This window comes from Erpetoichthys calabaricus, chromosome 11 (assembly GCF_900747795.2).
Source record: "Erpetoichthys calabaricus chromosome 11, fErpCal1.3, whole genome shotgun sequence".
In the NCBI taxonomy this organism is placed as follows: Eukaryota; Metazoa; Chordata; class Cladistia; order Polypteriformes; family Polypteridae; genus Erpetoichthys; species Erpetoichthys calabaricus.
Window position 1 is genome coordinate 67,155,022 of NC_041404.2, and position 72,089 is coordinate 67,227,110.

The window sequence follows — 72,089 nt, forward strand, 5'->3', positions numbered from 1 at the left end:
GTTGACTTATTCATTTACAATTATAAAACCATTTTGGAACAATGGGTGGTAATAACAATATTTTCCATTAAAATATTACAAAGCAGTACTTACTCGCACTTAAATATGATGGGGTGCACTTGGATGTATGAAGTTTCTTTTTTAACCAAGCTGCTGAAAGAAGAATTGAAAATATGATCTCACATAGAAAATGTGAAATTGTAATTTCAATTTTGAATAAATTCACTTAGTTACAGTGAATTAGGATTACAAATAATTTAGGAAAGGAACAACATTTATAATGAACTGTCTACTCGCCAAGAAGATAAAGCTGAATTCAAAAGTGAAAAAGCCAAGTTGTATTCTGGGAAGTGTGCACACTACTTCCGCAAGTGCTAATTGGTGTACGGCTTTCAATTTTTACCAATGATAAGGATATAGAGATTTTCAAATTTTAGGAGCCAAAATTCTGGACATTTTCAAAATTTTATAAATTCCTCCTGGACAGTCCATGGTACATTAAAAATGAGGACATGTCTGGGAAAATGAGGATGGTTGGTAATCTTAGTCATGTGCCTAACAACAGCCATAGCAAACATCAGCAATATCTATGAGAAAAAAACAACAATTCAACAAAATGGGTGAAGACATAACAAATATCAGAATTAATCAATTATATGGACCATAGCTCAGCATTGAACACTTGCTGGATTATCAGAACTTATGGATTTATCAAAAGAGTTGCAACTTAGGGGTTAACGAGTGCTTGTCTTAGATCCATGTTACAAATTACTTTCCGTTTCCTGACTGTGATTCACATCTCTTAATTTGGCTCTGTTTCTTGATCCTTATTAGTTTTTGTCTCTCTTGCTGTGTTCTTTGATATATGAATTTGATTTCATATTCTGGACTTGTTCTTTAGACATCCGTGTGACTTCCTAGTGCGAGCATTGTAGACCAAACTGAAATCTAAATATCGAAAGATATCGTCTGCTCCACTGAACCCCATCCATTTATGTATAAGACAGAATTTCCTCACTGGCTTGCACTTAATTTTTTTTATGTCCATTGTGTTCATTTTTGACTCTGTGATTACCATTGTTTGTGATATTATTATGTATTTTCTTACTTGCATAATTATGTATTTATACCTGTTTTGCTTATTGTGCAGTTATCCTATGGTTCCTTATATTTTGTGGGTAAACCCCCAAAGAGGCACAGCCACCAGCACCTCACTGCAGGAAACCACCACCAGCTTGACCTTAAATGGAGGCTGAAAAAGTGGGTTCCTTGTAGTTCATCAGAATATGCCTTGAAAGGTAAGACTTGTGAGTAGTACTGTTTCTTTGTTCTTTACTTGTTATTTGATCTTGCTTCTATCTATTTATTGGTTAACTCTGCTGGTCTACAATTTGGGACCTTGTTTGTTTAGGACTGCATTTTAGGCAACTCCTTTGTACCACTTTTGAGCTTTTCTTTGTATTTTGACATTTTTGTTAATAAATATTTCATGTGTAAAGAGTTTTCAGTTGCCCTGTTATTACAAGCCCGGTGTTTACAGTTAACCTCCCTTTTATGACGATTTTGGTAATACTATATATTTTGAGTCTTTTAAGTTTCTTTTTGAAGCTAAAACCCCTTTTAGGCCTGTGATGCCTGAGGGAGGCTACTGAAGCTGGGATTAAATTCATTGAGTGTGAGACCTTTTCTAGGCAGGAAAGGAGGCCTGGCCTGGCCATTGTAGCTTTTTGTGAAATACTTGAAAACCTCACACTTCTTTGTCATCAGTGAGATTCCATTTTATATGTCTTGGGTTTATCAAGACCAAGTGAAAGGTCTAAGGTCATGATATGCATAACCTTAACATCAGAAAGGCCTAAGAGTGTTATAAAGTCATTTTATAAGGAGTTAAATGTTTTTAGTAAATTTGTTGTTCAGGGGGGCTTTTTGGAAAATATGATCACTACTGTCTTTGACATAAATTTGTATATGCTGTATGTTTTATTGTATGGGTTTTTACTAAAGTACAATCCTTTGAGTGACACACAGAATAGAACCACGTACTTGGAATGCTTGTTGTCCTCTCTTCTTTTGAACTTGACTGGAACATATGATAAGAAACAAACCAAACAACCTCACTGTTCTCATTAGGTAAGATTTTTTTTTCTAGTGTTACAATGTTCCGGTGTTCCTCTTAGACAGGATATAAATACACATACTCCTTTAGTTATTTGTACACAGTGCTAGCCTATGAAAATGTCAGGACATGTCCAGTTACAGGACTTTCTGAACTGGTATATGGTGAAGTAATCATAATAAAAATAATAATAGATTCAAATTGCTTTACATATAAATGCATCAGTGTCTTTTAAAGACAACTTCCACTCATAAATATTGTAATGCTATTCCCACTCTTAATTACAAATTTGTAGAGGGTAATTGGCTTTAGATCACAAGTCAAAAAAAAAAAACGCAAAGGAATATTGCATGCACAACCAAGTGTATAGAACCCACCACTGTACTGGTTTCAAGAATATGGCTCCAACCAAAAGCTCATTCTATTTTCCATATCATAGTCAGTTATCCATATCCATATTACTAACCGAGAATGGTAAATCGGATATGGATGCAGGGACCTGCCCGTGGACGCAGGAGACATAGTGCGCAGGCGCCACACAAAGCCCCCCCGCCCCAGAGCGCGACGGGAAAGACTACGAACCGTCTGAAAATGCCGTAAGCAGGATAAAGCAAGGTTAGAAATAAAAGACAGAGTAGGAAACAAAGTAAAACGTCATAAAGAGGTTAAAGAACGGGGCCAAACACATGGAGAGCAGGTTACAGGAGTCAGACCCACGCCCCAGAGTGAAATGGGACAGACTATGGAGTACACACACTAACATAAATAAGAAATGAGGCAACGCGCCCATAAACTCAAAAACGAAACAGCGCGATCCACCGAGATTGCAGGAGTAATGGCGAAACAGCTCCACTAACAGAAATAAGAAATGAGGCAATGCGCCCATAGCACACAAAAAAGAGGAGTCAGACCCACGCCCCAGAGTGAAACGGGACAGACTACGGAGTACACACACTAACATAAAGAAGAAATGAAGCAACGCGCCCATAGTACACAAAAAAAGAGGAGTCAGACCCACGCCCCCGAGTGAAACAGGACAGACTATGGAGTCCACAAAGGGTCACACTTCAAGCCCGAGATTACGGTTCAAAACCGAAAGAGTTCCACTGACAGAAATAAGAAATGAGGCGACGCATCCATAGGCAATGACACCACCACACAAAACACAGGAGTCAGCCCCCCGACCCAGAGTGAAACGATACAGACTATGGACTCCACAAAGGTTGACAAATCAAGCCTGAGATAGTACAGAAAGCGAATTGCAGTACGGAAATGAAACGGGACAGACTACGGACTCCACAAAGGTTCACAAATCAAGCCCGAGATAGTACGGAAAGCGAATTGCAGTACGGAAATGAAACGGGACAGACTACGGACTCCACAAAGGTTCACAAATCAAGCCCAAGATAGTACAGAAAGCGACTTGCAGTACGGAAATCGCCAGATACTGCGAAAGGCGTATTCGCCTACAATGCGCAACTGAAATAAACGTCCACACTACACAGCAGAATCCACGCACTTCTAAAATAAAACGCAAGCAAACACCCGACATCATACAGAAACCCCACAAATACGGACAATACAACATATTTGAATCACGTTTTCCCCGCCCCAGAGTGAAACGGGACAGACTACGGAGTCCACATAGGTTCACAAATCAAGCCCGAGATAGTACGGAAAGCGAATTGTAGTACGGAAATTGCCAGATACTACGAAAGGCGTATTCGCCTACAACGCACAACTGAAATAAATGTCCACACTACACAGCAGAATCCACGCACTTCTAAGAAACTGCAAGCAAACACCCGACATCATACAGAAACCCGACAAATACGGACAAAACAACATATTTGAATCACATTATAGTAATACAATATTAACAGTACAACCACAGATGACACAGGCGCAACACCTGATGGGTAATAAGAATAAACGAACGATCCGTATTACACGTACGTCATCCTCACACGTACAAACTATACAACATAGGTGAATCTCATTACAGTGATGCATTATTAACAGTACAGCCACAGAGAACGCTCAATATTAACAGTAAGTGCTATCATCCATATTACTTACCCATATTACTAACGGTAAACAGCAGGCACGGGTTCAAAACGGCGGGGGTAGGCGAAAGACAGAGTAGACAACAAAGTAAAATGTCATAAAGAGGTTATAATGCAAGGAGGCCAAACACATACAGAGCAGGTTACAGATAATGAAAACTGGAATTCAAAAGACTCAAACAAAAACGTGGGCATGAAACACATTCAGAGCAAGATACAGAAAATGAAAGCAGAAATAAACGACAGTGTCAAACAAAGAACATAAACATTGCATTAGCGCAAAAAAAGAGAAATTATTACTCTGACAAATAACTAAACGGCGAATAGTGATCTTATATATGTACACAGGTGATATGTCAGATGTATGTAAATATTGTAAGGCTGTTTTACCTCACATGCATTTATTGCTTACTTTCCAAAACAAATTAATAACTGCTGATGGCGTGGATCGCTTTGTCTATACTGTAATTCCAAAACCTATCCTGAATTATGGTACACAGTCATTAAACACATGTCTCACGGACCTCATTTAAAGGATTCAGCACATTGGGACTCACAGGATTCCAAATATTGTTTTTACGTAAGTGCTGAAATAAAAGTAAAATTAATGAAATAGCAACAATCTTAAAGGTGTGTATCCGGAACACCAAACACAGGGGGTTGGCGAGCGAAGCGAGCAGGGGGTGAAGCCCCCTAGTATATATATATATATATAGTAGAATTTAAAAAAAGCAATCCACATAATATCAGTTTTACATGTTTAGTATAGTAGACCCCTAAAGAGTGTATCCTGCTGTGACTGCCTGTAATTCACTCTTGGTTGAGGAAGCCACATGAGGACCTAACCTAGTTATTCAAAATTGTGAAAGGTAATGATAAAATACTACCAAAACATTATTTCACTTAAATAGTACTAGAGGATGCTGACAGAAGTTAAGGGGAAATGCATTCAAGGTAAAAGCATGGAAACACTACTTCACACAAAATCAACAGAATTTGGAGCTAAAGCATCATGTAGGTGAATTAGGAACATTGCCAATAATTAAAAACTATATGGAAGAGAATTTGGGACCTTTAGTTATTAACTTACCAGACAATCCTGATAGACTGGATCATCACATCTCGTGTCAATCTTCTGCTGTTCTTAAGACATATTAAAAGAACACTGTGTTCAAATACTATTGTGATTGTAAGTGACAATTATGATATTTCATAGAACAGAAGTCTTAACAATTTTCTTTCTTTCCACAGATATTGTTAGCATTGTTGCAACCAGTTTTCTAAGACGAATAGAAACCAATTATTTTTGATTCCAGGTCTAGTCTTCTAAAAATTTCCATAAAATTGCCAAAACCTTTGTTATCTTGAAACATTTCTACTTACATCAAAATTACATATCTGTCCTTCATGAACAATTATTTTAACCCATAGTTCAGCTGGATTGAAGTTAAACTAATGTGAAATCACAGGTAGCAAAAGTATAGCATCCACCTTTGTGGAGCTGTGAGCCAATAGTACTAACAACCATGCTACTCAGTATTTAAATATGTAAACTCTATAACTTAAATCAGATTTTGACAACAGAATTTTCTATTTTTTTATTATGAGGTAAAAAATTATGTAATATCCAGGCTTCAGACTACATTCCAACTGACAAAATTTTACCTGTTACATGAAAAGAAATATGTATTTCCATATTCTGACCCAGTAATTTTCCAGAATTACAAATTCATAAAGGTGCTCATTCATCTTATAGAGTGTATGCTGTCCATTTTTGTGTTCTTAATTTACAAATATCTGGATGATTAATTACAGAAAGGAACATACTGTAGTCTGGCACGTTTGCAAAGACCTATCAGTCAGTAATACTTTTTTACGGTAGTTTTAGGTCAATTGCTGAGCTACATTAATATGGGAAGAGGCACATGCGTATCACACTTGCATTCATTAAAAATGACACAACTGTAGATAATTAATTAGACCGAACAGACTATCACATAAAGATAATTCAAGAAAATAACAAATGATACATTTAACATGAAATCCGTTATGAGATGTGTTTTGTAGAGGGACGTGATATTATGAACAGTGCATATTTTGTACATTTTATATTTTAAACTGGGATTAAGTGTCTAGAAAACACAGCATATATAACATATTTTTGCAGATACATATAGTAAAGTGTGTTTCACCTGAATAAATAAATGAGGAAATACTCTTAATGCAAACAGTATATAATATAAATAAATACAACTAAAACAAACAAACATCAGATATTTGAAGAATAGTCACTGGGAAAATATATGGTGTTAGGATTATATATTATACAAGCAACAAATGTTTTGTAAGACCTACTTTAGTTCTCAATATAGTCATACGTTCATTGTAAGTCAATACAATGGCTTTGATTCAAAGGTAAGGTCACCTACTCTTTTGTCTTAATTGGTTTAATAGTTGCTAACTGTCCTGTACTGGCAAACTCATTAATGACTGTAAACAGTCAGTCAGTCATTTTCCAATCCGCTATATCCAAACACAGGGTCACAGGGGTCTGCTGGAGCCAATCCCAGCCAGCATTTTGCTTAAAAAACACAGTGGACAATTTTGCTCAGACCAACTATGATGAACTGTTATTGAACTCTGGAACTTTAGTCACAGATGTTTAATACAGATCAATGCCATGAGACTCTGTCTTATGTTTTAGTATATAATTCTATGTATTTTGTCTACGTCTATGTATATTTTCTTTTCATTTTAACTCAGTGTATAGTTCACATTGTAATCTTTGGTTAGAATGACCAATTAGTATTGAACTCAAACGCTGAATGGGAATATCAATTCCAAGGGAATTGGTCACTGTACAGATAAACACTCTTGAGAAAATTAAGTGTTTTGCACACACATTTATGATCAAAACTACTGAGTCAAGTCATCAATCATGTGACTAGTTAGCTAATTACCTCCATGTAACATCACAAGGTCTGGAACCCCATGTGAGATTTTAGCATACAGGAAGCATTACCTGTGGATGAGACTCCATTCAACTGCACTCGAGAGTCACCATCCAATGAGCTTGACTTCTGACTCAAGGCCAGCTGCCTGAGGACAAGCTCTCTCTTCCTCCCTATCACAGACTTTGACGATATTCTTCAGCCTTTATTTTCTATGAAAAGTATTTTTGAAAATGTTTTGACTTAGAAACAACGGTGTAATTAGGGTTTTTTATCTAAATTTTGCTATTACTCACTTTTGCTAATATCGTTAATTTTTTCTAATAAACATACTTTGTCTGCCCATCTTGAGTGATTGAAGTAAATAAAGAGCACCTGATGAGGTAGACTGACACTCCTTTTGCGCAGGGTTAGAGAAGGAGTGTCATATATCAGGATGAATTTTTGTGTACTTTATGCTTTACTGTTATTTTTCTTACTTTTGATTATTTCTCATGTATTTGTATTACTTCTGTTGATTTCATGTGTGTTTATAATAGTGTACTATCTCTTTAAATGTAGTTTTGTTCCATACTCTCTGTGTGTTTGTATACAAGTGCGACAGAGTAAACCAATTTATAAAGACTCAAGTTATTGAATTTAGTATTATCACCCCATGATAATGCACTTTCTTCTAAGGACTAGAACGGTTTTCTCTTGTTTTGGTTAATTTTTGTAACCCAGTCTTGTAACACTTGTTTCAAAAATGTCCCCTGACTGCTTATGTTGACTTGATAATGTTAACCTCATTTATAAGTCACTTTGGATAAAATAATAAATGTAAATTTTAAATTTATGTTTTCAAAATTAAGCCTTACTCAGCTTTCGTCTGTGCCCCAATCTTTTTGCTGAAGAGCCAATTTAAATCTAATGGCTGCCATACACTCTAATTATTCCATCCTTGACTTTAAAGGAGCACTTCACCTAAAAACAGTGTTTATTACTTACTCCATGTAGTTTGTAGTAAGTTTAAATTCATGTTTTCGTGAAGAAAGGACATAGCAAAGATTCTAAATGAATGGGACCCAGGCATGACTAAAGCTGGACAGCGGCAAACGATGTGAGAAACGTCCACATAATGAAACCTCAGCATCCGATACAAACAGGAAAATTAACAACCGCACAGTACAGTGATTTTGAATTGAAGACAGGATTCTTCACAGTGAATGAAAGTACATTATTGTGGGGGTTACATCAGATGCTGAGTTTCCCAGAAGTAATTATTAATAATATTGTAGGAAATAATGCATGTATTTTGCACAGTCTGAGTATGCAAATTAATAATGGACATGTGACGAACTTAATGCAGAATTTTTTTTTCATTTTTCCATGAACGTTTTTCACATCATTTGCAGTTGTCCAACGTTGATCACTGCTGGCTCCCATTCATTTAGAATCTTTGTTATGCCCTTTCTCCATGAGAACAAAAGATTATATGTTTTTCTCAGTCACCACTACAAATTAAAAGGAGCAAATGACATATAAAAAATATTTTTGGTGGTTTATTCTTTTAAATATTGATACCCTATCACCTCTTGATTTCCATCTTTTTAAGACAAAAATGTTCTCAAATGACTGAAAGATTTTAGATAGGAATCTCACTGGGGGCCCATTTCAGGTGCTGTGTGCAACTTAACATCTGTTAAATTATTTAATTGCTGCTCTACAATGAGTATTTACTTTTAAACAAATTTTATATACATTTTTGAGTATTTGCTTATTTAAAGCAGATTCCATTCTGGAGCGTCCAAAATTATGATGCTTCAGGATGGAGTCTCACACACTGTGACTATGTCATGAAATAAGCATATTCATATATACTGTGTAATGGATCGGGCGTGACTAATTGATAGGGTTAAGCAACTGTTGGCCGATTTAATTTTGCTTAATAGCTGACACACTATCAAATTGGGTAGGTGTGGATTCAGTTTTAGTCAATCAAACTTTATTTTTTGCCAAATAATGATGCCTGTTGTAATTTTTTGCGCTCGCATCTTCAAGTTCATTACAAATATAAACACAGCTTAAATTGAATGTACTTTATGGATTTATTCTGTCTCTAAAATTTGCAACTTTCGGGTACTCCAATAATGTTACCACTCCAGATAAATTAAACTAACCCTTTTTTTGCTTGTTACTTCAAATTATACTAAAGTAGCTATGATCCAAACTGAAGTAATTTTGCCTGCACAGAACAAATCCCAGATAAATATTGGAGCTCTTAAATAATGCAGATTCGACGTGGATTGGAAAAGCTCGCCCCGTGTGACGTTTGTGACGGCTGCGAGCCGTCTGGCTCCTGAGGAGGAGGGGTCGATTGTGAGTAGACCACGATGGTCTCCAGTGCACAGAGGTTAAATTTAGCTATTTCGTGTGTTGCTCGTGCCTGACTCTGGATCTCTGTCTGGCAGCTGCAGAAATTTCTTTTTCAGGCTACAGTGGCCGTTTCTCTGCGGCTGATGATCACGGAAAGATGTCCTACGTGGAGGTCAACGTTTGTGAAGGACTCCTGGAGGAATAAAGCAGCGCCTTGCCTGCTTTCTGTTTCGCGCTGACTGTATTAAGAAGTCCGCGCACTTAAGGCAGCATGTCCGAACGACGGGAATCCTCGTCCTTTCTTACCATCCCCAGCAGACAAGCTTTGGTGGAGGCGGCGGGAGATGAAGAGGATGAAGACGACCCCGCACTGCTGTCCCGCCTGCTGCCCCGCTCATCGCCTGTCCCGAGAAGAAGGGGCCTTTCCATCATAGAGGACACGGCTGAATACTTTAAGAACCGGTCGCAGGTGTCTGCAGAGAGAAGGGTTTCCTTCGCGGACGCAGTGGGTTTCGACCTGGTGGAAGTGAAGTTTTACCATAAGTTTGATAGCGACGATATTCTCGCAACCAACAAAGAGGTCAGCGAGGACGTGTCCCCCAGGTATCAGGTCATACCCACCTTTACTTCGCCTGACCCATGCCAACTCCTACAGGCAGTGCGGGCCCAGAAGGTCGAGGTGGAGAGAGTGTGGCCGGCGGCAGATGACCCTCTGTCACTGCTGGGGCATGTCCGCGTCCTTAACGTTTCCTTTCAGAAGTGCGTATACGTGCGTTCCACCATGGACAGCTGGGGGACCTTCTTCGACTACCTGGCCGACTACGTACCAGACTCTTCGGATGGAGAAACGGACCGGTTCCTGTTCAGGCTCACTTTTACTGCTCCTTACCTAACAGATGGCTCCCGCATTGAATTCGTGGTTCGCTATGAGTCACCTGAGGGGGTTTTCTGGGCAAATAACGGGGGACAGAACTACGCTGTAGTGCTGAAGGTGACCGCAAAAGAAACAACGACGGCAGAGGAGGAAGAAGAGGAAAACGATGAGGAAGAGGCAGAGAAGTACAGGGAGTCAGTACCTACTGTGAACAAACCGCACCGAGGCATTTTAAAACCAGTGGCCCTTAGATCACGGTAGGTGCTTCTTGGTGTGCCCTATTAGTTCAGTGACGGGGGATTTGGGCTGTTAAAAATACAATTGACACACGGGCAGCAAGCCAGATGCTTGTCACTCCGGGACCATTTCGTGCACATCTGAGCCAGCATGTGCAAACCGCCAAGTCTCTCTTGGCCAAAATAGCCTTGTTGTCGTCCGTAATTAAGGTCTGTTGTTATAGCATTTACCATCCAGTGGGTTGCGTACAATTGCGATGCCACTCCCCCTTTCATCCATTTTCTATAGGATAAGCTCAAGTTAGAGTTGCTTGATGACATTACGTCATGTCTTTGGACAGTGGGAGGAATCGTGAATTTGTAAAGGAAATGAAGTGAATGAAAAACTTCTAGTACCGTGGCATGGCAGTAGCCACTTCAAAGTGTCAGATCTCCATTTATATATTTGAAGATATTTAGAGGAAATTTCCTTTAGAGTAACTATCTTCAGTGTCTCAATATAAAAAAAATAATAAAGGCTTGATTAAATAAGCACATTTTGGCTGCTTGTATTCATTCTGGTATTTATGTTAAATACTATGGGTACTCTTTGACTTCTTAATTAATTGCTGATTACTATGCAGATTTAGAGGTAGCTGATGCCATGGCATTGCCTCATAGTCCTACAAGTCTTAATTTAAATTCTAATCTTGACACCGTACTATTGAAGAAGTTTATCCACATAGCCCATAGACATATATAAAATATGATAATACAGTTTACTCTCGCATGAATAAAAGAGGTCATGTGTGCTCTGCTATGGACTGAGACTAATGGACTTAGTAAATAATAGCACCGTTGCTGAGTGTCCGAATGGATTGTCTTGCTCTTTACTGGTCTCTTTTAGGAGACTCGCTATCCTTTAAAGGGACTATAGCACCGTTGCTGAGTGTCCGAATGGATTGTCTTGCTCTTTACTGGTCTCTTTTAGGAGACTCGCTATCCTTAAAAGGACTGCTTGCCGTTGCTGCACTAACCAGATAGAATTCTTTTTGTGACTTTGCAGGTTTTCTGTTTTCATAGGTGGAATGTCAGCTCACGCTATGGGTGATTCATCCCTGGTTGCTGCAACTTGTTAGTGCTGTCACGTAGCCCTCCCTTCAAAGATGCTGACCCCAGCCACCACTTCCAACTTCCTAAAACAGCGGGGTGGTCTTTGTTTCTTATGCGGTCATGTGGCTGCTGACAAAAGCACATCTTAAGCGTTTTGCTGTTAGGTGGTGCAGCATGGGGTGTTAACAGATAACCTCACAGAAGTGTAGTGTTTGATTTCAAGTGAGCAGGGGAACCTCCTTGTCTGGAGCCGCAGGTGTTCTGGTCTCTTGGCTGTTTTTCTTCACTGAACTGACATCACAAACAGGGTCAGATCTCAGCTTTGAGACTCCACCTCCACTGCTCCTCTGTAATGCCTCTGCTATCTGCCCTCGTTCTTTTGGAATTTAAACTTTACCATTAGTGCTTCTTCACACAGCTCACCTGGGGTCAGTGGCAATTTGATCTGTCACACTTTTTTCCAGCTGCATGAGCCAGGCGCTCCACTGGCATCCATGCATCCAGGCCAATGGAACATAGCAGACGGAGAATTGTTGGTAGAGCTGCAGAGGCAGCAGTCTCTCAGCTGTTTCCCTCCATTCTGATGCTGCAAACAGCAGCCTGAATCTCAGACCTAAGACTCTCCAGCAACTCCTCAGAAGAGCCAAGCATTGTGGTCTCCATGGCAATCTGCCCTTGCTACAATTGGACAGTGGGTCTTCTTTATGTCCCACGTCTGACACCAATGTAGTGCTGGTGCCAAGTGCCAGAATGGATTCTTTGCTTTTTAAAAGGCTCTTTTAGGTGACTCCCTATTCTTAAATGAACTGCTCACAATTGCTGCACTAGATGCAGTTTTGTTTGTGATATTGCAGGTTTGCCATTTTTATAGGTGCCCCTGCTGCTGCTGATAGAATGCCAGTTCATACTATTGGTGACTCATTCCTGGCTGATGCTACTTTATTCTGTGATACGAATAAAAGAGGCCAAGTGTGCTCTGCTCTGAACCCCTTTCTGTAACACTAATGGTGTTAGTGTGTTCAGAGGATGCTTATGGGTGGCACATTGGTCTGAGCTGCTGCCCAACAGCCCAGTGTCCTGGGATAGAATCATGTGGTCGGGTAAGATTTGTGTGTAGTCTGCACATTCGCTTTTTGCCTCTGTGGGTACTCCAGTTTTTCTCTGACAAGTATGTTGGGCTAAATGCCAGTTTCTTATTGACTGTATGTACATGTAATGTTAGTGTGTATGCAAGTGGACCATTTAAAAGACTGGATTCCCATCCAGAGCTGACTCCTGCCTTACATTCTTTGCTGCCAGGATATTCGCCAGCCCCTAGCAAAGCATTAAAAATGTAGAGAATTTCATCTAATTATGTGAAAATAGATGTAAATCAGTGAATTTGAGATTGATTAATGCAGTTATCCAGCTGTTGGTTGATTTAATGTTTTGATAAGATGAAACATTTGGGATCAATGGACCATTTAAAGATTGGATTCCCATCCAGAGCTGACTCCTGCCTTGCATTCTTTGCTGCCAGGATATTCGCCAGCCACTAGCAAAGCATTAAAAATGTAGAGAATTTCATCTAATTATGAAAAAATAGATGTAAATCAGTGAATTTGAGATTGATTAATGCAGTTATCCAGCTGTTGGTTGATTTAATGTTTTGATAAGATGAAACATTTGGGATCAGTCAGCAGCTGAATCTCTCATTTTCATTCTTTGGCACCACTGTGTCACAGTTTCAGACTCGGAGCCACTGTATGTTCAAAACCCAGTTGTGGCACTGTGAATGTTGAGGTTACATGATGTTCTGGTTTTCTCCATGGTTTCCAATTTACTATTCTGGAATATAAGCATACCAGCAAGCCCGCGATTCTCGAAAGAATCGCAAATCCAAGAATGGCAATCACTTTCTATTCCCTCCAATATTTGGAGGGATGAAATATCATGGAGGGTGGGTGCGTCCTGGGAAAGTTCATTTAATTAAATTAACATAATTGTACTAAAGTGGTTTCTTTTTAGAGCTTTGACTCATCTGGTTCTGGTGTTTCAGAAGCACGTTGTAGGCGCCTTCGTTTATTGTTTTTATCCATGCAGTCTCTTTTTTGTTTTTCTATGGCTGTGTCGTCAGCGAGAAGTTGTTTGCTGATGGCGGCGGATTCGCGTGCTGAAGTGACCATGGCGGCGGACCCGGGCATGGAGGGCTACATTACTAAACGAACGTGGTATATGCGGTGGTGTGGGCGGTCGCGTTCGGGTGGCTGTACAACCTGGCGTGCGCGCTTTACCCGAGGTTTAGTTCACAGGTCGTAGCCATGGTAAAGTTTTCATTTAATTAAATAAACATATTTGTACTAAAGGTTTCTTTGTGTGGGCGCCTTCGTTCATTGTTTTTATCCATACGGGCTCGTTTACAGGTCGTAGCCATACGGGTTTGTGTTTGTATTACTAATCGTTGAGCTCCTTCCATTTCGAGCTGTCACTCCTTTGCCTGTGATGTGTCAGAAGCACGTTGTGGGCGCGTTCGTTCATTGTGTTTATTCATACGGGCTCGTTTTGTATTTCCGTTAGTTGAACTTGTGGCACGCGGCTGGGGGTGGTGCCCAGCCAGGACGCCCAGGAGGACAGGAGGAGGGCTCATTCCTCCTCCGGACCATGAGGGGGCGGCCGCCCTGGTTCCTTTGAGGGCCTCGGGTGCAGGGCTTGGAAGCCCAACCCTGTAGGGGCCCGTGGTCTCCGCCAGGGGGCGCTCCCATGCCTGAAGGACCCGGAACCCCAACACTTCCGCCACACCAGGAAGTGCTGGGGGAAAGAAGACAGGGAACACCCGGAGGGCTTCCGGGATTATAGCCGGTACTTCCGCCCCACAGGGGAGTGTCTTAGGAGTGTCGGGAATCACCTGGAGCCCATCCGGGTAATTATAAAAGGGGCCGCCTCCCTGCAAAGAAGGACTGGAGTCGGGTGAGGAGTGGACAAGGTTTCGAGGCAGGAGAGAGGAGGCGGCCTGAAGAGCAGGCAGAGAGAGAAAGAGGCCTGGACTTTGGGGGAGTTTGGTGCGAGAAGCACTGGGTTGTGCACTTTATTGGACTTTAAATAATGTTAAATAAACCTGTGGTGGACTTTAATACGGTGTCCGTCTGTCTGTGTCCGGGCAGCTTATCACAAACTCTTTCATTGTGGAGCCGTGACGTCTTAGCTTCTGGTGTGTCTGATGCGCGTCATAGGAGCCTCCATGTATTGTTTTTATCCATGCAGTCTCGTCTTTGTTGTTCTGTATCTGTGTCGTTGGGTAGAAGTTGTTTACTTTTAGGAAGCATACTCCAACTTACACACACTGACTGCTGGCACAGTGGATTAGAGCAGGTTTAGTTTGCAGGTTGTGGTGTTTGGGCGCCGCGCACTGACTCTGGGAACTACGGGTTCGGTTTTGTATTACAAATCGTTGAGCTCTTTCCATTTGGAGCCGTGGCTCCTTTGCCTCTGCTGACACCGACTGCTGGCACAGTGGATTAGAGCAGGTTTAGTTCACAGGTTGTGTTATTTGGGCGCCACCTACTGACTCTGAGAAGCCGCTGGGTTTGACTCTGAGGCGCATGCGGTGCGTCCGCCGTCCGTGCATAATTTAAACTGTGGTTTAGTAATATAGATTTGCTGTATTGGCTATTCTAAATTGTCCTTGGATGAGGGAGTGATTTCTACAGTGGGGTATAATGGGGTTTTCTGAAAATGAAATGCAAATTTTGAAGATTTACTCATATCGACCTTAGTTAACACTTTGCACATCACCAAAAACATAAAATTTATAGTCTTATTTTTAAGATGGACACTCTCTTTTATTGTTTGGATTGTTGTGCATCATTGTGTCAGGGGACCCACTGTGGTATATATTTTCAAGGTGTTAGTCAATGTACTGTGAAGGGTTGTTTCTGCTGCTCTAAAACATTTCGTTTACAGTTTTTGGATTAGTTTTCTGTTTCTTTACTTTCTTTTTGTGTTTCATTTTCTGTTATGAAATATTTACGGTTAATTATCCAATGGAAATTGTTACACCAGTATTTGGCTGCAATCTGTGATTATACATAACATAAAAACAATCAATAACCTTGTATTTTGTACCACATTTCACAGAGAGCACCACTACAAGACACCGTACAAATCACAAATGAATACAGTATAAAGCATCACAAGATAAAAAGGCCTCGAACAAAATAATAAAATGTGAACTTTGAATCAGAGGTCTATAATACTGATCTGAATACAGTGGTTTCAACAACAATGAATGAATGAATGAATGAATCTAATCCAAAATGTAGATACTGAAAGGGAAACCATCATAGTCTTACTGTAGTGTCAAGTCAAGAGTATTAATTACAATGAAGTAAGGAAACATACTGTAGGTATTCACAGATAGTTTGTCAGAGGAATCTTTGGTATGATAGTGTGACAAAAATGTTATGAGGGTTACAGAGTTAGTCAGTTGTGGTAGATGAACCTGCAACCATATGGTTTTAACTCCCCACCAGGCACAACTGCCAGCAAATGATTTGCTTACATAATAATGAATGCCTGTCCTGAAAAATTGTGTTCTATCATGTAGTACTGGTAGATTTGGCAGGTACCACAGATTTAGTGGCAGTTAAATGCTAAATAAACACACCTCAGTAAGCTGACCAACCTGATCTCCATAATATCAGTTATGTTTTCCGAAGGTAAATGTAAGGAGTAGTAGGAGAATGCAACACACAGTAGGCCACATTTCTGTTTTGCTCAATTCTTCTCAATCCATCTACCCCTCTGTTAATTCTTGTGCCTCAGTCTTTCTGATGGAAGTGCTTTAAATGACCTGATATTTCACAGATTGCTTCGCCCTAGTTCACACCTGCCAAAACTGAGATGGCACCTTTTATTTGTTTTCTCATTCTTTCATTGGTTTTCTCCTCTGTTACATTGATTCAGAGCTGACAGAGACCCACAGCTCCTTCAGGTCTTATCCTATGACTGGTTCTTCTGGGCTGCTATGACCGTGTAGCCCTGTGCGTGTAGATCCATCTCTTAATGTGATATCAAAGACTTCTGCACATGTTATAGATGGTTACCAATTCATCTACAAGTGTTATTTAAGTTGTTTGTTTTTCATCCATCCGTCCATTTTCCTACCCGCTATATCCTAACACAGAGTCAAGGGGGGTCTGCTGGAGCCAATCCCAGCCAACACAGGGCGCAAGGCAGGAACCAATCCTGGGCAGGGTGCCAACCCACCGCAGGACACACACACAGCACACACCCACACTAGGGACAATTTAGGATCACCAATCCACCTAATCTGCAGGTTAGGAAACCGGAGCACGCAGACACGGGAAGAACATGCAAACTCCACGCTGGGAGGACCTGGGAAGTGAACCCGGATCCCCTAACTGCAATGTAGCAGTGCTACCACTGCTGCTGCAGTTTTTCATATACCCCTTTATTCACCAATCCGATCTGTCATCTCCTGGCTCATGTGCTTTATTGTCTGCTCCTCTTATCCTTTGCCTACTTTGCCAGTCTTTCCCTGAAGAAGCATATTCAATATTCAAGTGTGAATCTGGGGTTCAGGTGTGCCTCGGTGATCTGCAGAACTCTGTTGTGTGGAAATTTATGTTTTTAATTGATTAAGAAATGACAGATTGAAATAAGGTTGAAGTTTAGACAAGGATACCATGAGGTACTCCTGGATTCAAGCCTAGGAGTGGATTTTAGAAGCTAGTGGCTGATCGCTGGATGATGTCCCTAGTATGTTCAGATTCAGCCATTGTGGCACACCACAAACAAAGGAGAAAGATGAGAGCAGGTACAGTGACAAGAGATAAGAGTGAGACAGATCCATGCACGGCAGACCTGGGGCCTCATGTATAAAAGGTGCGTACGTACAAAAATGTTGTGTACTCCTGTTTCCACGCTCAAATCGCGATGTATAAAACCTAAACTTGGCGTAAAGCCACACACATTTTTACGGTAGCTCAAACCTTGGCGTACGCAAGTTCTCCGCTCAGTTTTGCAAACTAGCGGCACCCAGCGTCAAAGCAGTGCTTTTGTTCCAGTGTGGTTTCCCTTTCTTTTTTAGATCCACATCCCTGACCCGGCTTTATCATATACACTGAAATTAACTGCATATTGTTTATTAGTTTAAGGCATCTGATTGTAATTAACCTGTAACAATATAAGTAAAGTCCACAGATTGGCCAAACTATTCCAAATACCATAGCTGCTTTAAGAGTTGTTACTCTCACTGCACCTTCTTCTTCTAACAGCTGCTCCCATTAGGGGTTGCCATCTTTTTCCAAAATACTCTCACTGCACCACTCGGAGTATTTATATCACTGTATCTGAGTGTGAAATCGCAGCTCTACAGCAGATGATTGGAAAGAGAATTATCGGTATACAGTATCTAGCACACGCTGCCTCAGCCATGCTGTCTGTTGAACTACTCTCATACAGTAAACGCTTCAGAGTCTTTCCTATGCTGACATCGCGGTTCAGAAACAGTTTCATTCCAACAACTATAAACACATTCAATCAGTCCATCAAGTGCTTCTTGTAGAACTGTTAGTACTTAATAGTACAATCACCTCACTGTAAAATTGTGATAGTTATAATATTGCACAACCTAAGCCACTTTATAAAGCGCGTATTTACATATGATGACGATATCATTTTTAAGATGAAATGCAGCAAAATATGTTTATTATACAGATAAAATGTTAACATCATTTAAATAATCTGTATTGTTAATAAACAAACATGTGAGGACACGGTGTCGTAGCACTAGTGACGATCTGGCACCCCATTCAGGGATTGTTCTTGCCTTGCGCTGTATTCTTGCTGGGCTGGCGCGACACTGGAAGGATAGATGGATAGAATCATTAAACATGTACTACGAAGATATTTCAGTGTTCCTGAAAAGTTTTGAAGAATCCGCATTCTAAGCATACAGATGGCTTAACGTTTATTACAGAGCTGATTGTGTGGCGATTGGTTTCTTGGAGAAAGAAAAGTAAGGGCAGGAATTGGAGGTTAGTATGTTTGAAAGAGACAGTACTGCTGCAATAAATTATTTCATCAAAGGTCACTCAGCAAGCATCTTGCGGTGGACAGGAACAATCACTGGACAGGACGCCAGCTTGTCACTATCACTGCACCACCGTGCTCCCATGTTTAATAACATGCTTTAACTTCTATCATCATGAAAATAATATCAAGTATACATCTCCGTATTTTAATTATACAGAGAGCTGTAATATCACGAATGTAATGGATTCTGTGTCCATTCGGAGTCAGAGAAAGCCTGTTTAAGAAGCACGTAGTGATTCACACACACAGAGCACATAGAAGAACATATACAAAACAAAGCATTTAACATGTTACTTTAGTTACGATGGTATTTGAGAAACTAGTAAATTAAACTATTTAAAGATGAAGTTTATGATATTCTACTTTAATGACAAAATAAACTGCGTGATTGAAGTGGAAATTTCAAGTTTAAAGTTGACATTTTGAGCGTTTTTCTCACTGTGTCCCTATTTTTTTTTTTTTTTCTTTTCTCTGTATCCTAATAAGCTTTCATATGACACTCTGATTGTGGGCTACGACTCGGCTTTTCATGGTGACTTTGATATCTGACAAGTTTTTTTTTTATTTCGGCACTGTGCGACTCTGTGAACTTGAGCTTTCAAGTTTCTCTGACACTCTGTGTTACTCGATCAACTTCCTTTTGTTGTTTATACCACTGTTTAAACCAACAAATAGTACGTTTTTTCCTTGCCTCCACTCTGAAATTCTTCTATTTTCCCCCGTGCTTTAGCCATTGCCTTTTAACAGAACGCTGAGCTTAAGGGCTATTTATATTGATTTATATATTCAAATAGGCATAATTCTGGGAGGAGTTGGGGTGGGGCAGCAGGTGCGTGCATGTGCATTACTTTCACGCTGACCGGGATTTATGGAGCAGAAGAACATGGAAGTTGGCGAACGCACAGATTTATGCATCTGGATTCTTTTGTGCATACGCACATTTCCGCTTTTGTCCTTCGGCACATGCTGTTATGCATGAGGCCCCTGGAAACTAGCTGTTGGGAGCAGAGCTCTGAATGTTGCTGAAAGTGGAAGGAACATTTTGAGGAACTCCTAAACCTAATGAATATGCCCTTTTTGAAATCATTAGTTGTGTTTGGTCCATCTCTAAGGCAGAGGTCACTGCTTTGAATTAATAGCTCCATGGCTGTAAGGTCCCAGGATGGCCAAGAACCTCTGAAAAGCACTGGATATCATGGGAAAGTTTGGGCTAAAATGCCTCTTCACCATGGCATTGAATGTGGGGAGAGTGCGTGAGGACTGGTAGACTTGACTGATGATCCCCATTTTTTTCATCAGATCCAAAGGAAATAATGCTGTTTCCATGCTGGACTTGCAGCTTTTTGCCCATACATTGAAATCTGAGGCATGAAAGGAATTTGTCATTCTTATCTGCATATGCTTTGTGGATGTGGGAAAAGCTTAGGATCAAATACACTATAAGTCCTTATGGTAGGCCCCAGAGAACACACGGTTGCTGGGCCTCCGCTGCATGCTATTCAGTCCCTGCATTTGCAGTGCAAAAGTTACGTTCTCATGCTTGGAGTTAACCTGAGTCATTGTGGGCATTTGATTTCACCTAGGGCATATCTTATCACCACTCTTGTTCAGGACAGGATGGGGATGCAATGAATGTGCCTCTGTTGCTTGCAGATCGTGATGATCATGTCCTCTTATTGTCATTGGATTGAGCTCACTGCCATGCAACAGAATAGTTTGCAGATTAGTATGAAGTAGTTGGGATGATAATTAACACCTCCAAATCTGAAGTTGTGGTTGTCTTCTTGAAAATAATGGCTTGTTCTCTTCTGGTAGGGGTGAGCAGATGCCCCTAATGGATGAATTAATTTACCTTCAGGCCATGTTAATGTTTGGGGGATAAAATGATCATGAGACAGAGCAACAACTTTTTCAAGTGAAAGCAGCTTTGTAGGCATTGTTCTAGACTATGATGGTGAAGTGGTAGTTAAGTGCTTAAAAAAAGCATTCAATGTCAACGTACATCCCCTTTCTCGCCTGTGGTCTCAAGACCTATGTAGTGAGAAAATCACAGGTACAGGTGCTCAAAATGAGGTTCCTGCTTGGGGTTACCCATCCATAATGGAGGAAAGAGCTCAGCAATATGGGAGAACCTTGGAGTAGAACTGTTATTTCTGTGGCTCAGGCTGAACCTACTAAAGCATTTTATAACCCCTTCTCAGTGCACAGAGGCATGACCCACTGGGAGAAGACCAGTTCTAGGACATGTTTGAAGTGTTTTATGTCTCAGCAGGCCTCTGAACATCTGAGAGTTGCCTAAAAGATCTTGAAAGAATGTGAAGACAGGATGGACTGGTCAGGTCAGTTCAGTTTGATTCTACCATGACCCTCATCAGGGCAAAGGGTGAAAATGATGATGATGGTGATGATGACATTAACCTGGATTTAGTAGTTTTCTGTTTTATAGTACATTTTCTTTTACTCAATGAGAAGAACCCAGTGGAGACACACACACATAGATAGCAAGGGAAGGCAAAGTATTCAGGTTATCCCTCATAAGGAAGCATATATTGTTTTTATTAATAATCATTGATGTTTAAAATAAACATTTAGTGATTGCTACATTTTTGATAGATCATTATACCTGTAGTAGCTATTGTTAACATTGTATCAATAAAGTAAACAGCCTGACCATATACTGATTTTAAGTTACCATGTCCTCATTATCGCACTCTTTTCTACATATCACATCCTAGACCAGGCATGTGCAACCTACGGCCCGTGGGCCGAATCCGGCCCGCGTACTGATTTTATACGGCCCGCAACGACTTTTCCAAATATCATTGAATCTGGCCCGTTAACCCTCTTGGTGATGCCTGTTTGTTCTTGTGGTATTGTTGGATTATTTTTGATAGTATGATGCGGCCAGTGTTTTCTGAAGTACTTTATATTGTGCTTCCCCCACTTTTACGGCACGTCCGGAACTGTTGCACGTTTATAAAGTGTGCAAGAGCTCGTAGTCACGTAGTCGTTGACTCTGCTGCATCTCTCTGCTCTACTGTCATGCGTGTCCACCATGCAATCTCAATCGTCGCATTAATAAAGAGTTTTTATTAATATATTAATAAATATTTGTTGGTTTTTTTTTGGCCTTCTTGCATTTTTGATTTTCAGAAATACATATACCCTAAGTTCTTGTCTATAAGCCGGACTCATGTATTAGCCGGAGACCAAAAATCATACGAATTTTTAAAATAAAATCGTATCATAGATAAGCCGGACTCATGGATAAGCCGAACGTACTATAACCTATAACTAATAGAAGGGAGGGAGGTCAGTGGTCTCACTCGCGCCCATTTAATTTCTTTAAGGGGGGAGAGAGTGTGAGATATTGCCGTCTCTCTCACTCCCCGCATGGCGCGGTTGGAGCGGCCGGAGCGCGTTCTTTCTGCTCTGGGCGTCGCCGAGTCAACACGAGCGCGTAGCGGTCATTTAAATTGTGATTTTATATGTAAGCATATTTAAATATATATCGCGGATTTCTGCGGACAATGGGTCTTTTAATTTCTGGTACATGCTTCCTCAGTTGGTTTGCCCAGTTGATTTCATACAAGGGACGCTATTGGCAGATGGCTGAGAAGCTACCCGGCTTACTGTTCTCTGTCTCTCTTGCGCTGACTATCTGTGATCCTGACGTATGGGGATTGAGCAGGGGGGCTGTTTGCACACCTAGACGATACGGACACTCGTCTAAAAATGCTGAAAGATTATCTTCACGTTGCTATCTTTTGTAAAGCTGATTCCTGAAAAGACATGCTGCACAGTGCTTCGCATACTTAAAAGCTCGAAGGGCACGTATTGATTTTTGACTGAAAAACAAACTCTCCCTCTCTCTCTCTTTGTCTGCTCCTGACGGAGGGGGTGTGAGCTGCCGCCTTCAACAGCTTTGTGCCGCGGTGCTTCGCATACTTAAAAGCCAAACAGACATATTGATTTGTTTGCTTCACTCCTTTGAAGAGGAAGATATGTTTGCATTCTTTTAATTGTGAGACGGAACTGTCATCTCTGTCTTGTCATGGAGCACAGTTTAAACTTTTGAAAAAGAGACAAATGTTTGTTTGCAGTGTTTGAATAACGTTCCTGTCTCTCTACAACCTCCTGTGTTTCTGCGCAAATCTGTGACCCAAGCATGACAATATAAAAATAACCATATAAACATATGGTTTCTACTTCGCGGATATTCTTATTTCGCGGGTGGCTCTGGAACACAACCCCCGCGATGGATGTATAAGCCGGACTTATGTATAAGCCAATATTCTATTTTTTCATTTTCACAACTTTTTTCCTTAGATAAGCCGCGGCTTATTGACAAGAACTTAGGGTATATCCTGAAGTACTCCGGCCCGCGTAATCTTTCTACTTTCTAATCCGGCCCATAGTCCTGTCAAGGTTGCACATGCCTGTCCTAGACAAACTCTCAAACTAACTTGATTCCAATCCATGCTAGCTATTTTCCAGACAAGACTTGGAAAGCTAGAATGTGGGTTGAAAAAAACGAGGGACTGGAGTGTTAATTTGAAAGGGGCTAAAGGTGGCCCCATGTGAGGTAACTTGAGAAGGTGAATGAGTATATGCTCATCAGATTTTAATGACATATTTTATTTAAATGTTTTACTGCAGTTGAACCTTCTTCACATATAACAACATTTTAGTGTTAGATAATTAGTTTGTACAAACAATTCCATTTATGTAGTTTCATTCTAGTACAGGTTCCAGGCATCCATGACTCTGAGTTTCAGAGTGTTTGTTACTGTTTTCATATTATTTATTGAAATATGATGATTGGTAGGGTTTGAATATTTTTATAACAGAACTTGTTTTATGTTGTCAAGCAAATAGGTTAGAAAATATCATGAAAGTAAAGTTTTCAAACATGCTTAATCCAGGCCACAACTGCATGAGGGCTGGAGCCAGTGTTGGTATCATTAAAACAAGGTAAGAACCAATCTTAGAAAAAGGAGCCCGTCTATAAATATCTTATTTTTTCCCACAGGGTTTTGAAGCTTTAAATTCCCTACAATAGCCATGTTTGCTGTGGCATGCTGGTTGGCCCATTAGCCATTCCCAGAATGCATCATTTTATGGTGCATTACAAAATACACAAAAGTACAATTCAAAGTAAATTTGGAAAGTGCTGAATCATATGATTCAAATGCTTCAGAAATTACACGAATTTAAACTCAGGGAAGATAATGAAAATTAAATGTTCAATTTAAGTTTGTCCTAACCATCTAAAGCATAGCAGAGCTTGTGGAGAAATTTGTCCTTTTTTAGAAGAGAGACGGTATGTTTTATTTTTATAGTATTTTTAGCATTATCTCATCCAAGTGTGGTTTCTACCTTTCTGCATTATTCCTGTATTTTTGATGCTGCTCAGATACAAGTCCTCTTGGCTAGGCTGGTTGAAAAAATGGGCATATATCTAGGCATTGTTTGCTGAAATTGTTTCATCACTGAATTCTTGCCATTATTATAGTACTAGGGTGTTGTACCATGTTAGCCATTATGAATGTAGAGAAAAGCCAAGCAAAATGACACCTTTTATTGGCTAACTAAAATAGAATACAATATGCAAGCTTTTGAGGCAACTCAGGCCCCTTCTTCAGGCAAGATGTAATCAATGTGATTACATCTTGCCATTATTATATAAATTCCAAACAATGTTCGTTTGGTGCAGGCTTTAACAAAGTGCATAACTACCTTTTACTCAAGTGTTCCAATGAAGTACACACAAACTTAACCTGTAGAATTGTGGGACCTAACTGAAAAAGACATCCTGACTCTGTGGTAAAACCAAGTTGTTCACGTCATTCATAACTATTCAAGCCGCAGCTGTCCTTGTAGACAGAAGATGAGATTTTGAGGTTTTTGTTGTGGTGGCATGGCTTACCTCTAGCTCTTGGCTATGAGCCAAAGCTGTACCATCTCTTGTGACGAGCCACGAGTTGATAACTTAATTAACAGTTGCCTTTTGCAGCTCTGTGTCTCTAGGCTACTGTTTGTGGTTGCCTACTGATTTAACTCCAACGCAGTGGTAATTAAGATTGTTGGGCTTTCCTAGAGACCAATGTTTGATGTACAAATTGCCTAGAAAGGTAGAAAAAAATCAACAATGCTGTATGGAAAAGTCAGAAGACTTTTTTTGCATTATAATGTCTTCAGTTAGTGTAACTTTACAGAAGGTGAGACATTTTCAAAATTAGCATTTAGATGATTAGTAGAGAGAACCCTCTTTGTTCTCAGGAACAGCACTATTTGTGCTAAATGTAACACATCTAACCTCCGGTTTTAATTGCTCCTTGCTGACAAGATGTAAGTTGTCTTTAATCAAGCTTATTTTGTCAGTTTGATTGTTTCTTTTCAGTAATATATCATCCTCTTTAACAATGATTTATACATTTCCATTTTAGGAGCATAAGCCTGTATAGCATGCCATTGCAAGCCTTTTTTAGCTGCTTGTCTAATGTTCACAACAGATTTAAATAGACACAAGTGCCTTAACTTGATATTCAACTTTAATGGCTATACCTCTGACCTTTGACGTTTGGCCCTAGTGGTACTTTGACAACTGCTGCATCTGTTAAGTGCCAACACAAGGTCAGTTTTGCCTTTGTGTGTGTGTGCGTGCGTGCGTGTGTGTGTGTGTATAATTTTATTTATTTATATATATATAAATTTTTAATTTTGATTTGTCATCTGCTTTTGACCTTTCTTCAGTATTGTCATGTGGTTTCCTCTTACTGATTTATTTTGTGGTATATTTTCAGGGCAGAACATGAAATTCCAGAAATGGAGGATGAGCACAAGGTGATGGAGAGTAAGTGGATATTGCAGCAAAGAAGGAAGGGCACTTTCAGTGCCTGTATACTTTTCACTACAGTCTGATTGTTACTTTTATTATAGTATAATGTATGTTTGTCTTAGGAGTAAGGAAGTTGGGACTTTGGGGTTAGATGAATTTGACACCTGGTTCCACATGCATGTAAAACAGTCTCAATGTGAGACAAACCACTAAAAAGCTAAAACAAAAATGAACAAAATAGGGTGGTGCAGTGGTTAGTGCTGCTCATGGCTCATGGACATAACCCCCTGGGTTCAAGTCCTATAACCACATTTCTGTTTAGAGTTTTCATATTCTCCCACAGTGTCTTTTGTGTTTTCCCTTAACTTTTAAAGAAGACATTGGTGTTAGGTTAACTAGGAGTTTGCAAGTTGCCCCTTTGTGAGTATATGAATGGCTCTGCAGTGAACTTGTTACCAGCCTTGTATCAGATCCTACTGGATACACACACCCCAGTTTAGAAAGTGTTATGTTGTATTATATTAGCACATATTTATGATATTATAGTATTATTTGGAATGCAATTAATAATTCTGAAGATTGCCTGCTATTTTGATTATTTTGGAAACCGCTGGCATTCTCATTCTGAAACTGAAACTGTGGTTTTTGTATATTATCCCTTTTAATATGGTATGGTAAAAAAAACTGTGGTAGATTTTAAAAAAGGAGTTGCTGTTCAAATATTTTTTAAATATTTAAGCAAATGGCAAAGAGATGCATAAGTACAGTATGAATCTGCTTAATTGCCCCTAAAAGCCGCTGGACAAATAATGCACACTCTTGTAGAAGAATGTCAATAAATATTTAAAACTGTAACAACAATATAAAATAAGGTTCTCAATAGATGTGCTAATAAGTAAATATTATTGTAAAAATAAAGACTAGTCAAATAAATAACAAGAAAAAGTTGATGAATTTAGTGTCAATGATATAAATAATTTAGTAAATTAAGCCAAACGTGATTCTCTTTGCAGTCCTTAAGACATTCCAATTCAAATAACACCATTAATAAGGAAACAGTTTTTGTCTGAATATCACTCAGCTTTCAAATACAATAAGCATTACCACTTTAAAGCACTTTTATTGTAAAGTGCTAAGAAGTCTCTATAGTTCAGTGTGAATTTATAGAGGCATGCCAGACATGCAGTTTTGAAAAAGTGTATTTTGAGCCCAGTTTCTAATGTTGGGATGATAACATGAAGTGCTTGCCATTTAGCATCTTTATGGTCCACTCATTTCTTTTAAAGAAGTTGAAAACATGTAATCTTCTTATTTCTGTACGAAACAGCCCAGTCTACATAATTGCTATATCTCTACCAGAAGGCAGAAGTCCACCTGAATAAGAAGAGATAGCGGTGTGATGATTTGTCTTTGAGGATTTAAAAAATTTTGAAATTAATTTGTAGTCAAGTGGGAATGTAAGAGTAAGAAGATTTAAAAGGAGCTAAATTTGCATAGAATTTCTGAATATCTTTGCCTGCTGGTTTTCTTTTTTTTTTTTCCTAGGGGATACAGAAGAGACTTCAGCAGACAGAGAACATTCATCTCTTGCTTACCCTGACATTAATATAGAGGTGAGTGTTCTATTCTGATAAGTTCAATATCTACTGAACTCAAGATTACCCATCACTCAGTTTTAGATGTAGCAATGCAAAAAACTGATTTCTAATCATAATGGATACATCAGTTTAAATAAAATCTGACACATTATTTAATGATATACTGTAATTTAATAGTATTTGTTTTTATTTTTTTAAGTAAGTAACAGAGTCCGTACAGTTTTAATATCCTTTTCAAGTAAGGCATCATCATTAATAATTAGTCAAAGCTGGCCGGTTTTCATGTTCTGTCTTTAAAATGTTACCCAGTTGTATCATTTTGTGGTAGGATTGAGCAGACATTATTTTTCAGCAGTGAAATTGGATCTTTGAGAATTCTTGGTAAATTCCTTAATAATCTAAATACATGAAAAGCTATATATTATTTAACACAGAAATACTTAAAAATATGGATGGTACTATCGTCAGGTTCCTACTGCTTCTTAAACAACATCACAGTTGTTGTTCCAGAATAGTATTAGTTAGCCTCTGACATCATAAAGCACTCTTTGCCTGAGAGAGTACACAAAATCCCCCATTCAAAGAAAAAAAAGACCCTTGCTCCTTTAGTCACAAAAATGCATGCTCCAAGCTTGGGGGGGAATCTGTCTTCATTTAAATTTACAAGATAATCGCATTTTTTAAAACCATGTCCCTTGTGTATGGAGTCCCTGCTGTAAGATGTCCGAGGTTATCTGTATAGGTGACTGGGTGAAAGTAAATGACTGTCTCAATATGACAACTTTCATGTTTTTCCAGGATCAGCACAAACCTAACAATATCAGGCTGACCATGAGTACTCTAACATTAATAATAGACTTTCATAGTCCAAGCCAGCCACAACAGTCATGTGAGGTTAAGTCATTTGCTTAATTATTCTTCTTGCTTTTATACTTTTGCATTTATACGTTTTTACATCTCCTATAGAATGAGTTGTTCATATTTTCAGAATATTCCTAAAAACAAATCCTTCTTTGAATTACTTTGTTCATATGACCATACTTTCCTCTCTTCAGTTTCATGCAACATAGTTTTTTGAAAGTTAGTAGATACTGTATGTAAAGGGTTGATTCTTAATTGCCACAGTGCTGCTCCCTCTGTATCTCCCTCTTCAGCAGTCATAGTTAACTCAGCCACTCTTGAAAGAACAGATGCAGCTAGTGATATTACTCAAATATAGATTATATTAAATAGACTCTGCGGTGGGTTGGCACCCTGCCCGGGATTGGTTCCTGCCTTGTGCCCAGTGTTGGCTGGGATTGGCTCCAGCAGACCCCCTGTGACCCTGTGTTCGGATTCAATGGGTTGGAAAATGGATGGATGTATGAATTAAATAGACTGGCAGCTAGAGAAAGAAAAGACACTGGAAAAATTGGCAATCATCATTAGCTAATTATTAACTAGAAACAAATTGAAGGAACATTTAAGGCTTACTAAGAAATGCAGGCATCAATGTCAGAATCCAAATTAACTGATTTTATAAGAAAAAGAATGGGGAGATAAAATAGGAACACACAGGCTAAAAAATGCACTGAAACAAAAGACATGAAAGATGTATCCTCTGACCAATGAGTAAAGTGAAGATGCTTAAATACATCAGCTAACAGAAAATACAAAATGGCTTCAGGTGGTGACCACATATTATAGTTGTGCCACTAAAAGGCATGATAATAGGTGTGCCCATATGTAAATGTAGTTGTGTCTGTCCAGTTCTACCTGTACAAGATGTATAGCTAACCCCAAACCTAAGTACTGCCTGGGGGGCCAATATATATTTTTTCAAGAATTTTACTACAAAAAATAACACAAGTGTGCAGTACAAAAATAATATTGAACACAATAAACCTAACAGTCTCTCTGGGTTTTAAAGGGACCAAATTCTGATTGATTGATTAGGGTGGCTGGTCCACTTGCCCACCCTAATGGTGTCTTCCCACTCCTATTACCTTAATAGATTGCAAATTCAGTGTTTGTTTGCTCAGAAATGGCTTTTAATCCCTAGCCTGGAACAACTTTGGGGAAGGCCTAGGCATATACACAATTATATCTTTTCTGCATGTGTGATGGATGTCATCTTTCTCAACTAGTTTATTTTTTATTTAGGGAGACACAGTAGTGCAGGACTTAACAGTTTCTGCTTTACAGATCAGATCCATTGTTGTGGGACAAAATATTCTTGTTATATTTATTATTCACATCCCCAGTGGACATACATTTTAGGTTAATTCACAACTCTAAATTGGCCTGTATGTGAGTGTAGCAGTGAGTGGATCCTCTGGTGTGGCACCCTGTGCATGGCTGGCTCCTGCTTCTCACCCAGTGCTTGGAGTACAAGGTTTGAGAGTGTTATGTGTTACATAATGTTTATATTTAGAGAAAATATAATGCACAATAACATACAAAAAATCCATAATTAATTTGATATAGGTATTTTGTGATGGAATATATAAATATTTCTTTCCAAGTGTCACTTCTCTGCTATATGACATGCAGTTTCATTGATTGACTAATTCATTCATGTGTTTTCCAAACTCACTTACATCTTTATGGAGTTTCCGGCATTTCTTAACATAACATTAAGCACTGTATGTTTTGTGCCAGCTTTTTTGTGATTCAAAAATTACTTAATTTATTCTAATAAAGGCACAACACATGTGTGGTACGCTTCTCCAATTAATATGTTTAACTTGGGTCATTTTACTTAAAGCTACTGACCCTGTTTCATTACAGACATTCTTGCACTTTTGGCATTAAATACCATAATCATTCTCATTCATGAGATTATTAGGAAACTTAGAAGTAACAATCAGTTGTGAAGCTTTTATAGTTGGTTAACCTATCCCACATGTCAGTAGATGCAGAAAATCCATAAAATAGAAATGAATTAATGTAGAATATAATATTAAATATAAAATATCTTCTTGATTGCATTAACCGCTAACTTAAAAGTAGGCATTTTTAATCAAAAATCCTCGGTGTATAATGCTTGCCAGGTTGATAGTAGTTGTTGTCTTAGATGCGCTAGAGTTAACATGATATTTAATAAACAAGAAAAAAAATTTGAAATGTCTAATTCCGTGTTTGTTTTCTGTTGATCACAGCTCATTGAAGCTTCAGCTGCACTGTAGGTAATGTGCACCCATTTGGTCTGTGCCATTCCTTTAACACCAATGGTTCCTGTCCCAAGTTTGTTCCAAACCAGCATGAGTTATTTCCTAAACCTAGTTAGGTGAATACGCTTCCTAACACCTTGGATGACATTTTTGAAATGAGTAATGTATGACTAGAATTATAGTATTAAAGAGAGAGTTGTAGTTAGACTACCTGTTCATGTTTAGTATTACTATTATTTGTTTGCCCTGTCCTAACTAGGATTGCAATTATAAATGTGGAGTTAATAGTAAATATCATACAATAACAAACTATCCTTGTATTCCTTGTCTGTTTTTGAGTCTTCAACTTCTAAAAAAAAAAAAAAAAAAGCATTTACTGTTTTCTGTCCACAGCTGCTAATCTAATCTTCAGTTTACAAATTTACTGGGTTTTTTTTTAGGTTTATACAGTATTTAAGCACAATACAAATGTGTGAATAACCTTCCCATTCTATCTAACAAAAACAGATGTACAAGTGTTCATCTAGAATCACATTCTAGAAAGTTCTGGAACATGTGAGCACATGTTCTGTGTGTATATTACTCTCCCATACTCAGTGACAGCATTGTATGTGGCATCAATACTAACAGGCTATGTGTATGTGCAGTTCAGAGGCAGTAAGGCTAAGGTTCAGTATTTTGGTGACTTTGGATGCACCATGATAGTCGGTACCTGATGCACCAGTATATATCAGGGACCGCACTACTGCTGGGTTTTCATTCCCCTCGATGACATGACCAACCACATGCTGGGGTCAGCTTCTAGGTAATGGGGCATAGTAATGTGTTGATTAACACTACTTCCTTATAGCTCCAGAGTTTTACAGTTTAGCCCATGCACTATCCATATTTTTTCATGTTTTTTTTTTTTTCTTTTTCTTTTCCTTGCCAAAATTCAAGGACATTGCAGTTAGATTGAGTCCTTCTGAGTAAGTTTGGGTGTTTGTTTACCTCTGGCACCCCACCCCCTGTAAAGAGTTACCTCTTCATGTGTATGTCCCAGCATGATTTTGGCTACATCTCATGGCTTTGCCAGTTGTTTAGTCATCTACAGTGCTGATTTTAGCCTAGTTTAGTCTTCTCTTTAAACAAGCTACATGCATTTCCTCATGACTTATTTATTTATTAATCTCTATGTGAAATTCTCAATCTCAAGTGCCGATTTATTGCTTAACGATAAGTTCTGCAGCAATTACATGTTCCTTTTGTTGTTCTGCAAACGAATTGTATGTGAGATGCAGTGGTATTGGTCACTGGTCACTGTGCTATGTCTTTGGCCGCACTGTTTGCCTCACTGCTCCCCTTCTGCATGGCAAGTGTAATTACTTTTAATTACATTTTGCTGACTGGCTGGCATATTTAAACAGATGTATGACCATCACTCTGGGCTCAGTTTTCATGTTTTCCAAGTCCTTGCCTTTTTCCTTTTTAATTTCTTGTATATTGTTGACTTTTATTCTATTGAATTTGGACATTTTGTCTTAACTTTTCAAACACATACATATGTGCTTCTTTTTGCTTTTTCTTCATCAATTTTACTAACGGTTTGCTTGTTTGTGAGCATGTCTCCTCCATTGGCTTTAAGTCTTATTAATATGACTTAATCCTTTAATCGTTTTACTGATCCCTTTAGTTCTCCTGTTTTTGGCCAAGACCTTTGTAGTCACAAATGGCTCCTAGATAAAAGAAAAATGTAGCAAGAATACAGAAATGTGAAGATATGACTATGATGAAGCTGAGCATCATACAGTCATAAAGATCCTGTATTTCAGTCTCTTTTGTGCTTCTGATATCGTGACCTGTATGTTTTGCATTTTGGCTACAAATTGCATCTACTTTCATGCCATAGTTTTGATTGCTTATTATGATGGCATGACACTGACAAAACCAGAACAAAATCACTTGGATTAGATTTTTTTTTTTTTTTTTTTTTATCTCATAGAGATGCATTTTTTAGAGGCTCGGTGTGATACAGGGCAGAATTCTGCTTTATTGTGGTGCTGTAAATAAACAACTCTGCTGATTGAACTCCTTTTATATGGTGGAGAATATGCTGCCTGACTATAGAATGCAGTCCTTATAATTATAGTGACCTTCTTGGACTGGACAACTACCTGAGCTCTTTCTTTCAAAAGGTGAGGTCCCCCTTGGTATAACGACCACGAGTAGAACAGCTTTTCACCCCTTGGTGAAACAAGTCAGAAATATAGAAAAAAACTGTGCTGTGCTGTAAATTGCTTAGGTAATCCATAGCGACCCTCTTGCAACCCACCGACAGCAACCTGCAACTCACGAAAACACTGCCTTAGGGCATTCCTAAGTGCTCTTGGTATTTGCATCTCAAGCTGGGTGAACTTTGACACTGTGTACCAACTCCTTTCTGTTTATTCTGATCAGACCCTGACGACTTCCAAATGAACTGTGAACTTTCATCAGTTCTGTTATCTCCAGTGTCTCAGTTATGTTTCATTTTCTATCACATGGAGGATCACTTCGGTGCAAAAGGTTACTATTATAGGCAGACTACCCCATTTTCAATGTTTGTGAATAATAATCTGTATAGCTGGTAAATTTCTATAGCTAAAGTACTCTTATGTTTATCCTCATGCTACTAGTTGTTTTGTGAAAGAAAACGTTCAAAGCATTTAGTTTTATTTAGACTTCTGAGTTTAAAAATCTTCCACCATTCTTCTTTCCAAGTGCTACAAATTGAAAACAGCTTATTTTTACAGTTAACATTTTCACTAGTTTTTATGAACACTTCCAAGGACATCACATCCTTTCTGCTGTGTTTCATCTAGACCTAAGGTTTCCAATGGGGCAGGTCCCGCCCACTGGTGGGCGCTGAAGAAATCTAAGGGGGCACTTCTGGTCCAAGGCATATTAAGGGGGTGTTGAAGACCAGGCGCCACCCCCTCGGGCAATACTCGCAAGAATGCGCTAAAAAGATTAATACTAAAAATCATCGAACACAATGTTTCAACCAATTATTCTAAATGTCCATTAAGAAAGACCCATCTGTATTAAATAGTAGGTATTGGTACATTATATTTACAAGTTTGCACAAGTCATGCATTCTCTGATCATGCAAGTCCTTACAAGATTAACGCACGTGCAGAGGAACGAATCTATGCCTGTTTTGACAGGTTCATTGAACATTACTATAAATACATGAGAAGTTTTTTTTATCAATACCAGATTGTTTCGGAATTCCTTCAGACGATCTACAAGTCTCCCATCATCATATTTGGCCGAAAGAGGATTTAGCATGGTCAACAATCTATTAACAAAGAAAAGAAACAGATTGTCAGTGATGGAATATGGCAATTTAAGATTGCTGATGACAAAAATGGCACCAAACATCGAAAAATTTGTTTCATCACAGCAAGCTCAGTCTTCTCACTAATATATTCATTTTAGTTCACCCAAGGGGGGCGCTATCGAATCACTCTTTGAAAAAGTGGGCTCTGACCCAAGAAAGGTTGGGAACCAATGATCTAGACATTCAAACAGTACTTCACTTAAGATTTTTCCAGCCTATGTGTCAGCTCCTTGTGTTTTATATTCTGCTGTTTTAAAGATCTATCCCACTAGCTTTCCATTGCTGATGAGATATAGAATAGATAAGGACTGGTCCAATTAAACAGCTATTCTTTTTACACATGGTTTGGTTCAAATGTCAAGCTACCCACATTGTAAATAGGCCCCTGCCATGGATAGTAATATGAACTTGGATGTTTTAATATTTTGGTGTTCTTACTGGTAGACGTGTTATGGGCTCAATCAATATTGATCTTTGCCAATAGACCTGCTGTATTAACTTCATAATATGGAAGACCTAAGGGATGATGAAGGCAGTAGTTGTTAGCCTGAACCTATCCTTCTTGGTCAGTTCAGTGTCTAGTGAATTACCTGGTTTGCCCTGCAAATGTAAGCACATTTTTGATTTCAGCACTATTTTATTTGAGACTGGAGGCTCCGCCCCCTGCTCGCTTCACTCACCCACCCCCGGGTTTGCTTAACCGGATATGCAATTTAAAGAGATTGTTACTTTCATGGGAATTGTTACATATGCATTATTTTCGCTTTAGATTTAAAACTTTAGTAAAAACAATATTTGGAATTGACTTTTCTTCAAGATCACATTGAATTTTGATTCCGTGTTTGGAGTTACATCGTGACAACTGTGGCGGACAGCCGGGTCCCATGCCCGGCTGGGACACCCCCTCGATGTATGTTCCGGGTGAGCAACCATAGGATGCTCAACACCTCCCCCGAGACGCTTGGTGGCAGCCTCTCTGGCTGACGGTGGTGCCTCAGCTTCCCACAGGGCTCCATGGGAGACGGAGTTCTCCACAGCCCTGTTGGGATCTGGGGTGGCCACCAGGGGGAGCTGCATGGGCTCCTGAGAACAAATCTTCAGACCCACCCGGGAGTGCAACCAGAAACAGGTGATCAAGCACCTGGAGAACTTCCGGGTGGGCCATAAAAGGAGCCAGCAACCACCACTCAACGGCCAGAGTCGGGAGGAGGAGGGCAAAGCTTGTGGATGAGTGGTGGTAGAAGAGAGGAGTGTGGTGCTATACCTTGTGTGTTTTGAGTTTGTGCTTGGAACTGTGTTGTGGCTGCGGGACACGGGGAAGATGTGCCCTCCAGCTGAAGAAAATAAAGTTTATTTATTTTCATACTTGCCTCCCGTATCTAATCTGTGTTGGGTCGGGCACTGGTATAGCGCCTCGTTACACAACGCAACGTTTAACTGCCTGTGAGTGAATATCGTTTCTTTCTTTCTAATAAATTTGATGACTTTTTTGACTGTTTGTCCATGCTCTTTCTTCTTCGCTTAGTTGTTGACGTGTCATCTAGAACGTATATAATTATTATCCTGATAAAATTTATCAGAGCTGAGAGCGCAGGAACTGTGTCTGACAAAATCATTCACACGATTGAGAGGTTAGATGACCATGGTCTTGTTTAAAAATGATTGTAAGTAAGGCATGACTTGAAAGAATCTAATGGCAAAAGTGTCCGTCTCACGGGACTTCATACCGCGCCAACATTTTGTTGAAGCTTTTAATTCTCGCTTTCAACACAAATTAGACGATCTACAAGTCTCCGACTTAAAGTTTAAATCTGAGCAATATATTCAATCTCTTTTTGCTGTTCCGTTATTTCACTGAGTAATAATTTACGCTATAATAATTTGCGCTAATGCGATCTTTACTGTCCTTTTTTTGAGACATCGAAAAATTTTTTAGACATTAAAATTTTCGTACTTACAATTATCTCAACTATTTTTTTTATAATAGAGAGATATTATCAATTTTCAACTGTTGATCTTTTCTAATTTTAGAGAAAAATATCTAAGGGAGGGCTTTTCATCATTTAGTGAACCTTGGTTTTTAAGCACAACCAATTTTTAGGGTTGTGAAATGTGAAAATTCTTTTATTGTCATTGAACTACAGTAATTCTGTAAATTTAAATTTAGAAATCAACAGGATTGTTAAATATTGTTGTTGTTAACTGTGAATAGAAACAATGTTCCCTTGAGTCACTTAGCCTCTTCTTGATGATACTTTGGATCAAGAAGATGAGAACTAGACTAAAGATTAGTTTTCAGGGTGTTCAGATTCATTATCTGAAAATATATGACTCTGATTGTTATTGCTTAGATCAGTGGTAGTCCTTGATGAAGCTGCCTCAATTCATAGTCATTGACCTCCACTTAACCTGCTCTTGAAGAATTTACCTGAAACTGCCTGGTTATAACGTAATACAATGCGTACCTCCTCTTGACTGACAGCCATGGTTGTTTAAATTCTGTGCAGTGCTGCCCTGTTCTATAGCTGAAACAGCATTAATTTCTAAATGAAACAGAAAATGAGAAAATGAACAAAACATCTGTTTTTTCTCTTATGACATGGCTCAACGTTACCAAAACTCAAATGTCTTTAGGCACAAGAAGGTTAGTATAGTAACTTGTGCGCAAATGTAAGATACACAGTGTAATGTAAACAAAGTATGTGTCTTAACAGTTATTACACACCATACTCTATATAATATATATATATATGGAAGCGGATATATATAATTATATTTTTTTTAGATATTACCGTGTATATACTTGGGGATAAGTTCTCCCGCAGATAAGTCTGGGCTTAATTTTACCGTATAGTTTCTGGTATTTTATAATGTCGGTCGTGTAAGTCGAATGTGGAAAACTTGTGCTGTTGATCCAAGAGATTGATATGCTAACGCCCACCTGAGAGAGTAACCATGGAGCACACTGCCTTTTTTTTCTGTGTATTGTGCCTACGTTACCACTTGGTAATACCCGAACTATTCCGAAGTGACGTTTGCACTGGTTTGTGTTTTTTGTATCTCACACCCTAACACACGAGCATTCCTTATCTATGATGGAGCATTCGTTCAGAAGAAAATATGAAGCTGGTTTTAAATTAAACATCGTTGAATTATCGAAAGAAATTTGTAACTACATTGCTGCAACAAAATTCGATGCATCTGAGAAACTGATGTGAGGTTGGAGGAGGCAAGAAGATGTAAAAAAAAAAAAAAAAAAATTTAAGTCGCATTTTTGAACGGGCGTATAAGTCGGGTTTGATTTTATGATCGATTTTTCAGGTTTCAAGACCTGACTTATACACAAGTATATACAGTACCTCAAAGTGTAAGTGACACAGTCCAGGTATCATATCCATCTCTGGAAAAATTAAAATGAAAAGCTTTCAAATAAAAGTTGATCCTTGTAATCCATTAACAGCAAGCGTTTTTATTCTACACTCTTTATCCCTTTAGTACCTAATTGGCCTACTGTATTGAGTAAGTTTCCAGCATTCAGCAGCTTACCTCTTAATTATTTAACATTTCAATTGATTCTAAATTTAAAAAATCAACTGTTTACATTATGAACTGGAGGGGGTGCTCTTGAGGAGACTTTGAAATCAGATATCAATGAGACAAAATTATACAAAAGAAATGGATTTATTATAGGAAAACAGAGAAGAGAGCAGATAATGCAAGCAGTAGCTAGACACCAGGGAAAACCATATTTTTACCGTCACTATATCTAACATGATTTTTACTTCCAAATAGGTAAGCCAAAAAACCTTACCAACCCAATATTTCAATTTTATTAATATTAGTGAATTTAAGAAGGTGCTTAAATTTAGAATCCAAAAAATTAATAAATGAAATATTTTAAAATTCAAAATTTGTGGAAATCCAATATATAAAAATAAAAGAATAACATTTAAAATTCATAAAATCCAGAAAAAAAGAAACAACACTGCGGTGGGCTGGCGCCCTGCCCAGGGTTTGTTTCCTGCCTTGTGCCCTGTGTTGGCTGGGATTGGCTCCAGCAGACCCCCGTGACCCTGTAGTTAGGATATAGCAGGTTGGATAATGGATGGATGGAAGAAACAACAAAGAATTGAAATTAATTTATTGAAGCTGGAACAAAATTAACTCTGAGCGAGCCAATAATTAATTTTTCATTTAAGAATTCCAGAGTACCAAAAACATGTCAAAAGCCAGAGAATTAAAGTTAAGATGGTCACAAAGACACCAAAAAGCATAAAATTTAGTTTAGGAAGCAAATGCCACACCAAAGAAGCCTTGAAAACTGGATATTTTTTTTTTAAATATCTCTTGTGTACTGTAACTGCAATGACAGCAGCCTAAGGACATTAATCTAATTGAAGAAAAATGACAAACCTAAACTTAAATTGGGGCAAGGTAAGCTTTAAGGGTACATGCCTCTCTTGCCTTTACTAAACATCCAATCTTCTTAAGATGGTGACTGTCATAATTGCCTATCTCAATTGTTCTTTTTGTTGGCTACTTTTGCTCTTTCTCATTTTCCTAGTCTCTTTTCCCACCAGTTGACAGTTGTAACACCAGTTGTTCTGACTTCAAGCTCACTGGTTGGAAGAGATTTTTAGGCACCTGTTACTCAGCCTCCCCTTAGTTCCCATCAGGAGTGGCTTCTTAGGAAGGCCTAGGAATTACTTCTAAGTTCAGGAGTTTCTTTCTGAACTCCTGGAGCTGTCTTGCTAGAACTCTCCCTAGTGACCCCAGGTATCCCCACAACTCTGATCACCATCTCCCTTTAAAAGATTCAGACCAAGGTCATGTGTCCATCACCTAAGTTAGCATAAGGTGTACAAGCTGATGGACCTCCCTGGTGCTGCTTGTCTTCATAGGGGCTCTTAATATTTACCCCTACTGTTTTCTGCAAATATTTGTGCCCGAGGACCATTTGTCATGGACTTCAAATATTACATCAAGGCATGATAGCACCCTATATTGTCCCATAATTCCACCAGTCACTTATGCTGCAGCTGTTGTCCCTACTAGTCTCCTCTCCAACATATAATGCCTAAGTTTTAAATTAAAGGCGAATTCCTGTATTTCATTGAACTAGTTTAACTTGGCTTTTTATTTCTCCATTTATTTTTTCAGATTACAGATCCTGAAATACTGTATATAAGAGCATTTTATATAATTGTAACCAATTTATGTCATTGTTCATACTTTTATTTGTAACAAATCAGAACTAACAATATAGCTAACTTTGGCAACAGGTGTCATTTGTGTCTATGCCTGCTTTTGGTAAATGGTCTATGTTTTTAGAGCTATTTGTCTTAACAGGTAAGCCATAAAATCCACATCCTGTGCACATCTGGGCTTGTACATATTAATGCAACAAAGCACATTTTTGGATATTTTGGGAAATATAGAAACACAGAGGGAGGACTTTTAGATTCAGAAATATTCTTCTGTATAATTTGCGAAATAAAAGATAAATGAGTCCTGCAGTTTAATGATTTAAGTTGCTTTTTTAAAGCCTTATTTTTATACTAGCTCTGCTACCTATCTAAGACAGGCTGAAATATAAGTAATCAGTGTAGACCTCAGTGTTGACGTTTGCAGTGCACCATGCAATGCATATGTTTGTTATATGCATTTACATTGATTTATTTGGCTGACGCCTTTATCCAAAGCAACTTACAACTTTTGATATACAGTTGGAGTACAGGTGGGTGAAGTGACTTGCTCAGGGTCGTACAGTGTCAGTGTCAGGATTTGACACCACCAACTACGGGTTTGAAGTCAAAAACCTTAACCACTGCAACACACTGCCTGCATATCCCTTTTAGTATGGAATTTGTAAAGGCAGTGTTCATGTTTGTGATCTTGAAATGACAAATGCAATGCATTTTATTACTAAAAATATCTGGCATTTAAAAATATGATGCATCTTAATCTAAAGACAACATTTAGTGTTCCTAAGAGTAGGTGCATATCTAAAGAGCAAGTTTAAATTGTTATGTTGTAATGTTACTGACAGCAGAAAATATTTGAATGTCATTTTAATTGAGAAGAGTGGAGTTTTTACCCTGGATTGGTGAACTGCAATGGAAGGAGCTTCATGAATGGAATGTTCCAAACAGAGAGGACAACAAAGTTTTGGCTAGTTGAATTAGTTGTTGCCTTGTTACCTAAAGTTGCATACCAGAGTTTCAGATTACCAAGAATAACATTTTTTGACCTTAGCTTAAATACTTGTATATGGGCAAATGTTTTGTAATTTTCTGTTCCAGTGTCAGAAAGTGAAGAAGCATGTAACAGTGGGTATATGGCCAAAAATCCATATTACAATATAATAAAAAATTCTGAAGGTTACAGTAGGTATCAGTTTAATGTATTTGTATAAAATATTCAAAATGTATTCTTAAGATGTATTCTACTAGTGATGAAGTGTCTTTTGTTTATCTAAATGGTTAACCCTACGCTAATAGATTCTATATTAGTTGTTCACATCTCTCATAATTTTTCAGTAGTACAATAGCATAAACAAAACTACAAAATCTGAAAAAAACACATTATGCAGAAGTGGTGCATGGTGGTGTATGGGTAGTACTGCCACTTCATGGTTTCAGTATCCTTGGTTTGTGCCCTGTGCCCAGTTATTGTCCTTATGAAGTTTGCATGTTCTGTCCATGTCTGTTTTTGTTTTCCCTCCCGGTTACTCCAGGTACACACAAGAAAATATGTATGTTAGGTTAATTGGCAATACAAAATTGGTCCGCTTTGAATGTGAGTTTTGGTGTGTGCATGATTGGGCCCTGCAATGGACTGATGCCCAGTCCTGGGTTTGTTCCTGCTTTGTGCTGGTGGGATAGACTTTGACTAGCAGTGATCTTTAGTTGAATTAAGCAGGTTTAAAAACATTAATATCATATTGTGCAGTGTCTTTGCCAGTTGATGGGTTGGCATATTTGTGCACATTTCAAGTGCACAAGTTCATTTTCTCCAGTGACAGTTTTTGAAAAAATTATTTTCAGTTGTATGTTTTAGAAATCAGTGCTCAATGTCTCTAATGTTTCTTATCCCGATTTTTAGAAAACATTCATTAAAAAAATGACACCACTTGGAAACATTAACTAATCTAAAGCACATGTCTTTGAGATGCAGGTGGAAAACCAGTGTGAACAGAAAAGAACCACACAGATACCAGTCAAATGTGCCAACTCAGTCTGGTGGAGCTGTGAAGCAGCAGTGCAAACCACTCTGCCACCGTACACCCAGCTCAAGCTATATTTAAACTAGAAGTTTAAGAAGTGATCTGCAAGTTATTGTAATTGAGACACAATATATTTTATTCTCATGAAAACATTTCTGTGCCTCTGTTCCTTTTGTGCCCTTCTGAATACTGTGCAGTGTTTCAGTCAATGAAATGCAACAGAGTTGATCCAAGTCTAGACATATGAAAAAAAAAATAGAAATGTCAGTATAATTTTCTCCTTTCTTTTTTAAAATATAGTTCTCTTTGCAAGCATGTATATGAAACAAGTTCATGAAAATAAATTAATTGTTTACATTTTAATTTTACTTTAAATGTAGTCATTTTTATTCTCGTCATATATTAACTAGATAGATAGATAAATACTTTATTAATCCCCAAGGGGAAATTCACATACTCCAGCAGCAGCATACCGATAAAAACAATATTAATTAAAGAGTGATAAAAACACAGTGCAAGTTTAAAAAGTGCAAGGTGGAGAGTGCGAGGCAGATATAATAGACAATAACATTGTATAATGTTACCACAACTATATTAACTATACAAACAAAAAATATGTGCATTTACTGTGAAGAATATTCACTATATCAGAATGCGTAGCACAGAGCAAGTAATTATTAGCAGTGTGCTCATAATTACTTTCCATTAATGTCTTTAAGAGTTCAATATCTTATACTCTGTACATATGACAATACAGATATATAAAACAGACCCATTTAAAAAGTGATTATTATATTTGCATCTAGCAGGTTCAAGTGTATCTTTTTCCGAGAGACGCAAGATCACATTTCTTTTTCATGCCATTCCTTTCCTTCTCACTTTAGTGCTGAACGAATGATTTTTGAGATCGAGAATTAGGCCTGTGTGCTGTTAATTCGGCCATTGTCCTTGAAGAATGAAGTAAATGTGTCCCATTCCAATCAATCCCCTCTTTTTTCCATGTTCTGTTTTTGTGGAGTACATCATAACTTTAAACAGTACAGTCTTGTTTGATTTATATACACATTTATTCAAGTAGTGAATCCAATATCATGCATCATCCAAGAAGCAAAATAGGATGAATGGTGTAAATAAGCAAGGTGAAGTCTTGGATTTCAAATGCCTGTCTCTCAGTTAAAGTTTCAAGGTTCAACACTTTTCACTAATGTGTGTTTTGGAGGTGGTATAAGAAAAGGTATTTCAAAATAAATAAAGTATTGAAATTTTCATGGTACTTTTTCTTTGTGTTAAATTTATTTAATCTTTGTGTTTAATTAGTATTTTTTGACACTGAGCAACAAAAAACTCAGTAATGGCAAAGTGAAAACAAAATTTTTCAGAATGTCCTAAACTATGAAGAAAAACAAATTACTGATTCTATAGATATTCATTTGCCTTCCTTGATATACCAGTATTTGTTATAAGCATGTTCAACAGAAATTATGGCTATGAGTTTTGTGTTTTTTTTGTTTTGTTTTGTTTTTTTAAAGGTAAGTCGCTTTTTATATCTGGGAGTTTGCACATTTCTGATCATTGCCCTTTGCAAAGGGTCCTCTAGTTGGATCGGAATTGTTGGAAAAAGGGAACTTAACAGGCCCAAGATTTGACAGGAGACCATATTGTTTTTAACCCTGTACCCAAAAGTGAATTGCTATTATTCTTCTTAGGTAATAAAGGAGCTTTAAATGACTGAAGAGTAGTGAGTATAACATTTCAAGTTTTTAGAAGGAAGTCTTTATATGAAAAAAAAAATTTTTGACATCAATTTCAACAATATCACATAAAAATAACAAAAAAATGTAGGTGTTTTAGGAATTTCTCTAAAAATGGGTTATGCAATAAATAATCAAGACATTTTACGATGTAAACCCTGGAATTAATTTTGTTTTGTGCCACAATCTGTCAGCTATCAGTATACCAAGTTTAGGTTGCATATCCCATAGAATTACAAAGTTATACTGTTTGGCAAATGGAGTCACCCTTTTTTGTAAAGATTTAGTCACTTGCACCTAAACAATCTCTCAAAGCAAGTATTGTAGTTATATTTTTATTTTTTAGGTGAAAACATATATACACACATAAGGGTAAATCAAAAAATAAAGGCAATTTGAAAATAATGCAATAATCACAATGGATAGAAGCGGACGCAAATAGACATTCGCAGATGCTTATGGGTAGTTCGAACTTGCACCCCACAGTGCTCTGCCATTAATCTAGTTGAAGCCAAGAACAAATTAACATGGACGGTGCACTACAGATTGCACCATTGCTGAATAATCACTGTGGCGGGATTTCTTTGGGTAGAGGAAGTAAAACTTGCTGGATCTTTGATAAAAGCCGATTTACACAGCTATGACGTGCTGCTCTCCTTGGCATATGTGAGTGCAAATTGTGTATTTTACTAATGAAATAGAGCAGAAAACATGGAGACTTGTGATTTGATTAAAAAGAAGACACCCTTGGGTATGGAAAAATACCGTTGACTTGTGGGTTTATTGCCACATACACAAACTAGTTTGAAATATGGCGTGCACAAGTGTTTAAATCGACTCTTTGTCACTCTGCTTTGGCATTTTCCTTCTGTAAGAACCTTTTCATAGAATGTTTTATGGCAGTTACATAAAGCAACCAGACATTTACTGCAAAATATGTCTATTGACAATTGCTTAAAGCCACCAGACATTTACAGTATTTAATGTGACTTTTATTTTCATTTACAAATGGAGATTTTTATAAAAACATAAGGTCTATATGCTTTGATGATGAAACAGTTCTGTGTAGTTCAGAATATTTTTTGATCATTCAGGATCGAAGGGGTGTCTGGATCTTTTGAGTCCATTGAAGAGAGTCATTTAATTCTGAAACTAGGACTAGTTTGGATTTTAGTTGTTTTTGCTAGGAACAGTGCTCTCCAACTGCAGCAGCTAAAGAGAAACAGTATGCATCCTGAATTCACATGAAACCCCTTCACTACATACAAGTGTATTCCATGCAGCTAAATATGCAAATTCTGAGCACAGTTGGGTCCTTGCAGTCTGTTTAGTTGTTGAATAATTACAGAATGGACATGTGGTTGAACAAAGATGGCTGCTGCCTCATGTAAGGGTACTCCACTTCAGCTTTCATCCAAGAGCCTGAAGATGTGAGCCAAAACTACAATGAATAGGTGTTCTATCCAGGGTTGACCCCAACGTTCTGCTTGATGCTGCTGAGATGATTTCTGTTCTGGATTAAGCAGGTTTGAGAATGTTACACAATGTTACATACTACTGGGAACATTGTATTTTTCATGTACAAATGTAGATTTCTAACATTTTGATGTCAATTTCATATTAAAGTTTTTTTTTTTTTTTGGACTGGTTGATAAAATGTCTCTTGTAAAAGGATGACCTGCATTGTTGTCACAATAGTGCACTTTTAGTCAGTTCGGTTTTTAAATTTTATATTGCATGATTTAAATATAAAAGATTGTCTTTCCACTTTACAGTATATCAATTGAAAATAAATTTGGGAGTTATTTTTTAGTCAACATATCAAGATGATCATATGCAGTAAAAACATGATTCATCTCTGCTCATGTTAAAATTAATTTGATAATTTATAGTACCAGACATATATGAGCAACTAACTGTATTAGATGTGACTAACATGCACTTAGGGATATGGCATATTTACAAAAAAAAGGTAATTCTGTTCCAAATGAATTCTTAGTTGTTTCAAAATTCCACTGTGTGCCTTGGGAGCACCAGGGTCTCTATTTCTGGACCGTTTAAAAATGTTTTATCAGTCAGGCATATGTATGATACTTTGCCAAAAGAGTTTCAGTTTGCAAAAACTTTCTTATGGGAATCAGGATGCAGTTACTAGACCTAAAATAATCCTCATGAATGATGTCGGCACAAAGTTTAGTGTTGAATGTAATCCATTATGCAGGTGAAATATAACAACAAATGAAAAAAAAATTGAATCAACATAAATAATTTTTTTGAAAAACAAAATATATTTTTGTGAAGAAGTATACTTTTTGAGCACTAAAACAATGTTGACAAACATAAGACTCACTAGATTTATCTTGTAAAGTACTATCCATTCATCCATTATCCAACCCGCTATATCCTAACTATGGGGTCACGGGGGTCTGCTGGAGCCAATGTAAACTACTATGTGATTGAAAATGATTATGCAAAATAATGATGACATATTTGACGTAAGTAATGGACCTAAAAAGATTCATCACTCAAAGTAGTGACATTGTTCAGCTCAGGGTTGTTGGGTGCTAGAGCCTACCTCACAGCATCAGGTGCAATGCAGGAACTAACCATGAATTTGCCTTTTGTCCATTGTAAGACTTTAAAAGGTGTTTTTCATCAGCATTTTGTGTTTATTTTTAATTAATTCCGCTGTTGTTTTGACACAGTGGTCAGTACTGCAGCCGCACAAGTGCAGACATCTGCATTCAGCTTCATAGACTGTCCGCTAACTGTTCTGAGGATTCATGTGAATTTTTGGGTTCCTCATTCATCCTAAAGATCTGTTCGTTATGTTCTTTGGTGAATCTAAAAGTAGCCCACTGTGCAAGGGTTTAGCTTGTGATGAACAGTCTTCCAGAACTGGTTCCTGTTGTGTACCAGTTACTGCTAAAATGGTCTTTGGCATTCTAATGGAAATTGTGTATTCCACAAATGTTAAATAGATTAATCCTTGTATTGGGAGCATGCACTGATACAGTGTGATGCCTGTTGCAGTGTAAAAAATACATATGTCAGAATCGAATGTTAACTGTAAACTGATCCACAAGGAGGAAGTGAATATGATGAATGCATTAAGAACATTTCCTGTTTGAGTTGTCATTTATAGCCGGTGAAACACAGGATTACTGTAGTCATTTCAGCTATATTAGTCTAAATGTCTATAGCCGAGTATGAATTGAGAAAGAATTCTGTGTACTCAAGTGTGTTTGCTGCTCCATGATCAATGTTACATAGGAATCTACAGATTTAAGTTTAAACATTCAGAAGTTTTGACCATTTAAGGCAAATAATTTTGAAAAATCATTTTTTGGGCTCTGTTACAAAAATGCGGGTGTTTTCTCACTGACATTATACAAAGATAATATTTTTCATCAACAAAAAGTACAGTACTAATATTTTGTGTATTTATACTAGTCACTTTAAAGGCATTGGTATATGTAAAAATTATAGACCTCTTTTGGCCTTGGACGTGACCATAAATGTTGTGACACCACAAGTCCTAGAACATCCTAATTATATACCATAAATATACAGTGAGCTATACCTTTAAAGTGGTGTAAATTGTCTGCCAATATAGTTTCCAGTATTTTTGTAATTTCATATTTTTGTGCAAAATATTCTCCAGTCTCTTGTAAATAATTTTTTAAAGCTTAACATTTTGTATCCATCTGTTTTCTAAACTTCCCTTTTCCAGTGCAGTGTTACAGCGAGTGAGGTATCAGTCAATTGCAATGAACATTCTCTCTCTCACACTCACACACTCACACACACACACACAGTGAGCAGGTTTTTAGACATCAGTGCAGTTGCCAAATGAAATCCTAAAAAACAGAGAGAGCCTGAAACTTCACACTGAAGAAAATCCAGCAGGAAACTGAATAAAATGTCAGTCATTGACAACCTACTTCTCTACCTATGTTACTGTAGATCTTTAACATTTTAGTATGCATATAATTGTAAATTTTAAAAAAATTCAAACTTTTTATTATAATTTGTGGAAAGGTAAATTTGAGTATTTACAGTATCCTTTTTTTTCAAACCCACTTATTTCAACACCATGTTATGGTGAGTTGAAGGTTATTCCGTCACTGTGTGCAATTAAAGAAACAACTCTGGACAGAACACTTGATAAATTTAAGTATGCAAATACCATGTAATAAGCTAAAATAAACAAATGTAGCCACTTATGCATAAGGTATTCTGCCGGTGGAACACTGCCATTTTTCAAAGTTGTTTGTGCATGCTGCAATAACCCCAGAAATCAATTAAAACCAAAAATGGTATTTTTAATACTTTAGGGTGTCTTCCTTCAAATAAATAATACATTTTCATGTTGTCTGCTCTCTTTCATTATTAAAATATGCGATTTGCACACATATATGACGAAGCAGGCGGCACTTCACAGTTGAGTGAATCTGCTTTTATCAAAGATCCCACCAACTTTAAGCCACATAGAGTCAAAAGAATCAACACTATTGAATAGCCAAGTTTCAGATCATTTCAGTGATGTTTAGTTGTCTGTGATAGGTTATTCATACTATAAGTCACAGCTGTGCACAAAAAGCAAAAATAAATTAGATGAGTGATCACTCACTTTTAAACATCTTTATGCACTAAGCTTCTGTGAGAGTACATGGGGATTGTTTGATGCACAATAAGACTTAAGTTTGTACCAGGGAATTGTCATATTCTTCTTCAAAAAAGAAAGCATACTGTAGCTGTGTTTAATAATAATTTTACCCAAAATTAACAAAGTTCTGCAGCTTTAGTTTGCTTTGTGGAATTCTGGCAATAGCTGACACGTTGAAATGATTGCACAGACAAAATATCTTCGTTTTTAAAAGCTTTAGTAAAATTTCAAAGTAAAACAGTTCACACAAAAAATAGAGAAGAATTGATATAGCAAAGAAAAGTAAAGTTCTTCAAGAAAGTTCTGTTTAAAACGTACATATCCTGTTTCTTTACGTTTTACAATACATTTGAACCATTTCTAAACAGTCAGAAACCTTATATCTATCCCACTTACAAATCGCAAGCGGGGTCTTTCAGTCCATGCTAGCAATGAGGCTAATTCTAAAAAACTGACATAACACACAGAATCTTCTCAGCTATATTTGTGATACAATCTCATATTAATTTACAGGGGGTAAAAGGCTATACCATAAACTATTGCTATGAAAGAAAATGAAATTCTATTCAAATAAAGCAAACACTAATATGAGTTTAATTTGAAGCATTAATTTTCTAATCTTACATAAATTTGAGGAAGTCGTAGAAAAGTTACAGAATGCCACTGATATGGAATATAAAGTCCTCGAGTCAGAGTATGATCACAATTTTCACTCATTTGCTGAAGGACTCCATGCTACGCCTGATTTATAAGCACTACTTCTAGAGTAACTTTGAAGCATGATGATGTGTAGTTTTACAGTTTAAGCATCATGGGTTCAATTACTATACCTGGATGCTGTCTGTTGCACATTCTTCCCATATTAGTTTTTGAAGCAGTGTTCTTTCAGTTTCAACTTAGAGTGCCATTTCTTAGCATACCGGTAAGTACTGTTACGCTGCACCTGTGCCTTTTGAAGTTTCACATGAGGACCCACCCCTTAAATTAAATGTCACTGTATCACAGAGCTCACATCTCTGGGTCGCAAGTACATGTGGGGAAAAAAAGCCATTTCAGCCACTAACTTGTTCATGATATATTCCAACCCAATCCTCCATATCTCTCCCCCTCCCCATTTAAAGGGAATAACAACACTGTGCAATATTGACTATCCTGTTTCTAATCATGCTCGCTTCACCTCCCTAACCTCTTTTTTTGATCAAATGCTAATGTATCTCCAAAAAAACCGAGCCACCAGTAATTTAGTTCAGCTGTAAGCACTGTTTTCATGTATGCCAGTTTTCCTTCTCCATGCCAATAATATGCTGTTTAGGTTGATTGGACACTCCACATTGGCCTTTGTGTAAATGCTTTAGGTCAGTGTTTTGCAACCTTTCTAGCCCTGAGACACAGTTTTAAAATTCACTGGCAGCACACATGCAGATACAAGCTCAATTACGAAATGGATATTAAATTGAAGAGCAGCCTTGAGTGGGTGTGGGAGGTTGAAATGAGCATTTGATGAAGCAAGTGTGATTAGAAATGGCATAAAAAAAATCTACTTCAGCTCTGTTTTTCGATTCTTTCTTTGGATACTGGGCCAATTATGCCATGAACAAGTCTTGTATGCTCGAGACTCCGCAACTGCCACCTGTGACCCAAAAGTGGCTGAGAAACACTGCTCTAAGTGTGTGTGTCTGTATGATCAGCTCTATGCTCAGGCCTACCTTCCTGCGCTGATGACTGCCAGGAAATGCATTGTCCCCACCCCTGTATCCTAGCACTGGAAGAGGCTGGTATGAAATTGTATGTATGTACTGAGTTTATAACACACATAAAATGCAAAAAAATAAATACACCACTTCTGTAGGGCGAATGCTACAGAAGGCAGGAAAATATGTTTGAATTGCATCACAAAGACCCCAAACTATTATACAATATGTAATGTTTCTCCGTGTCTAGTGGTAAACAGAAATTGTTTCATGGACTGGCATATAGTAGTAGGATGTTGTGCTGTGTAAGCAATTATGGATTCAATGAGAAGTCCAGCAAAATAACCTTTTATTGGTTAACTGAACAGATTATAATATGCAAGCTTTTGAGGCAGCTTAGGCCCACTTCTTCAGGCAAGATGTAGTAAAGAAACTAGAGTTCCATTGTGTTTATATACTTTTAAGTGGGTCATCTACAATATCAATAATGAACAGACCTCTTTGGCCTAAGGTACATTTAGCCAGGAGTGGAGGACAATTAAGATCTTTTGATGAGATAACTGTCCAACAAAGTCTTTGAAGCTTTTGAGGAGTTTTCCTTGCAAAGTGGGTCAATAATCAAATTCTCTGGGTCAGTCAAAGAAATGTAAGTAGTCCTCATATCTGATCATAAAACATCTGTTTCTATATAAACCATGTTATGTGTTAAATTTTAGCATCAGGTTAACTTCCCATTCCTTTCTCTCTTGCTGTGTTTTAGAGTTGCCTATAAGCACTGTGACTTTAAAGTTCTTTTTACCGTGTCCACAGATGTTGAAATGATCTCCTACAGGAACATCCCTGTTGCCATGCTTAATGTTAAATCTGTGCAGATTCATTCTTTGGCGGAGTGTTTGTCAGTTTTCTCCCACATAGAGTGTAGTGTTGGGACTTTCATACATAGTGTGGCGGACGGCCGGGGTCTATGCCCGGCCGGGACGCCCCTTCGGTATATGTTCAGGGGGAGCAGCCATGGACTTTGCAATACCTCCCCCCGGACTCCAGATGACAACCTCCTGGGTTGGAGCGGTGTCTCGGTTTCCCGCAGGGCTCCATGGGAACTGGAGTTTGGTGCAGCCCTGTTGGGTACTGCAGGCGCCGCCAGGGGGTGCTACAGCTGGGACTCCTGAAACTTTATGGGCAGTGTTTTCACCACACCCGGAAGTGCAGCCGGAACTCGGCAATCAAGCACCTGGAGCACTTCCGGATGGACCATAAAAGGGGCCAGCAGCCACCACTTCGAGTGGCTAAGTTAGGAGGAGTGGTGGTGCAAAGGAGTGTGTGTTGTGGTGACTTTCTTTTGGGTGTTTTGGTGCTTTTGAACTGTGTTGTGCCTGTGGGATACAGGGAAGATGTGCGCCACAGGTGAAGAAAAATAAAAGTTTATTTGGCTTTTATAAGTGCCTCCGGTGTGAGTCTGTGTCGGGTCAGGCACATATATAGCGCCTTTTGTTACAACAGAATAAGGTAGACCACCACATTAGACGATAAGCAAGTAAAAGATTCCGTTATCCGGTGTTGTTGTCGTAGGTGTGATATATCTACAAAATCTGTTATAGTAAATGTGATCACACATTTTACATCTTTTTTGTAGGCAGGGAGATATACCATTATCTGTTGGTTCACTTTGGGAGCTTCAGACAGTTAGCTGCTGCAGGTTTGGTGGTTGTCTATATGCCAGGAGGTGAGGTTCTGGCAAAACATTTCTCAGCGTGTCATCACTATTTATTATCGCCTGAAGTTCTTTTATAATTTTTGAAAGTGTGTTAAGATGTGGGTTATAGGTGACAAGAAGGCAGTTGTGGTTCTTGTTGTCTTTGTTTTTATGTTGTATAGGCCAGAAGGTTGTCTCTGGGTATGGCAGTAGCTCCTCTTATTTGAGTGTCTGTTATTTTGTGAGTATACACCTTGTCTAATAAAATCTTGTCTAAGCTCCTGCAATTATTTATCCCAGTCTGTCTGTCTGAGCAAATACGATTGTAACAGATTGCTTGGCTGAAAAATTGAGTGGCATGTAAAATCATTTTGAAAGTAAAGGTATGGATGAGCACATAATTATACATACACTAGACATTAAGCTCGTTACAATAACAGGCGCTAGAACAGTAGTGCATAAACATTAGTAGGTACAGTCTATATTAAATGTAAAATAATAATAATAATAAAAATAAAATAGAAACGTATATGACAATACAGTAAGTTTAATTAATATTACATTTACCCTCTCCTCTGTGGCTGTTTGATGTTTTGTGTCTGTTTGAAGATCTCTTATCCTGCCTCTCTTTACTTTAGCCTTAGCTCTGTTTTGGCATTTTTCTAACGCTCATTTTCCTCTTCTTCAATAGATCTATTTGCTCCTCTTTGTCTTTCTCTTTGAGAATTTTTTTACACTCATTTTCCTGTTCTTCTATAGATCTATTTGCTCTTCTGAGTCTTTCTCTTTTAGCGTTTTTCCGACGCTCATTTTCTTTTTCTTAAATCGATCTATTTGCTCGTATTTTTCTTTTGTCTTTCAGCCTTTCTTTTGTTGATGTTTACTTGCTGAGCTGACCGTTCTTCCAGGAGATTTTGCTTACCTCATTTACCGAAATCTGATTGGATCGGCTGCGCAATATTTTATAGGTCCCGCCCTCTCTGTCTTGTGTGACGCGTCAGGAGGCCTTTGATTGATTGATCATCTGCTAGAGGCTGGTGACTCTGCCACTCATTCCGCCCTTCCCTGTACTTCCGCCTTGGCTGCAACTACCCAATCAGCACTCTCCCCAGCAATGATGTCCTTTATTAAAGAGTGCCCCGCGCATGCGCACTTCACCAGAAGACACACACACACAGACACATGGACACACACAGGGGTTTTATTAAAGACGATGGTTAGAAATGATTTACTTTTTGCTTTAGAGTGACATAAATGTGTATATACTGTGTAATATATATATATATATATATATATATATATATATATATATATATAATGTGTTACACACACTGCCGGCCAAAAAAAAAGTCGGCACCTGGATTTAACTAAGCAAATAGGTACGAGCCTCCTATTGGATAATTACTGCATGGGCGATTATCTTTCAGCTGGCAACAAGTTATTTAACCCCAACTGGTGCAATGAGTTGCTTCTCATTTCTTAAACAACCATGTCGAAAGACACATCTCGTGGTCGTGGAAAAGATGTTAGTCTGTTTGAGAAGGGTCAAATCATTGGCATGCATCAAGCAGAGAAAACATCTAAGGAGATTGCAGAAACTACTAAAATTGGGTTAAGAACTGTCCAACGCATTATTAAAAACTGGAAGGATAGTGGGGACCTATCGTCTTCGAGGAAGAAATGTGGCTGGAAAAAAATCCTGAATAATCACGATCGGCAATCAATAAAACGTTTGGTGAAATTAAATCGAATAAAAACAACAGTAGAACTCAGGTCTATGTTTAATAGTGAAAGTAAGAGCATTTCCACACGTACAATGCGAAGGGAACTCAAGGGATTCCATCAGTGGATTTTTTTCTTCCCTGATGGCACGGGCATATTCCAAGATGACAATGCCAGGATTCATCGGGCTCAAATTGTGAAAGAGTGGTTCAGGTAGCATGAGACATCATTTTCACACATGGATTGGCCACCACAGAGTCCAGACCTTAACCCCATTGAGAATCTTTGGGATGTGCTGGAGAAGGCTTTGCGCAGCGGTCAGACTCTACCATCATCAATGCAAGATCTTGGTGAAAAATTAATGCAACACTGGATGGAACTAAATCTTGTGACATTGCAGAAGCTTATCAAAACAATGCCACAGCGAATGCGTGCCGTAATCAAAGCTAAAGGCGGTCCAACGAAATATTAGAGTGTGTGACCTTTTTTTTTGGCCAGGCAGTGTGTATATATATATATATATATATATATATATATATATATATATATATATATATTTATTTCTGAAACATATTACTGCCACTGCAATAATTGTTCTTCTAGCCAAAGGCGTGTATATCTCTAACTTGTGTGTATTTTCAGTTGAACAAGTTTTTGTTCTTTGACCTTATGATGGTTTCTGAGTGCCATGTAGTTGAGAGAGTGCCCCCTATCCCATTTCAGTTGTTTGAACAGAAAAGCATAAATTAATGTTTTTCTATTGGTAAATGAATTCACTGTACTTGAGAATATTTTGAGGTTATCCAAGGCCTAAGTAGTTTCCAAATGTGTCTGACATTGGCGAGTGTGAAGATGATTTTAGGCGAGAAAACTGTATTTTCTAATTTCAATGGAGTAATACTGTGTTAGAATTTGAATGACTTATGTGTATGTTGCCAATATATCTAAACTTAATGAGAACATATTGAAATATTTTAATAAATGTACTGTTTTATTCAGTGATTGTCCTTATGTATTTTCTCTTCAGATTCCTGCAGTTTTCAAGCTGAGCCCTTCACCAGATATCCAGCTCCAAGCAGAGCCTTATTCAGCCTTTGAAGAAGTTGCACCATTTTCAAGAATTCCCTTATTTCCAGATCAACATGACCCACACTGCACTTGTGAGAGTATACCAAAAACTGTACTTAATGAACCATGGAAAACTTCAGTTGATGTAGAAAGGCAGTCGTCAGCAGATACTCCCATTCCACCTTTACCAGAGCAGCCAGAGACATCCATCCCAAAGGTGCAAGAGCCTTCAGATGTAAGCCTTAATGTTGTACCTTCCCAAGGCCTTACTAATGGTATAAATTCAAGGTTAGATTCTGTAACTCCACCAGAGTCAGGCACTTTGGAAAATCAAACAGAATGTAAAATGTTGGAAATGCAGTTTGCCAAAGATATAGAGTCACAAGTAGTGTTTTCCAGTGCTGCATCTCAGTTCAGAGAAAAGCATACCATAAAACACAGTCAATTGGATTATCCATTGGCTTTGGAAAGTAATGTGATGGAAAATCATGAATTAGACGGCAAAGGAAAAATTCTATCACCAAGCCAATCAGGTGAAGACAAATCCTTCCTAGGTAATAACAACCAAACAAACATTTCACACTCTCTAGAATTGGCATTAAAAATTACTTCATTTGATGCTAATGAATCAGGATTTGAAAAGGAAGTGAAAGAGGACAAGTCACAGACTGAGATGCTCGCTGGAGGTGCTTTTGGGAATGTGGATAAAGAATGGCCAGAGAAGACTACCTCAGCAAGTCCTACTAGAAAGACAGAAGAGATTAAAAAACAAGACAGCCAGGAGGCTGAGGAAAAAAAGATTGAAAAACATTACAATCAGGAGGCAGTGGACACTGACGACAAAAGAAATACGGAAAGATCTGCAAGAATTGATGAGAGCAGAATGGCATCTAAGAGCATGCTGGATTCAAATAAAGAAAACGAGTTTGGGCAAAAGTTAGAAAAATCTGTTGCTTCAATCTCTTATTTTTCAACACCAGCTTTAAAACCTGAAGATGTTTGTAACGGGGAGGAGGTAGTTCAGAACAGAGAAGAAGTACCTACCACCGTGTTGGCCAACAGAAAAACTGACTTTAATATACCCAAAGATATGCCTGATCCTGGACACCTTGACAGAAATTTTCAAGTACAGGACAACACTGTTAAAGAAGAACAAGGAGCTTTTAAAAGCCGTGATGTCAGTAGGCTGGAGATTTCAGACCAGAAGAGTAGTGCAGCTCCCGGTGTTGGAATGCAGATGGATACATTTAGTGTAGCAGAGGAAGAGTCACAGGGCATCCAAGAAGTGAAAACTTCTGAGTCTTACTGTGGAAATTTTCAAAAGGAAGTTTGCTGTACTGAAGTGTCCAGAGGAGGGCTGGCATGTGTAGTGAGAGAGCCACTGTTCAATCAAGCGCTCTGTACATCTTTTAGTTTTCTTTCTTGCTTTGTCTTAATAGCTGTCAGCTTGAATTATGGTGGAATCACATTCATCATAGGAATTTATCTGATCTACATGTATATTGAGAACCAGAGAAAATAACTTTTTTTTTTTTTGTGCTGTTTTTGTCTTCCTGTCCGTCACATAACACAATTGGTCGGTGCTATTTTAAGGCCCGCTGTTGTCATGTGGGTGTGTTTTAACTTGTGTTTTTGCATAACAAGTAGCAGAAATAACTTGGTACAGCACTTGAGAGAACTGGCGACTAATGAACTTCTAGACAAGTCTTTTCAGGGTGAAAATATGGGATTCCCGCAGCCTTTACTATTGTTTGCTGCTGACCTAGGGTGCCTTACTAGAGCAGAACAAATAAATGAGTGGAAATAAATTATTTTACGATATGCCTAACCTTCTAACAGATATTTCTCTGTGTTATAAATAATAAAGAAAAAATGAAGTTTATCTTACAAGGATCTGTATTCTGTATTGTTTTATCGCAGTGTATCTTTCAAGATCTGGAGATTGTGACGTCAGTCATTATAAAACCTTTTAAGTATAAGCATTGTTTCAGTGGAGTTTCAAAGGATCTTAAAAAATAATAATTGAATGTGGCACAATAAATCTGTACATGATAGCATCATTAAAATGAAGGTCATTAACATTTAAAAAATATGTTTTTGGACCATCCTTTGTGACTTAAAACGGAGTTGAGATGTTCAGAATAAAGATGAATAAATAGTCCTGCATTTCATTCCATAGTTATCTATGGAAGGTCAGTATAACTTGTGTGATATCATAATAAAAGCACAGGTCACATCATTTTTGCATTTCCCCCTTTTTGAGCATCACACCTTCTTGATGTTCTCCTTTAGAAGCAGACAAAGTAAGACAGAGTGGTGACTTTGAGAGTAAGAATCTGTGCTGGTATCTGGAAGGTTGCCGGTTCAAGTCCCATTACTGCCAGAAGGGATCCTACTCTGTTCAGACCTCTGACCAAGACCCTTAACCTGAAAATTGCTCCAGGGGTGCTGTACAGTGGCTGACCCTGCACTCTGACTTCAAAGGGTCGTGTGAAAAAAACAATTTTCTCTCAAGAATTAAAAATGTCAATCAAAAACGTAACGAGAAACACAACAGGAGATGAATCAAATTATTACGTAGAAAAAAGTGGAGAGTCGAAATCAAAGTCAAAAAATTAGTTTTAAATGTTTTAAACCAAAAATCACTGTAATCACACACAGACACAAACACTTTTCTCCTTAGAGAAAATATTGTGCCCCGCATTTAAAGCGTCATGGAGATGACATCAGGTGACTTCTGTGACCACGCATCCTAACAACCAAGAGTTGCATCTTAATCTGCGTTAACAGGAATCCCAAAATGGCAGCATGGTAAGTAAAACAAAAATAGTGAAATAAAGTAAATGTCAACAATAGACCATATAATGTTGAAACTATAATCTGAAGCTCTAGGGTTTCAAAAATATTAGTGAAGAACCTATAAAAATGTACTATAATTATAATACATTTTTGAAAACAAATTGTGCATATCACTAAAGTTTTGTTCTTTCCTGTTGTTATGGTTTTGTTCAATTTTATTTCAAGATGCTATTTTGCTTACCATTGTGTAACCCTGTTGCTAAGATGTGTATCCACATTGTTAGGCCACACCCCAGAAGCCACATGATATGACATCATGAACACAACATTTAAACAAATGTCACATGTTATCGGTTGCCCAAATTTTTAGATACATTCTCAAAAAGTTTCATTACTACCACACTTCTAGAGTTTGTGGTTCATGACCTTATGGCTGGGGAATTTGGACTTGGACATTTGATCATGGCTGTGGGTTTAGTAGTACAGTCCGCCATCTCTCATGACTTTTGAAAGGTTTTGACAGAAAGCCTTTGAGATTTTGTGTAACATTTTGACTGAACATTTAGTGGCCAACATTCTCACATGTTCCATTTCAGCGTTAGAGTCAATTCAGAGTCAATTCATGAATGTATTCATGCAATTCCAATTCATCTGATGAAGTGGGGTTTGAATTTTAAAACCACTACTGCAATCCGGATTTGAATTGGAATTTGCGGAAGCTGAATTTAATTCAGAAAAATTTTTACAATTCCATGTTTTTGTTTTATTTTCCTGACCATATATCTGAGTTTATATTTAGTGATATATAGTTCAAATATCGAATATTATGACATTGTCAAAGGTAACTTTCATGTGGTATTTGATGTATAAAGGACAATTGATCTAAAGTTAACAAAGGTGAGAATTCAAAGTAAACAGTTACCAAATGATCAAGGAATAGTGTAGAAGTGAGACACCAGTAGAAACCTTTGATTTGACAGTATTATTCTTTCTGGTAAAAGATTACTTGAATATTTAAAAAAAAAAAAAAAAGTTTAACATCCGTAAATTCTAAAAAGCTACAGTAGCACATAAAGTGGAGGAAATGTGTACCGCCTTCTTGCTATCCCATAATACATTGTGTGTCAAAGCTTAAAACATAATAATGATTCATATCTCATTGATAAATTTCTGTTCAATTACATATTTCACAGTATTTTATTGCATCATACCATCAGTACATCTTAAAATTGGCCAACAATAAGGTTACACCTGTTAGGTTGTATATCTTGGCAGTGACACTGACACTGTAAGGGAGCAGGCCCGGTGTCAATCAGTTCTGTGCAAGTCACACTGCATTCAGCACAGCTACAGTTGTCTTTTAAAAAAAAAAATTATCAAACGTCGTAAACCTTGTATCAATTAAGCAAGACTATGTAATTCTTAGTAATATTTTTATCAATTGTTTTATAAGATTGAACAGAAAGGAAGTGTAAAAGAAAAAGTTTACATTTTATTTGTAAACAAATGAGTATATTGATTGAATATGTTTGAATTGCTTAACTGTCTTATTTGATTTCTAACCTTTGTTTTATTATGTTTATTTAGTTAAAACAGACTCTCTTTGAAGTAAAAATTCTTGGAATTTAATGGTGTTCAGTTCTGTTTCCTGTTATCCCAATACAATTCCAGTTCGATTTCGGTAGAGCTGACATGCAATTCCAGTTCCAACTCCAGGAATTAAATTGGAATTTACCTTGTAATCTTAATTGAATTCATGAATGGCCTAACTTTGTTTGCTTTAAATACTTCCAGTATGCTATCTATCTATCTATCTATCTATCTATCTATCTATCTATCTATCTATCTATCTATCTATCTATCTATCTATCTATCTACAATAACTAAAAATGGCTGTTATTTTGTATTCATACTAACTGCTATAGTGCTCTCTGCAAATGAAAACAACACTGCTCAAATAGTGTATGATACCAGTTGTATTGGAATTTTTATTTCTATAAATACAATTACTAAACACCTCCTGTTATCACAGTTGGAATAACAGCACTCTATGGGATGTGTCCCTTCTCACACATTTCCAGTTCCCACCTTATAGAGATCAGAACTGGTTCAGAAACTTGTGGAGTTCTTTTTCTAATCTTTCTTGGGATAAAGCACTTGTTTTTCCATGGAGGTGTTCCTGCTGTATTCAACAGTAAAATGATACTGCTACCAAGCCAAGGATTACCTTGTCACTCAGGGCTAATCTCTTTATTTTGCAACATCCACTTAAGCATGGTATTGATCCATGACCAAATTCACCTCCCTCCACAACAGGTAATATTTTGTATGTCTCCACCAACAAGAAGTCTATGCCATCTACACTGTTCTCTTCTTGGTTATATATGGACATAAGTGTTACTCACACTACTTCTTGTTCTTCCTCTGCATTCAATTTTGGATTTTTGAATCAGTAGTAGGAAACTTCATAAAGTGGTCTATCAGTGTCAAGTTATGTTAGATCACATCCTGTTATGCTTTGCTGTTGCTCCATTCTGGACTGGAGTTTTGTCATAACTTGCCTGTTTTATTAATTTGTATTAATTTTTGTGAAATGTTTTGTTATTTCTGCTAATGATACTATTTTTGTCAAACCCTTTCTGTTCATGTTTGTTTCTTGACGAGTTTTACTTTGTCTATTATTTTGTAATAATCTTTTTGTTTTATGATAATGTTAATTTTGTTTGCTCTTTCTAACCCGAGAGATGTAAAAAAAGCAGCTAATGCAGCTGTCTCTGGAGCTCCTATTTAAATGGGTCTGTGGTGCTCCCAATATTTATGCAAAATGACAAAAGTCCAAGTCATTAGACTTATGGTGCTTCGTGCCTTGCTATATGGTTGCAAGACACGAACACTATCCATTGACCTGAGATGAAGACTGGACTCCTTCGGTACTGTGTGTCTTCAGAATCATTGGGTACCGCTGGTTGGACTTTATGTCGAATGAGCGGTTGTTCACGGAGTCTCAAATGAGACACATTACCTGCATTGTGAGGAAATGTCAAGTTACGGCATGTAACACCTGGCTGCGGCAGATAGATGGTCATTTTCAGAGGGTGGGACTGGACTGGACCGTCTTCTTGGGGGGTTGCCAATGAGGATCCTGAGCTGTTTCGTCGTGTGGTGGATGTGGCAACACGCTGAACCAGTGAACCAGTGCATGCTCCCTAACCTGACCTGACCTGACCTCCGCTCTAGTTTTCTTTGCTTGCCCACCCCCTTCACCCCCAGGTGCGCGCTACATGCCAGTCAATCGTGTCTCTGCCTCTCGTGGTGGGGGGGGGGGGGGGGGGAACGCTGAACACACGCTAAGGAGATGCGCTCGCTCCTCCTAATCCCCCTCTTAAACGGTGATACAATGGGAAACAAATACATTTTTTTACCTCCTCTATGCTTGATCAGCTGGCTTGCTGCTGCTGCCTGTGCTGTGCTGCATGATCTGTTTGTCGCGCAACGCTTCGAACATTTAAAAGCCTGTACAGCAGCTGTCCTCCTTCTCTAGCTGGATGTTAAAGTGTCTCTGAGAAAATTGCACCTCAACTCAAGATTTTTTTATATAATAGAGACTTTGTATTTATTTGCCTCATTACCGTGTTATTTTTTGGGTTTTTTTGTCATTGTTTACTTTTAGATTATTTTTTCATTATTTGACCTTATTTTTCTAGTGGATTATTTTTGTGTTTCTTGGCTTTATTTTGTTGTAGATTTTTTTTGTTACTCAACTTTTTTTCTCCTAGTGAATTACATTGGTACATTTTGGCCTTATTTCCTTTTGGATTATTTTTTGTAGTACTCAGTCCATCCTCGGCTTTAATTCCCTTGGGTTTCTTATTGTTAAATAAATCACTTGCGTTGGATTTAAGTTTGCCTTAGATCTCACAGTTTCCCTTTCCTATTAAATACCTAAAGTCATAACCCCTTACATTGTCCAAGAGAGTGCATTTTTATGTAGTTCTTTCTTATATTTTGACTTATGGCTAGGTTTATTTTGACTTTCAGTTTTGGTTAACGTTTTGACATTGAAAAGAAGAACAGACCTACTTGTTTTAACCCTGTTTTTGACTCGCGTTTATCACCTGATTCTTTACTCTGCCCTTGTTGGCTGCTTTCCTTCCAAACTGTACTGGTGGCACATCAAAGTGAAATTTGTGTCTTCTCATCCATGATGAGCTGCAGTGGATACCTTTCTGACAGAGCAAGCTCTCCAAATATATCCCATGTCTTATTTTAGCATTGCAGGCATTTTGTGCCACTAAATATCAGGGTAAAAGGGTGATGCCTGCTTCTTCTTACACTGTATAACAAAATAAGTGCAATTTGACTTTTTATTGACAGCCCTTGCCATTGTCATTCTATATTCTGGATACAGAATTGAATATTCTTCCATTCTGTCAAGTTCTTGTATTTCAACTGAGTTAAAGCTGACAAATAAAAACACAGAAGAAGACCACTGAGGTCATCTGAGGATGACATGCCACCAACTGCTAATGATCTTACAGTGATCTATCCCAAAATATCAGGGAAAGAACAATCTCTCTCTCTTTTTTTTAATCATTATCTACCCAAGGTGACAACACTACCACAAAGCCATGAGATGTTATTAACAAGACTGTGATGACATTCGTGCTGTTACCAGGATCTCATTCAGACAACAATAGTCTGAAGATCTGATTCACCAGCATGACATTCAGAATGAGGAACGCGTAGGATGCAAATGATAGAAACTCCTAACTGCAAAGAAGACTTGCTTAAGTTGAAAACAAAAATATTTAGGCCATTTTTAATTTCAGTTTCATGTTTCAGCAAATCCCTCAGATGACCCTCCAATAAATACTTTGCCTTAACACAGTTGCTTGCATGGAATTTGATTTGGTAAAGCTCCTACCAATAAAACATCAATACAAACACACAGGAATGACAGTAATCATCATTCTTGATAGCCCACACCCAACCAGTTTAACAGAACGCACTTGTATATTCATCATATTCTAAGGACAAGATGTTAAGTTTATGCATCTCATGTCTTGTGCGGGTCGACTTTGGGGACATCTTGGAACCCTGAACCCTTGACAAAACTACATGAACACAAGTTCTTGGTTCAAATAGCCTTTTTATTCTGAAGAGAGAACCTTTACAAGCTTCTTTAAAGAAGCATGCATACGCACACAACGTACCAAGCCTTTCCTTTTCCTTTCTTTCTTCCTTCCACCAAACCTCCCCAGGCAAGCTTTGTCCTCCTCCTTCTCTCTCGGCTCCCTCTCGTGACATTACACTGAGGAAGCACTTTAGGTCAGGGGGAACTTCCTCAGAATAGGGAAACCCATTCTCAGCGGCTCCCCCAGCAGCACCAATGGGACCTAGCAAGGCTGCCTAACTGGAATACAATTCACAGCAAAGAGGCCAAAGACCAAGAAAAAAGAGCCTGCCACCTAGTGCATGGGGGGAGTGTATAGTCTCCCCCCTGACCTTCAATGTCATAGTCTTATCCAGGGAACAGAGCACCATCCATTCTGGTTGGGACATCCATCCATTGGCATTCTCTGTCCACTACATGGGTTCTTCGACTAGGCAAGGAACCATCCATCCTGGTCAGCAAGTGTCCATGTCTGCTTTCCTTTGCATGTGTCACAGTAGATCTCAATGGCTTTAAAGCCATTTAAAGCAGAGTAACTCCTTGGTCGGGAGGTGACGATTAATGAAGCAGTGAACGCCCATCTTCCTTGTTACTTCACGCCCTCAGCAGTGATCTGACCATGTAAAAGTATGATTGAGAAGGTCAAAACACTTTAAATAATGAACCTATAGAAAAGGTCAACAATTCCTGTGATCTATCAAACTTTAACTGCCTCAGAATTAACAGATTCTATGGGCTATCTTGACCATGACAGATGTGTTGACCTCCCATGTTATATTACTAGAAACACTTGTGCCAAAGAACTTGAGATTCTCAACCAAGTTTGACTAACAGACAAAAGTAAGGTGACCTATGGGCTTGGGGACAACAGTGCAGCTTAGTGGTTAGAGCTGAGGGATTGGTAGGTCAGGCAAGTGGCCTACTAGTTAGAGCTGATAAATTAAAGGAGGGGTATTTTTTTACATCTTGATAAGATGAGAAAGAAGTACAATGTTCTAATGCTTGACCCACTATGGAGATGCACTGCAATGATTCTGGGATTTTGTGCATTCTAGTATTAATTATTTTACCTTAATTTTATTCATTTTGGGTGTTTTCATTATGTTATTAGTTTTTAACGTTATGTGTTTGTTTATCGTTTCTCCAGCATTTTTTGCAAGGGTAACTATTTTGTTACATTTTAAGGCTAATGGGCCTTGCCTGTTGCTAGTGGCACATTTTCATTGCTTATCACAAGAGGCCTGGATGCTGTTCTTCAGAGTAAAGATGGTGGGGTGCATCTCCTGACATCCAAGATTTTGGATTTGAAATTAAAGAAATGTATCATGATGTAGTAAAATTGCTTTGTACGTCTCTTATTGTAAAGCCATGCTGGCAAATATTCAATTTACTTTGATCGTTAGGTATGAATTTGCCCTTTTCACCTTTGACCTCAACTTTCTTTTTGAATTCATTTTCCAACCGCTATTCTCCAATCTGCCATTGCCATCTTAGGCCGAACAGACAAAGATAATAACTATACAAAACGGAATGGGAGACAAAGTGGGATGATCTTGTGGTTAAATGGATGTGACCTCAGTTCCCATTCTAGGGATATCGAAAGAGGAGGAGGAGGAGGAGGCTTTTTTTTCTGGTAGGGCAACCTAAAACTGTTTTTTTTTTCTTATAAAGAATGTCTGCTGCATGTGTGATATGTGTTGCTTTAGTTTTTCTACATGATTAATATTTTTATTGCTATGACAGTAATGTTAATTGCTTCACTATTTTGGAGGCAGGCGCCATTTTGTGACTTAAATCATGGGTGCAGCCACATCGCAGGTCATGTTGCTCATGTTGCTACAGTTTGCTTGACCTTATTTCTGCGCATTTATTTAAGATGGCATTGCAGTAGATACGGCACCTTAGTTCTGACAAATTTCTATAAGAAACAAACTCTGTTCCTTATGATTAATTAAATTAAGATTTTGGTTCTAGTTACTGGATACCCATTTTTGTTTTTCATGTTGTTTTTGTTTAACTAATTTGCAGATTTTGACAAATGCCTTTACTGACTTACTCCTGCTAACTTTTTGCCTGATTCCTAACTATATCTTTGCCTACTCTCAGTTATTTATTTTTTTATCTCCTGTCATTGGTATTTTCCATCCTTGTGTCATGACATTAGGTGCTTTTGACACAAATACTTTAAAAACTATAATCTTGGGTGATTCTTTTGTTATTTTGCAGGCCATTTTATGTTTTCTGATTATAATTAAGGTATTACTATTTATTAATTTGTGTTCTCCCACTACATCTTTTGTTTTCTTTATGAGGCACTTTGTTAGATGGTTTCTATGCAGTTACTAACAGCAGTGTCAGACGTCATGAATCAAGTGATTTTAGGGGTCATGGACTATAATGGTCACTCTTTGGGATGTCAATTCCTTGTCTGATTTTGCAGATTCCTCAAAGAAATGCCAAGTTCATTCGCAATTCCTTTTTGCTTAAGATTAAGAATATTCTGACCCATTTCTGATTTTTCTAAACTACAAGTTTTGCTTCATGTTTCATTTTTTTTCACTAGATTTCCTTTATGAAATCCCAGATATCTGACTTCAGCTTCAGTATTTACCTTTGATTTTTTTCCCCAGTCCCTTCATTCTTTCTGCCACATTCTGTGCAAATATTTTGTCAAAATGCTTCTACATCTAAGGGTGTTCTTAGAGAACATCTGATTGATTGCCTGGAAACCCTGCTTCCATGATCTTCAACTGAATGTGAATGGTCAACACAGTCTGGCAGGATTTTTATCCAGGTACACTGATTTTCCTCCCACAGTCTGAAGGTTATTCAAAGAGCATACTATTATTATTATTATTATTATTATTATGTTTATTTTATCAGTCACCTTTTTCTAATGAGACTTACAGAATAAAACCATAATAAGTATCATTTGATTGAAAGAGAAACATACAAAGTCAAGCACGAGAATTGTTAGACCACAGTTAGTCAGAGCAGGTGGGGAGGGTCATCCTGAGGGTTTGTGGCGACTTAGCCCACAAGAAGGAAGCCACCAACTACCAGGACTTGCTTCAGGAGTGCAGAGGTAAAGGGCGGCAAGCATGGCTGTTTCCTGTTGAGGTTGGTTGTAAAGGGCTTCCTCCACAATTGACATGATTAGTGCTCAATGCCCTGGGAATATCAGGGAAAGAAAGATGGCTGCTCACAGGATTGGAGGAGCAGAAGAAAGATCAGCTCCGGCAGTTGGGCTGGAGGTCAGGAGCTGATGGCCAGTGATTTGACAGTTAGGGATTGAAATGCCCGAGGAAGGCTGGACACTGTTTAGCAACATCAGCTCTGGACCAAAGTCTCAGAAAGTGTGTCTGAAGGCGAGGCATCTTACGATGTGTTTAAGAAGTCTCTATGCTACATGAAAAACTTGAATTTAAACAATAACAAGAATGCCTGACAATTAATTAAATCAGTACAACTACAGTTATACATTAAGCAAGCAATGAAGAAAATGTCTGCACAGTCCTATTGTAAGGTGTTGCATCAACAAGAAGTGCCTGTACATTTGCAGATTGAGAGCAAATCAGATGGTCATGTTAGTGACAATGGAGACGCCTCATCCAGTTTTAGCAGGTCTAGTAAGATGTGGGGCAGTCAGTAACTGGGCAGTCGTGGCCATATGTTTTGAGAATGACACAAATATGAATTTTCACAAAGTTTGTTGCATCAGTTTTTATGATGGCAATTTGCATATACTCCAGAATTTTATGAAGAGTGATCAGATGAATTGGAATTAACTGCAAAGTCCCTCTTTGCCATGAAAATGAACTTAATCCCAAAAATCCCATTTCCACTGCTATTGTGAAGATGGCTTCAGGGCACCCAAGTAAGTCCAGCAAGCACCAGGACCGTTTCCTAAAGTTGATTCAGCTGCGGGATCGGGGCACCACCACTGCAGAGCTTACTCAGGAATGGCTGCAGGCAGGTGTGAGTGCATCTTCATGCACAGTGAGGCAAAGACTTTTGGAGGATGTCCTGGTGTCAAGAAGGTCAGCAAAGAAGCTGCTTCTCTCCAAGAAAAACATCAGGGACAGACTGATATTCTGTAAAAGGTACAGGAATTGAACTGCTGAGGACTGGAGTAGTCATTCTCCCTGATGAATCCCCTGTCCAATTGTTTGGGGCATCCAGAAAAAGATTGTCCGGAGAAGAAAAGGTGAGCGCTACCATCAGTCCTGTGTCATGCCAACAGTAAAGCATCCTGAGACCTTTCGTGTGTCGGGTGGCTTCTCAGCCAAGGGAGTGGGCTCACTCAGAATTTTGCCTAAGAACACAGCCATGAATAAAGAATGGTATCAAAACATCCTCCTTGCACAACGTCTCCCAACCATCCAAGAACAGTTTGGTGACTAACAATGCTTTTTCCAGCATGATGGAACACCGCACCATAACACAAAATTGATAACTAAGTGGCTCAGGAAACAAAACATCGAAATTTTGGGTCCATGGCCAGGAAACTCCCCAGACCTTAATTCCATTGAGAACTTGTGGTCAATCCTCAAGAGGCAGGGGGACAAACAAAACCCACAAATTCTGACAAACTCCAAGCATTGATTAAGCAAGAATGGGCTGCCATCAGTCAGGATTTGGCCCAGAAGCTGATTGACAGCCAGGTCGAATTGCAGATGTCTTGAAAAAGAAGGGCCAACACTGGAAATATTGACTTTTTGCATAAACATAATGTAATTGTCAATAAAAGCCTTTGAAACTTATGAAATGCTTGTAATTATACTTCAGTATACCATAGAAATATTTGACAAAAAGATTTAAAAACAGTGAAGCAGCAAACTTTGTGAAAACCAATTTTTGTGTCATCCTCAAAACTGTTGATCTATCTATCTATCTATCTATCTATCTATCTATCTATCTATCTATCTATCTAAACTCTGCATTGCATCCTCTATATTTAGTGGCCCAGCTTTAACACATTGATGTCCATAAATTAAACGTACAGAAATAAGAGATGTCAAAAACCTCTGCTCAGAAATCGAAGTCTTTGTAAGAAGAAAACCTTGCAAGTGCCATTCAAAATTGACATGATAGTGCCAGATGAAAGGAAAGCAGCTAGCTCTGATATTGAAGCATATTCTTACATGGTGGGTTCTATCACCAGCATGGGAGTTTAAGGGTAAGGGTAACTAGATAGTAGCATATGAAAAGCTACCAGGGTACTCTGTGGCCTTCTGAATTGAGAGCTGAGTATCATGTGTACTTCAGGATAGGTCTGCTCTGAGGATGAACAACATGATGGCTACTGGGATTATAAAGTTGACAATTGTACATCTGATTATTTGGTTTAGGGTGGACTGCTTCTGCTTATCTGTGTGGAAAGTGGATAGAGGCAGATTATCGTGCTCATACTTTTCATTACCTAATTTTCAGTTATATGCAATGCCCAGCTTCCCCTAACCCCACCTGCCCACCTCTTCTAATGTCGGCATTTTATTTCTTTTTCAACTGCAGATGAGTTTGTCAGAATTTAACAGGTGCAATTACATCAGACATGTTGAAGAGTCTTTATTGTCATCAATTGGTATTTTGAGTTGAAGAAGGCATTATTTTCGAGCACACTGGATTATTTTCTGTATAAACATTTAAGCAAACCTACACGGAAAATATTCTGTTCTAGAAAGTACTGCAATATGTTTTCCTTTTTTCTAAATAGTCAGAATGTGTTGCACTCTTTTTTCAGAGACTGTTTATCTCCAAGCTATGAAAAGAAAAAAAAAGTTGTGGCACCGAGCCCAAACTGCAGATTAAGTAAAGGTCACACATTGCACTGGAGTCAAAGTATCATGTGGACTTGCAAGAAGGCATTGGCAGAATTTGCAGCAGGAATCTACTTGACCTTCCAAAGACAAAGTTGTCAGTTAAAAATGGGCTTGCTACCAAGTCAGTTGGTAGTCATGGTGGTGACACTTTTGTCAAAGGAGTGTTTGCTCATGTCGCGCCGTTTGTTATTAATTGCCTGTGCTTGTTGAACAGAATAAGTTGCTTATGTTTGCTATTGTAATTGGAGAGCTCAAAATGCATTGCCAAACTGTAAAAAGTGTATCCCTAAAAATAAAGGAACAGAAGTATTAAAAGCCCACTCAAAGAATAAATAGGAATAAGCTTTTTTTTTTTTTTAATTCTCAGGAAAAAGAAGATTTTCATGCAGCTAAGTGATAGCTGAATCTGCATTGCCAGTCTTGTCTGTTTTAGATGGCGCTGTTCATTTTATATACTGGAGTTAGACACCCCAATGCTGTAATTATGAAGTCTTCTGTCACCATACAAGGTAATCATTTTTTATTATTGTGTATGGTGACAGTTATGAATACGTTGTTATCAAAGAGACCGAGTAAAAATGAATATGTCAAATCTGGTGCATTTATTTAAATTATTTGCAGTGAGTCAGCAGACTGTTTGCTATCAAAGCCCCTCTAGACTGGTGTTTCCATGCTGGGATGACTGGAGTAACCTCTCAGGTAGAGTTTCTTCCTCCTGAGAGAAGATATATGAGTCGTGACCCATTTTTGGATTGCTGGGTGCCATCGTTGGGTGTGAGAGTGGAATATGGTGGGTCACAAGTGTGTCACGATATTTATCCCCGTTTGTATCTGCACTCGTCTGAGGATGGGGAACTCCCAAAACCCCCACTCCGACACTCACGCTTATAGTCTTGTGGGCTGTGAATGAACTTAAGAAGGAAAAACTGGGTCACGAAGCCATAAAGGTTGCGAAACACTGCTGTAGGCGAAATGCCTTTGACTACATACACCACGTCTTATATTCCCTAGTGAGACTGTAATCCAAAGTGGCTCTTTCTACTCCCTTTTTGACCTCCTTGGGTGGTAATTGGGTCTCGCTGCTTATTGTTTTCCCACATGAATGTTTTGTGGCCAATAAACTTTAGATCTTTTAAACGAATACTCTACCAAAAAATTACATTTTTTATATGTTAATTACCCCATGTAGTTTGTATTGGTGTCTCAGAAAAATGTTTAATCCAATGCTTTCATACAGAAAGCACATAATAAAAATTCTAATAGAATGGATCACGACTGTGACCAACACTGCACAGCAGCAAATGTTGTGAAAACGTCCATGGAAAAAGAATTCTCCCACAAATCATGTTGCATAATTCACATGTGTGTTATCCATTCATATGCTCAGAACAAGCAAAATAGATGCCCTTTTTAGAAACAGGAAAGTCTAATTTCCTTAAAATTGTGCATTTCAACTGAAGATTTTCTTCTTCCCCTCATTCATTAGTCAAGAATCATGTCTTCAATTCATAAGTAGAAGATAGAAATAATAATTACTAAAGCACAGAGAGGCATATTAATTAAATTTTTATTGATCATTCCTATCACTTTCTTTTATGTGGATTCGTTCCCTGGACACTTTTACTTTTATTCAAAGTTATTGTCTGTTTTTACCTGCATTGTTATCACTCTTTAATTTAATATTGTTTTTTGCATCAGTATGCTGCTGCTGGAGTATGTGAATTTCCCCTTGGGATTAATAAAGTATCTATCTATCTATCTATCTATCTATCTATCTATCTATCTATCTATCTATCTATCTATCTATCTATCTATCTAAAGTATACAGTATATATATATATACAGTAGTGCAGTGGTAGTGCTGCTGCCTCGCAGTAAGGAGACCTGGGTTCATGTCTTGGGTCCTCCCTGCATGGAGTTTGCATGTTCGCCCCGTGTTTGCATGGATTTTCTCTGGGTACTCTGGTGTCCTCCCACAGTCCAAAGGCATGCAGGTTAGGTGGACTGGTATTACTAAATTGGACCGTGTGTGTGTGTCCTGTGATGGACTGGTGCCCTCTCCATGGTTAGTTCCTGCCTTGAGGCTTATGCTAGCGGGGATAGACTCTAGCACCCCCCCCAATAATCCTGTTTAGGACCAAGCGGGTTAGACAATGGCTGACTGACAATGATCAAAATTTTGGCACCCATAAGAAAAAAAAAACACAGAAGGTGCTATGTGGCATCATCAGTATAACAATAAAAATTAATATGAGTAAGGAAAACAACACTGACTCTGAAAAAACAAATTAGGATTAATGTAGTGGTTCCAAAACAAATTCATGACACAATGATAGTTGTCCTGTTTTAATGAGGCATTTAGAACATTAGAACACTCTAGACGAGAACAGGACATTCATTCCAACAAAGCTCGCCAGTCCTATCCACTTATTTCTTCAAAAAAAATATCAAGTCGAGTTTTTAAAGTCCCCATCGTCTTACTATCTACCACAATACTTGGTAGCTTATTCCATTCTATCGTTCTTTGTGTAAAGAAAAACTTCCTAATGTTTGTGTGAAATTTACCTTTAACAAGTTTCCAACCGTGTCCCCGTATTCTTGATGAACTCATTTTAATATAACAGTCTGGATCCACTGCACTAATCCCCTTCATAATTTTAAACATGTCACCTCTTAATCTTCTTTTGCTTAAACTGTATAGGCTCAGCTCTTTTAATCTTTCCTCATAATTAAACCCCTGTAGCCCTGGAATCAGCCTAGTCGCTCTTCTCTGGACCTTTTCTAGTGCTGCTATGTCCTTTTTGTAGCCTGGAGACCAAAACTGCACACAGTACTCAAGATGAGGCCTCACCAGTGTGTTATAAAGGTTGAGCAGAACCTCCTTGGACTTGTACTCCACACATCGTGCTATATAACCTAACATTCTGTTAGCCTTCTTAATGGCTTCTGAACACTGTCGGGAAGTCGATAGCTTAGAGTCCACTATGACTCCTAAATCCTTCTCATAAGGTGTACTCTCGATTTTCCAACCCCCCATTGTGTATTCAAACTTAACATTTTTACTTTCTATGTGTAATACTTTACATTTACTGACATTAAATTTCATCTGCCACAAATCTGCCTAAGCCTGTATGCTGTCCAAGTCCTTCTGTAATGATATAACGGATTCCAAATTATCTGCTAATTCACCTATCTTGGTATCATCTGCAAACTTAACCAGCTTGTTACTTATATTCCTATCTAAATCATTTATATATATATATATTAAAAATAGCAACGGCCCTAGCACTGACCACTGTGGAACACCGCTCTTAACATTGGCCAGTTCTGATGAGGTTCCTCACACCATCACCCTCTGCTTCCTGTGTCTGAGCCAATTTTGCACCCATCTAAAAACATCACCCTGAACTCCCACTTCTTTTAATTTGATGCCCAACCTCTCATGTGGCACCTTATCAAATGCTTTCTGAAAGTCCAGATAAATAATATCATATGCTCCACTTTGATCGTATCCTTTTGTTGCCTCCTCATAGAATTCTAGCATGTTAGTAAAACACGACCTCCCTCTTCTGAACCCATGCTGACTGTTCTGAAAAACTCCTGTCCTTGCCAGGTGTTGCTCAATCTTAATAATTCCTTCCATTAATTGTCCTGTGATGCATGTTAAGCTTACTGGCCTATAGTTGCTTGGATCTTCCCTGTCACCCTTTTTATATAATGGGATGATATTTGCCATTTTCCAGTCCTTCAGAATCTCTCCAGTGCGCAGTGATTTCCTAAAAATATGTGTCAAGGGTTTATATATGTACTCGCTAGCCTCCTTAAGAACTCGAGGGTAAATATTATCTGGTCCTGGTGATTTGTTTGATTTCAGCTTATTTAATCTGAGCAGCACTTCTCCCTCTACAATTTCCAAATCCCTCAGTAGTCGCGTTTACCTCTGGGAGGTTATCCACTTGCTCACTTGTAAACACCTCAGAAAAATGTAAGTTTAGGGCATCCGCTATTTCACTGTCTGTATCTTTTAATTCCCCTTTACTATTTCTGATGCACTTTCACCTTATCTGCTATATTCCTCTCCAACTGTGTTTTAGCCTCCCTGATATCCTTCTTAATGGTTGCCCTCATGTTCTCATACACTCTACAATTCACTTTGCAGTCATTAGTCTTATATGCCTTATAAAGCAGTTTTTTCCTTTGCAACTTCTTTTTTAAGTCTTTATTAATCTACAGTGGAGTTTTTTTTAGTTTCCTATTAATTCCAAATTTAGGTATGTATCTGTCCTGCATTACATGTTAAACATTTTTAAACCTGTTCCACTGCTCCTCGACTGTCTCCACACTTAAAAGCTTATCCAAGTGTATCCTACTTAGACGTTGTCACATCTGCTCAAAATTAGCCCTACCAAAGTTCAACTTAACAATTTTAGTCTTTGCATCTGTACTCTTACAAAATACTGAGAATTGTATTACATTATGGTCACTTGACCCTAGTGGTTCAATCACCTCTACACCCTCAATTCTATCCTGGTTATTACAAAATATTAAATCCAGACAGGTTTCACCCCTTGTTGGTGCTTTAACATGCTGTGTTAAAAAACAGTTACTGATTACTTCTAAAAACTCCTGCTCTTGTGCTCCTCCATCTGCAAGGTTATCCCAGTTAATATTTGGATAATTAAAGTCCCCCATGACTATAATATCTCCCTGTAAACTTGCCTTTTTGATATTACTAAATA

General features: G+C 38.2%; 1 protein-coding gene across 1 annotated transcript; it reads left to right on the forward strand.

Annotated features, from left to right (window-relative positions):
- Positions 1 to 9,498: 9,498 nt before the first annotated feature.
- si:ch211-167b20.8 (uncharacterized) lies at positions 9,499 to 55,449 on the forward strand. The gene is made up of 4 exons (XM_028813267.2): positions 9,499 to 10,619; positions 25,592 to 25,641; positions 27,172 to 27,239; positions 53,516 to 55,449. The coding sequence occupies exons 1-4, from the start codon at positions 9,760 to 9,762 to the stop codon at positions 55,076 to 55,078; spliced, it is 2,541 nt and encodes an 846-aa protein (XP_028669100.2). The 5' UTR covers positions 9,499 to 9,759; the 3' UTR covers positions 55,079 to 55,449.
- Positions 55,450 to 72,089: the final 16,640 nt, after the last annotated feature.

Bases quoted from the DNA above. Each gene is read 5' to 3' on its own strand.
- si:ch211-167b20.8 (XM_028813267.2), top strand. From the start codon at position 9,760: ATGTCCGAACGACGGGAATCCTCGTCCTTTCTTACCATCCCCAGCAGA. The intron at 10,620-25,591 runs GTAGGTGCTTCT...GTATATTTTCAG, and splicing joins CCAGTGGCCCTTAGATCACG to GGCAGAACATGAAATTCCAG. The intron at 27,240-53,515 runs GTGAGTGTTCTA...TTTTCTCTTCAG, and splicing joins ACCCTGACATTAATATAGAG to ATTCCTGCAGTTTTCAAGCT.